This window comes from Coturnix japonica, chromosome W, assembly GCF_054131305.1.
Source record: "Coturnix japonica strain WE chromosome W, WE-NBRP24, whole genome shotgun sequence".
NCBI classification, from domain to species: Eukaryota; Metazoa; Chordata; class Aves; order Galliformes; family Phasianidae; genus Coturnix; species Coturnix japonica.
In genome coordinates this window covers 229,961-302,049 of record NC_140701.1, presented here as the reverse complement: position 1 = coordinate 302,049, position 72,089 = coordinate 229,961, and positions in this window count along the sequence as shown.

Genomic DNA, 72,089 nt, shown 5'->3' with positions numbered 1-72,089 from the left:
GTAGGGATGAAAAGCATTAGTTTGGGAAGAAAACCATAGTTCTGCAAGGATGAAGAGTGATACCTAAGAGTGTACTTTTCATTTCTGGGATAAGTATTGATATTCATGTGACCTACTTCTAAAATCTGTCAGAAATGGATATTTCTGTTGGAAATGTCATTCTTTTTTAGATGAAAAGAGTTATTCTGGAAACAATGTGTCATATTTGGCTACAAACGCTAATTTTGAAGAGAAATCGATTTCTTTTGGTGATGAAAACCACCTTTATGTTTAGAACATGCTGTTTGTAGAGATGAAAAACATTATTTTGGTATGAAAACTATATTTTTGCCAGGGTAAAGAGTGATACCTAAGAGAGACCTTTTTATTTCTGGTATAAGTATTGATATTCCTGTGAAATTTTTCTAAAATCTCTCAGAAAAGGATATATCTGTTGGAAATGTCCTTATTCTGTAGAGGAGAAAAGGTGTTTCTGCTAGTAATGTCCTCAATTTGTAGAAGAGAAAAGGTATTCTGGAAGCAATGTGTCATATTTTGCTACAAAGCTTCATTTTGTAGAGAAAATGTCTTCTTCTGGGGATGAAAACCAGTATTTCTGGGAAACAACGCTATTTTAAAGGGAAAAAAGCATAATTTTGGTGAGAAAACCATGTTTTTGCAAGGATAAAGAATGATTCTTAGGAGAGAACTTTTTATTTCTGGGATAGTACTGATATTTGTGTGACATTCTTCGAAAATTTGTCAGAAATCGATATTTCCTTTGGAAATGTCTTTATTTTGAAGAGGGAGAATGGTATTCCAATAACAGTGTTTCATATGTTGCTACAGGGGACCATTTGTAGAGAAAACGATTTCTATTGGGGATGAAAACCACTTTTTTGGGTAGAAAATGCTACTTGTAATGATGACAAGCTTTGTATTGGTAAGAAAATGAATTTTTTGCAAGATTCAAGAGTGATACCTAAGAGAGAACACATTTTTATCTGGTGTAAGTCTTGATATTAGTGTGAAATACATGGGAAATTTGTCTGAAATGGATAATTCTTATGTTAATGTCATTATTTTGTAGGGGAAGACAGATATTCTGGAATCAGTGAGTCATAATTTGTTACAAAGCATCATTTGAAAGAGAATGTGTCTTCTTTTGGGGATGAAAACCAGTAATTTAGGGAGAAATTGCTATTTGTAGGGATGAAAAGCATTAGTTTGGGAAGAAAACCATAGTTCTGCAAGGATGAAGAGTGATACCTTAGAGTGTACTTTTCATTTCTGGGATAAGTATTGATATTCATGTGACCTACTTCTAAAATCTGTCAGAAATGGATATTTCTGTTGGAAATGTCATTCTTTTTTAGATGAAAAGAGTTATTCTGGAAACAATGTGTCATATTTGGCTACAAACGCTAATTTTGAAGAGAAATTGATTTCTTTTGGTGATGAAAACCACCTTTATGTTTAGAAAATGCTGATTGTAGAGATGAAAAACATTATTTTGGTAAGAAAACCATATTTTTGCAAGGGTAAAGAGTGATACCTAAGAGAGACCTTTTTATTTCTGGTATAAGTATTGATATTCCTGTGCAATTTTTCTAAAATCTGTCAGAAAAGGATATATCTGTTGGAAATGTCCTTATTCTGTAGAGGAGTAAAGTTGTTTCTGCTAGTAATGTCCTCAATTTGTAGAAGAGAAAAGGTATTCTGGAAGCAATGTGTCATATTTTGCTACAAAGCTTCATTTTGTAGAGAACATGTCTTCTTCTGGGGATGAAAACCAGTATTTCTGGGAAACAACGCTATTTTAAAGGGATAAACAGCATAATTTTGGTGAGAAAACCATGTTTTTGCAAGGATAAAGAATGATTCTTAGGAGAGAACTTTTTATTTCTGGGATAGGTACTGATATTTGTGTTACATTCTTCTAAAATTTGTCAGAAATCGATATTTCTGTTGGAAATGTCCTTATTTTGAAGAGGGAGAATGGTATTCCAATAACAGTGTTTCATATGTTGCTACAGGGGACCATTTGTAGAGAAAACGATTTCTATTGGGGATGAAAACCACTTTTTTGGGTAGAAAATGCTACTTGTAATGATGACAAGCTTTGTATTGGTAAGAAAATGAATTTTTTGCAAGATTCAAGAGTGATACCTAAGAGAGAACACAATTTCTTCTGGTGTAAGTCTTGATATTAGTGTGAAATACATGGGAAATTTGTCTGAAATGGATAATTCTTATGTTAATGTCATTATTTTGTAGGGGAAGACAGATATTCTGGAATCAGTGAGTCATAATTTGTTACAAAGCATCATTTGAAAGAGAATGTGTCTTCTTTTGGGGATGAAAACCAGTAATTTAGGGAGAAATTGCTATTTGTAGGGATGAAAAGCATTAGTTTGGGAAGAAAACCATAGTTCTGCAAGGATGAAGAGTGATACCTAAGAGTGTACTTTTCATTTCTGGGATAAGTATTGATATTCATGTGACCTACTTCTAAAATCTGTCAGAAATGGATATTTCTGTTGGAAATGTCATTCTTTTTTAGATGAAAAGAGTTATTCTGGAAACAATGTGTCATATTTGGCTACAAACGCTAATTTTGAAGAGAAATCGATTTCTTTTGGTGATGAAAACCACCTTTATGTTTAGAACATGCTGTTTGTAGAGATGAAAAACATTATTTTGGTATGAAAACTATATTTTTGCCAGGGTAAAGAGTGATACCTAAGAGAGACCTTTTTATTTCTGGTATAAGTATTGATATTCCTGTGAAATTTTTCTAAAATCTCTCAGAAAAGGATATATCTGTTGGAAATGTCCTTATTCTGTAGAGGAGAAAAGGTGTTTCTGTTAGTAATGTCCTCAATTTGTAGAAGAGAAAAGGTATTCTGGAAGCAATGTGTCATATTTTGCTACAAAGCTTCATTTTGTAGAGAAAATGTCTTCTTCTGGGGATGAAAACCAGTATTTCTGGGAAACAACGCTATTTTAAAGGGAAAAAAGCATAATTTTGGTGAGAAAACCATGTTTTTGCAAGGATAAAGAATGATTCTTAGGAGAGAACTTTTTATTTCTGGGATAGTACTGATATTTGTGTGACATTCTTCGAAAATTTGTCAGAAATCGATATTTCCTTTGGAAATGTCTTTATTTTGAAGAGGGAGAATGGTATTCCAATAACAGTGTTTCATATGTTGCTACAGGGGACCATTTGTAGAGAAAACAATTTCTATTGGGGATGAAAACCACTTTTTTGGGTAGAAAATGCTACTTGTAATGATGACAAGCTTTGTATTGGTAAGAAAATGAATTTTTGGCAAGATTCAAGAGTGATACCTAAGAGAGAACACATTTTTTTCTGGTGTAAGTCTTGATATTAGTGTGAAATACATGGGAAATTTGTCTGAAATGGATAATTCTTATGTTAATGTCATTATTTTGTAGGGGAAGACAGATATTCTGGAATCAGTGAGTCATAATTTGTTACAAAGCATCATTTGAAAGAGAATGTGTCTTCTTTTGGGGATGAAAACCAGTAATTTAGGGAGAAATTGCTATTTGTAGGGATGAAAAGCATTAGTTTGGGAAGAAAACCATAGTTCTGCAAGGATGAAGAGTGATACCTAAGAGTGTACTTTTCATTTCTGGGATAAGAATTGATATTCATGTGACCTACTTCTAAAATCTGTCAGAAATGGATATTTCTGTTGGAAATGTCATTCTTTTTTAGATGAAAAGAGTTATTCTGGAAACAATGTGTCATATTTGACTACAAACGCTAATTTTGAAGAGAAATCAATTTCTTTTGGTGATGAAAACCACCTTTATGTTTAGAACATGCTGTTTGTAGAGATGAAAAACATTATTTTGGTAAGAAAACCATATTTTTGCAAGGGTAAAGAGTGATACCTAAGAGAGACCTTTTTATTTCTGGTATAAGTATTGATATTCCTGTGCAATTTTTCTAAAATCTCTCAGAAAAGGATATATCTGTTGGAAATGTCCTTATTCTGTAGAGGAGAAAAGGTGTTTCTGTTAGTAATGTCCTCAATTTGTAGAAGAGAAAAGGTATTCTGGAAGCAATGTGTCATATTTTGCTACAAAGCTTCATTTTGTAGAGAACATGTCTTCTTCTGGGGATGAAAACCAGTATTTCTGGGAAACAACGCTATTTTAAAGGGATAAAAAGCATAATTTTGGTGAGAAAACCATGTTTTTGCAAGGATAAAGAATGATTCTTAGGAGAGAACTTTTTATTTCTGGGATAGGTACTGAGATTTGTGTGACATTCTTCTAAAATTTGTCAGAAATCGATATTTCTGTTGGAAATGTCTTTATTTTGAAGAGGGAGAATGGTATTCCAATAACAGTGTTTCATATGTTGCTACAGGGGACCATTTGTAGAGAAAACAATTTCTATTGGGGATGAAAACCACTTTTTTGGGTAGAAAATGCTACTTGTAATGATGAATGCTTTGTATTGGTAAGAAAATGAATTTTTGGCAAGATTCAAGAGTGATACCTAAGAGAGAACACATTTTTTTCTGGTTTAAGTCTTGATATTAGTGTGAAATACATGGGAAATTTGTCTGAAATGGATAATTCTTATGTTAATGTCATTATTTTGTAGAGGAAGACAGATATTCTGGAATCAGTGAGTCATAATTTGTTACAAAGCATCATTTGAAAGAGAATGTGTCTTCTTTTGGGGATGAAAACCAGTAATTTAGGGAGAAATTGCTATTTGTAGGGATGAAAAGCATTAGTTTGGGAAGAAAACCATAGTTCTGCAAGGATGAAGAGTGATACCTAAGAGTGTACTTTTCATTTCTGGGATAAGAATTGATATTCATGTGACCTACTTCTAAAATCTGTCAGAAATGGATATTTCTGTTGGAAATGTCATTCTTTTTTAGATGAAAAGAGTTATTCTGGAAACAATGTGTCATATTTGGCTACAAACGCTAATTTTGAAAAGAAATCGATTTCTTTTGGTGATGAAAACCACCTTTATGTTTAGAACATGCTGTTTGTAGAGATGAAAAACATTATTTTGGTATGAAAACTATATTTTTGCCAGGGTAAAGAGTGATACCTAAGAGAGACCTTTTTATTTCTGGTATAAGTATTGATATTCCTGTGCAATTTTTCTAAAATCTCTCAGAAAAGGATATATCTGTTGGAAATGTCCTTATTCTGTGGAGGAGAAAAGGTGTTTCTGCTAGTAATGTCCTCAATTAGTAGAAGAGAAAAGGTATTCTGGAAGCAATGTGTCATATTTTGCTACAAAGCTTCATTTTGTAGAGAAAATGTCTTCTTCTGGGGATGAAAACCAGTATTTCTGGGAAACAACGCTATTTTAAAGGGAAAAAAGCATAATTTTGGTGAGAAAACCATGTTTTTGCAAGGATAAAGAATGATTCTTAATAGAGAACTTTTTATTTCTGGGATAGGAACTGATTTTTGTGTGACATACTTCAAAAATTTGTCAGAAATCGATCTTTCTGTTGGAAATGTCCTTATTTTGAAGAGGGAAAGAGGTATTCCAATAACAGTGTTTCATATGTTGCTACAGGGGACCATTTGAAGAGAAAACAATTTCTATTGGGGATGAAAACCACTTTTTTGGGTAGAAAATGCTACTTGTAATGATGACAAGCTTTGTCTTGGTAAGAAAATGAATTTTTTGCAAGATTCATGAGTGATACCTAAGAGAGAACACATTTTTTTCTGGTGTAAGTCTTGATATTAGTGTGAAATACATGGGAAATTTGTCTGAAATGGATAATTCTTATGTTAATGTCATTATTTTGTAGGGGAAGACAGATATTCTGGAATCAGTGAGTCATAATTTGTTACAAAGCATCATTTGAAAGAGAATGTGTCTTCTTTTGGGGATGAAAACCAGTAATTTAGGGAGAAATTGCTATTTGTAGGGATGAAAAGCATTAGTTTGGGAAGAAAACCATAGTTCTGCAAGGATGAAGAGTGATACCTAAGAGTGTACTTTTCATTTCTGGGATAAGAATTGATATTCATGTGACCTACTTCTAAAATCTGTCAGAAATGGATATTTCTGTTGGAAATGTCATTCTTTTTTAGATGATAAGAGTTATTCTGGAAACAATGTGTCATATTTGGCTACAAACGCTAATTTTGAAGAGAAATCGATTTCTTTTGGTGATGAAAACCACCTTTATGTTTAGAACATGCTGTTTGTAGAGATGAAAAACATTATTTTGGTAAGAAAACCGTATTTTTGCAAGGGTAAAGAGTGATACCTAAGAGAGACCTTTTTATTTCTGGTATAAGTATTGATATTCCTGTGCAATTTTTCTAAAATCTCTCAGAAAAGGATATATCTGTTGGAAATGTCCTTATTCTGTAGAAGAGAAAAGGTGTTTCTGCTAGTAATGTCCTCAGTTTGTAGAAGAGAAAAGGTATTCTGGAAGCAATGTGTCATATTTTGCTACAAAGCTTCATTTTGTAGAGAAAATGTCTTCTTCTGGGGATGAAAACCAGTATTTCTGGGAAACAACGCTATTTTAAAGGGAAAAAAGCATAATTTTGGTGAGAAAACCATGTTTTTGCAAGGATAAAGAATGATTCTTAGGAGAGAACTTTTTATTTCTGGGATAGTACTGATATTTGTGTGACATTCTTCGAAAATTTGTCAGAAATCGATATTTCCTTTGGAAATGTCTTTATTTTGAAGAGGGAGAATGGTATTCCAATAAAAGTGTTTCATATGTTGCTACAGGGGACCATTTGTAGAGAAAACGATTTCTATTGGGGATGAAAACCACTTTTTTGGGTAGAAAATGCTACTTGTAATGATGACAAGCTTTGTCTTGGTAAGAAAATGAATTTTTTGCAAGATTCAAGAGTGATACCTAAGAGAGAACACATTTTTTTCTGGTGTAAGTCTTGATATTAGTGTGAAATACATGGGAAATTTGTCTGAAATGGATAATTCTTATGTTAATGTCATTATTTTGTAGGGGAAGACAGATATTCTGGAATCAGTGAGTCATAATTTGTTACAAAGCATCATTTGAAAGAGAATGTGTCTTCTTTTGGGGATGAAAACCAGTAATTTAGGGAGAAATTGCTATTTGTAGGGATGAAAAGCATTAGTTTGGGAAGAAAACCATAGTTCTGCAAGGATGAAGAGTGATACGTAAGAGTGTACTTTTCATTTCTGGGATAAGAATTGATATTCATGTGACCTACTTCTAAAATCTGTCAGAAATGGATATTTCTGTTGGAAATGTCATTCTTTTTTAGATGAAAAGAGTTATTCTGGAAACAATGTGTCATATTTGGCTACAAACGCTAATTTTGAAGAGAAATCGATTTCTTTTGGTGATGAAAACCACCTTTATGTTTAGAACATGCTGTTTGTAGAGATGAAAAACATTATTTTGGTAAGAAAACCATATTTTTGCAAGGGTAAAGAGTGATACCTAAGAGAGACCTTTTTATTTCTGGTATAAGTATTGATATTCCTGTGAAATTTTTCTAAAATCTGTCAGAAAAGGATATATCTGTTGGAAATGTCCTTATTCTGTAGAGGAGAAAAGGTGTTTCTGTTAGTAATGTCCTCAATTTGTAGAAGAGAAAAGGTATTCTGGAAGCAATGTGTCATATTTTGCTACAAAGCTTCATTTTGTAGAGAACATGTCTTCTTCTGGGGATGAAAACCAGTATTTCTGGGAAACAACGCTATTTTAAAGGGATAAAAAGCATAATTTTGGTGAGAAAACCATGTTTTTGCAAGGATAAAGAATGATTCTTAGGAGAGAACTTTTTATTTCTGGGATAGGTACTGATATTTGTGTGACATTCTTCTAAAATTTGTCAGAAATCGATCTTTCTGTTGGAAATGTCCTTATTTTGAAGAGGGAAAGAGGTATTCCAATAACAGTGTTTCATATGTTGCTACAGGGGACCATTTGTAGAGAAAACGATTTCTATTGGGGATGAAAACCACTTTTTTGGGTAGAAAATGCTACTTGTAATGATGACAAGCTTTGTCTTGGTAAGAAAATGAATTTTTTGCAAGATTCAAGAGTGATACCTAAGAGAGAACACATTTTTTTCTTGTGTAAGTCTTGATATTAGTGTGAAATACATGGGAAATTTGTCTGAAATGGATAATTCTTATGTTAATGTCATTATTTTGTAGGGGAAGACAGATATTCTGGAATCAGTGAGTCATAATTTGTTACAAAGCATCATTTGAAAGAGAATGTGTCTTCTTTTGGGGATGAAAACCAGTAATTTAGGGAGAAATTGCTATTTGTAGGGATGAAAAGCATTAGTTTGGGAAGAAAACCATAGTTCTGCAAGGATGAAGAGTGATACCTAAGAGTGTACTTTTCATTTCTGGGATAAGTATTGATATTCATGTGACCTACTTCTAAAATCTGTCAGAAATGGATATTTCTGTTGGAAATGTCATTCTTTTTTAGATGAAAAGAGTTATTCTGGAAACAATGTGTCATATTTGGCTACAAACGCTAATTTTGAAGAGAAATCGATTTCTTTTGGTGATGAAAACCACCTTTATGTTTAGAACATGCTGTTTGTAGAGATGAAAAACATTATTTTGGTAAGAAAACCGTATTTTTGCAAGGGTAAAGAGTGATACCTAAGAGAGACCTTTTTATTTCTGGTATAAGTATTGATATTCCTGTGAAATTTTTCTAAAATCTGTCAGAAAAGGATATATCTGTTGGAAATGTCCTTATTCTGTAGAGGAGAAAAGGTGTTTCTGCTAGTAATGTCCTCAATTTGTAGAAGACAAAAGGTATTCTGGAAGCAATGTGTCATATTTTGCTACAAAGCTTCATTTTGTAGAGAAAATGTCTTTTTCTGGGGATGAAAACCAGTATTTCTGGGAAACAACGCTATTTTAAAGGGAAAAAAGCATAATTTTGGTGAGAAAACCATGTTTTTGCAAGGATAAAGAATGATTCTTAGGAGAGAACTTTTTATTTCTGGGATAGTACTGATATTTGTGTGACATTCTTCGAAAATTTGTCAGAAATCGATATTTCCTTTGGAAATGTCTTTATTTTGAAGAGGGAGAATGGTATTCCAATAACAGTGTTTCATATGTTGCTACAGGGGACCATTTGTAGAGAAAACGATTTCTATTGGGGATGAAAACCACTTTTTTGGGTAGAAAATGCTACTTGTAATGATGACAAGCTTTGTCTTGGTAAGAAAATGAACTTTTTGCAAGATTCAAGAGTGATACCTAAGAGAGAACACATTTTTTTCTGGTGTAAGTCTTGATATTAGTGTGAAATACATGGGAAATTTGTCTGAAATGGATAATTCTTATGTTAATGTCATTATTTTGTAGGGGAAGACAGATATTCTGGAATCAGTGAGTCATAATTTGTTACAAAGCATCATTTGAAAGAGAATGTGTCTTCTTTTGGGGATGAAAACCAGTAATTTAGGGAGAAATTGCTATTTGTAGGGATGAAAAGCATTAGTTTGGGAAGAAAACCATAGTTCTGCAAGGATGAAGAGTGATACGTAAGAGTGTACTTTTCATTTCTGGGATAAGAATTGATATTCATGTGACCTACTTCTAAAATCTGTCAGAAATGGATATTTCTGTTGGAAATGTCATTCTTTTTTAGATGAAAAGAGTTATTCTGGAAACAATGTGTCATATTTGGCTACAAACGCTAATTTTGAAGAGAAATCGATTTCTTTTGGTGATGAAAACCACCTTTATGTTTAGAACATGCTGTTTGTAGAGATGAAAAACATTATTTTGGTAAGAAAACCATATTTTTGCAAGGGTAAAGAGTGATACCTAAGAGAGACCTTTTTATTTCTGGTATAAGTATTGATATTCCTGTGCAATTTTTCTAAAATCTCTCAGAAAAGGATATATCTGTTGGAAATGTCCTTATTCTGTAGAGGAGAAAAGGTGTTTCTGTTAGTAATGTCCTCAATTTGTAGAAGAGAAAAGGTATTCTGGAAGCAATGTGTCATATTTTGCTACAAAGCTTCATTTTGTAGAGAACATGTCTTCTTCTGGGGATGAAAACCAGTATTTCTGGGAAACAACGCTATTTTAAAGGGATAAAAAGCATAATTTTGGTGAGAAAACCATGTTTTTGCAAGGATAAAGAATGATTCTTAGGAGAGAACTTTTTATTTCTGGGATAGGTACTGATATTTGTGTGACATTCTTCTAAAATTTGTCAGAAATCGATCTTTCTGTTGGAAATGTCCTTATTTTGAAGAGGGAAAGAGGTATTCCAATAACAGTGTTTCATATGTTGCTACAGGGGACCATTTGTAGAGAAAACGATTTCTATTGGGGATGAAAACCACTTTTTTGGGTTGTCACGGGTTACTTAGATTTACCTACGCCCGTGACAGGGGAAGCAACCCCACGCCCCCCCCCCGGGGCCTGGAAAGGAGGGGGAAAAGGGGAGTGGGATAAAACAGCGACAATCTAAGGAGGAAAAACTTATTTTACTAAATATGATATCGAAATACAAGATAACACAATATAATATAATTAAGGCTAACAAAATCGAACGAAACAGAGAGAGAGAGAGTCTCCGAAAACCGAGAGGCCTACTGTGAACTCTAGGCGACACGGCTGGAACGCTTCCCACTCTCCGAGAAGTTCGAGAGAAGAAGGAGGGCACTCCAGCCTGGGAACGAGATTATATAGAGTCCTGGTCCCGTGACTTATTGTTACTCCTGTTGTTCTCTGGGATATGTAGTCTTCTTCTGTGGACTGCACATTCAACAGAAGTATCCATACTTGACATGATGTTATGATGTGGAATACTGATAGCAAAATTACAAAATTACAAAACCATGACATTCCACCCCTTATTCTACATTATTACATCATGGTTAATATATACATATATATACATATATATACACGTATGTAAAATTGTGATAGCTAAATAGTAGAATTGCATGTAACATAACTAAATGTACAACTATAATAACTAAAATACACTACACATGCAAACATATATATATATATATAGATACATAAAATTATTGACTGCACTCCCCCAGCATCAAATTCCCTTGTGGCACACATTGAACATCCCCATCCTTCTGCATTACCCACCAAGTGCACCCAGGTCCCTGGGCAAAGACAGTTCCACGGATAGGTTTGCCCTTTCCAGAAGCTGGAAGGACCCAAACAGCTTTTCCCAACATGTTCTTTACATGTATAACAGGGACCTTATCTCCTTCTACAGTGTGTAGGGGGCTAGATTGACTAGGACCATCACGATTGACAGATCCTCTAGTATTGACCAGCCAAGTGGCTTCTGCCAGATTCTTCTCCCAGTGCTTAAATGTTCCACCACCCATTGCTTTCAACATAGTTTTCAACAACCCATTATATCGTTCAATTTTACCAGAAGCTGGTGCATGGTAGGGAATATGATAAATCCACTCAATGCCATGATCTTTGGCCCAAGTATTTATAAGAGAATTTTTGAAATGTGTCCCATTATCAGATTCAATTCTTTCTGGGGTGCCATGTCGCCACAGGACTTGTTTCTCAAGACCTAATATGGTGTTTCGAGCAGTTGCATGGGGTACTGCGTATGTTTCAAGCCACCCAGTGGTTGCCTCTACCATAGTGAGTACATAACACTTACCACTGCGAGATCGTGGCAAGGTGATATAATCAACCTGCCACGCCTCCCCATATTTATACTTTTGCCATCGCCCTTCCTCCCAGAGAGGTTTCATCCTTCTGGCTTGTTTAATTATGGCACATGTTTCACAATCATGAATAACCTGCGCAATAGCGTCCATGGTTAAGTCCACCCCTCGGTCTCTGGCCCACTTATATGTTGCGTCTCTTCCTTGATGGCCTGAGGTCTCATGAGCCCATCGAGCTAGAAATAATTCGCCCTTATTCTGCCAATCCAAGTCGATTTGAGCCACCTCAATTCTAGCAGCTTTATCTACCTGATGGTTGTTTTGTTGTTCTTCAGTAGCCCGACTTTTGGGCACATGTGCATCCACATGACGCACCTTTACAACCATATTCTTCGTTCGGGAAGCAATGTCCTTCCATAGTTCAGCGGCCCAAACAGATTTTCCCCTCCGTTGCCAGTTATTTTGTTCCCACCGCTGTAACCACCCCCATAAGGCATTTGCCACCATCCATGAGTCAGTATAAAGATACAGCATTGGCCACCCCTCCCGTTCAGCAACATCTAAGGCCAGCTGGACAGCTTTTACCTCTGCAAACTGACTTGATTCTCCCTTACCTTCAGTGGCCTCTGCAACCTGTCGTGTGGGGCTCCACACAGCAGCTTTCCATTTGCGATGCTTCCCTACAATGCGACATGATCCGTCTGTGAATAGGGCATATTTCTTTTCATTTTCTGGTAATTCGTTGTATGGTGGGGCCTCTTTAGCACGTGATACCTCTTCTGCTGGTGATGTTCCAAACTTTTTATCTTCAGGCCAGTCCATGATTACCTCTAGGATTCCTGGACGATTGAGGTTTCCCATTCGCGCTCGCTGTGTAATCAGCGTAATCCACTTGCTCCAGGTGACATCAGTAGCATGATGGGTGGAGGGAACCTGTCCTTTGAACATCCAGTTCAGCACTGGCAGTCGAGGTGCCAAAAGGAGCTGTGTTTCAGTCCCGACTACTTCGGAAGCAGCCCGAACCCCCTCATACGCGGCTAAGATCTCCTTCTCAGTTGGAGTGTAGCACTCTTCAGACCCCTTATATGATCGACTCCAGAATCCCAGGGGTCGGCCTCGGGTCTCTCCTGAGGCTCTTTGCCACAAACTCCAAGTAGGGCCTTTCTCTCCAGCAGCAGTGTAGAGGATGTTCTTTACATCCTGTCCAGTCCGTACTGGCCCCAGGGCTACAGCACGGGCTATCTCTTGTTTAATCTGTTCAAAAGCCTGCTGCTGCTCAGGGCCCCATGCAAAATCATTCTTCTTCCGCGTTACCTGATAAAGGGGGCTTACAATGAGGCTGTAGTTTGGAATGTGCATCCTCCAAAAGCCCACTGCACCCAGGAAAGATTGTGTCTCTTTCTTGCTAGTTGGTGGAGACATGGCAGTGATTTTGTCGATCACATCTGCTGGGATGTGACGACGTCCATCCTGCCACTTTATACCTAAGAACTGAATTTCCTGGGCAGGTCCTTTTACTTTGCTTCGCTTAATAGCAAAGCCAGCTTGTAGAAGAATCCGGATTATCTGCTCTCCTTTTGTGAAAACTTCTTCTGCTGTATCGCCCCACACAACAATGTCATCAATGTACTGCAGGTGTTCAGGAGCACCACCCTGTTCCAGTACAGTTTGGACCAACCCATGGCAAATGGTTGGGCTGTGTTTCCACCCCTGGGGCAAACGGTTCCAAGTATACTGAATGCCCCTCCAGGTGAAGGCAAACTGTGGCTTGCATTCTGCGGCCAAAGGAATAGAAAAGAAGGCATTGGCAATGTCAATGGTGGCATACCATTTGGCTGCTTTTGACTCCAGCTCGTACTGGAGTTCCAACATGTCCGGCACAGCAGCGCTCAATGGGGGTGTGACCTCATTCAGGCCACGGTAGTCTACTGTCAGCCTCCATTCTCCACTGGCTTTACGCACTGGCCATATGGGACTGTTAAAAGGTGAGTGAGTTTTACTGATCACTCCCTGATTCTCCAACTGGCGAATCAAATCATGAATGGGGAGCAAGGAATCCCTGTTGGTGCGATACTGCCGTCTGTGCACTGTCTTTGTAGCAACCGGTACCTGCTGCTCTTTTACTCGTAGCAGCCCCACAACAGACGGGTCCTCTGACAGGCCAGGCAAAACAGACAGCTGCTTAATGTTGTCCATGTCTACAGCAGCTATCCCAAAGGCCCATCGATACCCCTTAGGATCCTTGAAATGCCCCCTTCTGAGGTAATCAATACCCAGTATACATGGAGCCCCTGGGCCAGTCACAATAGGATGTTTTTGCCAGTCTTTGCCAGTGAGGCTTATTTCAGCCTCCAGCACAGTCAATTCTTGAGAGCCCCCAGTCACTCCAGAAATATGAATTGATTCTGTCCCTTCATGACTGGAGGGCATTAGGGTGCACTGTGCACCGGTATCCACCAGTGCCTTATATTTCTGTGGTTCTGATGTGCCAGGCCATCGAATCCACACAGTCCAATAAACTCTATTATCCCTTTCCCTCCCCTGACTGAGGGCAGGGCCCCTCTATTGGTTACCTGTGATGACTGGAGCAACTCCACTGGTGGTTGGTATGTCTAGTAGTTCTTTCACCCGTGCTCGTAGTGCAGAAGTAGGCTGATCATGCCACTTCCTCATGTCTTCTCCACGGTCACGTAGGTAGCGCCACATGGAAACACGCGGTGCAATCGTACTGTTGTTCTTTGCTCGAGCTGGGAAGCGTGTGCGTTTAACAGCTGAGACTTTTGATGATGCAGGTGAGGAGTAGGACTGGAATACTTTGATCAGATCCTTCATTAGACCTGGTGGCCCGTACGAGGATTGACCTTCATCAGTTGTTTCTGATACTATTACGGGATCATTGCAATTAGTTGATGGAAACAATTTCTTGCACATTTCATCTACTCGGTTTTCTAGCCGTGAGATGGCAGAAACTGCGGCATGCAGTTGGGGGAGCTGCTGATCGGTGGTTTGAAGCATTATAATCAGCTCAACAACTCGGGGCCATCTGTCCACGAACCCTTTAGAACCTGTTACCAATGACTGTGCCATTCTCTCTGGTGCTGTACTTGTGATTTTCTGCCACATGTCAGGATCGGCCCTTACTCTCTCAGGGTCAAGTTCGCTTGGATCAGGGCTGTACAACATTTTTGCCATGGCCAATTCCCTCAAGCGCTGAATACCTTTTTGGACGGTATTCCAACTATCAAATTTAGGCTTCAAAGCATCCTTATAGGGGTACCTTTCTCTCACGGCTTCTAACAGCCGCAACCAGAGAGTGGCAGCTCCATCCGAACATCTGCTAATCCCTCTGTCGATACCTGCATCTTGGGCAATGCTTCCTAGTTGGCGAGCTTCATTACCATCTAGAGACAAGCTGTTGGCCCCGTTGTCCCAGCAGCGAAGCAACCAAGCAAGGATACCTTCATCTTGACGCCGTGTGAACTCCTTTCTTGAGCCTTGGATTTCAGTCAGCTTCAGAGGTCGACAATAGGTGATTTCCTCCTCATCATCAGTCTCTTCTTCATGCCTCTTGGTTTTTGCCTTTGCTTTTTTCGGTACTGCTCCATGCCCGGCACCTGGGTCTTCTGCAGCCCCCCCCTGTGCTTCTCCTTCTTTTCGTTCTAGACGCATGGACACCCGTTTCCATTTCTTGCCTTCCACAGGGGCAACTGATATTGCTACTGATGCCTCCTGTGACTGATCAGAATTAACTTGGGCTTGAATCTCAGATCGGAAACTCTCTCTCTCCAGAATAGTATGATACAAAGCACGGTATGCATAAGCCAAACCCCACATAAGGTTTACCTCCTTAGATCTCTGACCCAAATACTCACTTAATTTCTTAGGGTCCCTTAGGTGTTCAAGAGTGAAATCCCATGACACTGCGGGTCCCCATGCTTCTAAGACTTTTCCTAAACCTTTCCATATTCCCTGCCAGTCATCATTCTCTGGTTCTGGAGGGGACTTCCGCATAGAACGAATGCATAGGAACATATATGCATGCATTGATAGTGATAACATGAGTGCAAGTATGAACCCTATCTCAGTTATTGAAAAGCGTGTGGAAATCTGAGAGTACAACCCAAATAAAAAGGGTTTTTTTAGCCTGTACAATGAATTAAACATGGTGGTGTTTGTAAAATTACCTGTTCCATCTGGGATGCAAGTATTTGTAAAATTGCCTGTTCCATCTGGGATGCAAGTGTTTGTAAGATTCACAATTCCATCTGAGGTGTAGATGCCAAAATTCTGACCATACCACATCTCGTAAAAGTACCAGGCAGGTGTCTCCATCAGTATCCACCTTATTAGGCTATATATCTGCACAATTCCACAACACCAAATTATGGTGTTAATAGTTGACCAATACTTTAAGAAGATCATAATTGCTTTCAATCCCTTAAACAGAGCAACTGGGATGAAGAGTGGATTCATAGCTGGCAGGCTCTGTAAAAGTCAGAGCTAGCTAGCTTTGCTCTAAGGGAGAAAGAAATCCCTTTGTTTTCTACACAAAAGTTAGATAGCAATGCTGAGAATGTGCAGCAGCCCTTAATGTTGACAATTTGTCTGGTATTTCAAGGTCACGTTCTCTGTGAGTAGCTACGGAAAGATAACACTCCCAACACTCCCGTAACGAAGCTCTTTAAGAGCAAAGAGAGAGTTGTTCTAAAAGCTAAAAAGCTCTATGCCCGCATTCTCCACCAAAAAATCTGTCACGGGTTACTTAGATTTACCTACGCCCGTGACAGGGGAAGCAACCCCACGCCCCCCCCCCGGGGCCTGGAAAGGAGGGGGAAAAGGGGAGTGGGATAAAACAGCGACAATCTAAGGAGGAAAAACTTATTTTACTAAATATGATATCGAAATACAAGATAACACAATATAATATAATTAAGGCTAACAAAATCGAACGAAACAGAGAGAGAGAGAGTCTCCGAAAACCGAGAGGCCTACTGTGAACTCTAGGCGACACGGCTGGAACGCTTCCCACTCTCCGAGAAGTTCGAGAGAAGAAGGAGGGCACTCCAGCCTGGGAACGAGATTATATAGAGTCCTGGTCCCGTGACTTATTGTTACTCCTGTTGTTCTCTGGGATATGTAGTCTTCTTCTGTGGACTGCACATTCAACAGAAGTATCCATACTTGACATGATGTTATGATGTGGAATACTGATAGCAAAATTACAAAATTACAAAACCATGACATGGGTAGAAAATGCTACTTGTAATGATGACAAGCTTTGTATTGGTAAGAAAATGAATTTTTTGCAAGATTCAAGAGTGATACCTAAGAGAGAACACATTTTTTTCTGGTGTAAGTCTTGATATTAGTGTGAAATACATGGGAAATTTGTCTGAAATGGATAATTCTTATGTTAATGTCATTATTTTGTAGGGGAAGACAGATATTCTGGAATCAGTGAGTCATAATTTGTTACAAAGCATCATTTGAAAGAGAATGTGTCTTCTTTTGGGGATGAAAACCAGTAATTTAGGGAGAAATTGCTATTTGTAGGGATGAAAAGCATTAGTTTGGGAAGAAAACCATAGTTCTGCAAGGATGAAGAGTGATACCTAAGAGTGTACTTTTCATTTCTGGGATAAGTATTGATATTCATGTGACCTACTTCTAAAATCTGTCAGAAATGGATATTTCTGTTGGAAATGTCATTCTTTTTTAGATGAAAAGAGTTATTCTGGAAACAATGTGTCATATTTGGCTACAAACGCTAATTTTGAAGAGAAATCGATTTCTTTTGGTGATGAAAACCACCTTTATGTTTAGAACATGCTGTTTGTAGAGATGAAAAACATTATTTTGTTAAGAAAACCGTATTTTTGCAAGGGTAAAGAGTGATACCTAAGAGAGACCTTTTTATTTCTGGTATAAGTATTGATATTCCTGTGAAATTTTTCTAAAATCTCTCAGAAAAGGATATATCTGTTGGAAATGTCCTTATTCTGTAGAGGAGAAAAGGTGTTTCTGCTAGTAATGTCCTCAATTTGTAGAAGACAAAAGGTATTCTGGAAGCAATGTGTCATATTTTGCTACAAAGCTTCATTTTGTAGAGAAAATGTCTTCTTCTGGGGATGAAAACCAGTATTTCTGGGAAACAACGCTATTTTAAAGGGAAAATAACATAATTTTGGTGAGAAAACCATGTTTTTGCAAGGATAAAGAATGATTCTTAATAGAGAACTTTTTATTTCTGGGATAGAAACTGATTTTTGTGTGACATACTTCGAAAATTTGTCAGAAATCGATCTTTCTGTTGGAAATGTCCTTATTTTGAAGAGGGAAAGAGGTATTCCAATAACAGTGTTTCATATGTTGCTACAGGGGACCATTTGTAGAGAAAACAATTTCTATTGGGGATGAAAACCACTTTTTTGGGTAGAAAATGCTACTTGTAATGATGACAAGCTTTGTATTGGTAAGAAAATGAATTTTTTGCAAGATTCAAGAGTGATACCTAAGAGAGAACACATTTTTTTCTGGTGTAAGTCTTGATATTAGTGTGAAATACATGGGAAATTTGTCTGAAATGGATAATTCTTATGTTAATGTCATTATTTTGTAGGGGAAGACAGATATTCTGGAATCAGTGAGTCATAATTTGTTACAAAGCATCATTTGAAAGAGAATGTGTCTTCTTTTGGGGATGAAAACCAGTAATTTAGGGAGAAATTGCTATTTGTAGGGATGAAAAGCATTAGTTTGGGAAGAAAACCATAGTTCTGCAAGGATGAAGAGTGATACCTAAGAGTGTACTTTTCATTTCTGGGATAAGTATTGATATTCATGTGACCTACTTCTAAAATCTGTCAGAAATGGATATTTCTGTTGGAAATGTCATTCTTTTTTAGATGAAAAGAGTTATTCTGGAAACAATGTGTCATATTTGGCTACAAACGCTAATTTTGAAGAGAAATCGATTTCTTTTGGTGATGAAAACCACCTTTATGTTTAGAACATGCTGTTTGTAGAGATGAAAAACATTATTTTGGTAAGAAAACCGTATTTTTGCAAGGGTAAAGAGTGATACCTAAGAGAGACCTTTTTATTTCTGGTATAAGTATTGATATTCCTGTGAAATTTTTCTAAAATCTGTCAGAAAAGGATATATCTGTTGGAAATGTCCTTATTCTGTAGAGGAGAAAAGGTGTTTCTGCTAGTAATGTCCTCAATTTGTAGAAGACAAAAGGTATTCTGGAAGCAATGTGTCATATTTTGCTACAAAGCTTCATTTTGTAGAGAAAATGTCTTTTTCTGGGGATGAAAACCAGTATTTCTGGGAAACAACGCTATTTTAAAGGGAAAAAAGCATAATTTTGGTGAGAAAACCATGTTTTTGCAAGGATAAAGAATGATTCTTAGGAGAGAACTTTTTATTTCTGGGATAGTACTGATATTTGTGTGACATTCTTCGAAAATTTGTCAGAAATCGATATTTCCTTTGGAAATGTCTTTATTTTGAAGAGGGAGAATGGTATTCCAATAACAGTGTTTCATATGTTGCTACAGGGGACCATTTGTAGAGAAAACGATTTCTATTGGGGATGAAAACCACTTTTTTGGGTAGAAAATGCTACTTGTAATGATGACAAGCTTTGTCTTGGTAAGAAAATGAACTTTTTGCAAGATTCAAGAGTGATACCTAAGAGAGAACACATTTTTTTCTGGTGTAAGTCTTGATATTAGTGTGAAATACATGGGAAATTTGTCTGAAATGGATAATTCTTATGTTAATGTCATTATTTTGTAGGGGAAGACAGATATTCTGGAATCAGTGAGTCATAATTTGTTACAAAGCATCATTTGAAAGAGAATGTGTCTTCTTTTGGGGATGAAAACCAGTAATTTAGGGAGAAATTGCTATTTGTAGGGATGAAAAGCATTAGTTTGGGAAGAAAACCATAGTTCTGCAAGGATGAAGAGTGATACGTAAGAGTGTACTTTTCATTTCTGGGATAAGAATTGATATTCATGTGACCTACTTCTAAAATCTGTCAGAAATGGATATTTCTGTTGGAAATGTCATTCTTTTTTAGATGAAAAGAGTTATTCTGGAAACAATGTGTCATATTTGGCTACAAACGCTAATTTTGAAGAGAAATCGATTTCTTTTGGTGATGAAAACCACCTTTATGTTTAGAACATGCTGTTTGTAGAGATGAAAAACATTATTTTGGTAAGAAAACCATATTTTTGCAAGGGTAAAGAGTGATACCTAAGAGAGACCTTTTTATTTCTGGTATAAGTATTGATATTCCTGTGCAATTTTTCTAAAATCTCTCAGAAAAGGATATATCTGTTGGAAATGTCCTTATTCTGTAGAGGAGAAAAGGTGTTTCTGTTAGTAATGTCCTCAATTTGTAGAAGAGAAAAGGTATTCTGGAAGCAATGTGTCATATTTTGCTACAAAGCTTCATTTTGTAGAGAACATGTCTTCTTCTGGGGATGAAAACCAGTATTTCTGGGAAACAACGCTATTTTAAAGGGATAAAAAGCATAATTTTGGTGAGAAAACCATGTTTTTGCAAGGATAAAGAATGATTCTTAGGAGAGAACTTTTTATTTCTGGGATAGGTACTGATATTTGTGTGACATTCTTCTAAAATTTGTCAGAAATCGATCTTTCTGTTGGAAATGTCCTTATTTTGAAGAGGGAAAGAGGTATTCCAATAACAGTGTTTCATATGTTGCTACAGGGGACCATTTGTAGAGAAAACGATTTCTATTGGGGATGAAAACCACTTTTTTGGGTAGAAAATGCTACTTGTAATGATGACAAGCTTTGTATTGGTAAGAAAATGAATTTTTTGCAAGATTCAAGAGTGATACCTAAGAGAGAACACATTTTTTTCTGGTGTAAGTCTTGATATTAGTGTGAAATACATGGGAAATTTGTCTGAAATGGATAATTCTTATGTTAATGTCATTATTTTGTAGGGGAAGACAGATATTCTGGAATCAGTGAGTCATAATTTGTTACAAAGCATCATTTGAAAGAGAATGTGTCTTCTTTTGGGGATGAAAACCAGTAATTTAGGGAGAAATTGCTATTTGTAGGGATGAAAAGCATTAGTTTGGGAAGAAAACCATAGTTCTGCAAGGATGAAGAGTGATACCTAAGAGTGTACTTTTCATTTCTGGGATAAGTATTGATATTCATGTGACCTACTTCTAAAATCTGTCAGAAATGGATATTTCTGTTGGAAATGTCATTCTTTTTTAGATGAAAAGAGTTATTCTGGAAACAATGTGTCATATTTGGCTACAAACGCTAATTTTGAAGAGAAATCGATTTCTTTTGGTGATGAAAACCACCTTTATGTTTAGAACATGCTGTTTGTAGAGATGAAAAACATTATTTTGTTAAGAAAACCGTATTTTTGCAAGGGTAAAGAGTGATACCTAAGAGAGACCTTTTTATTTCTGGTATAAGTATTGATATTCCTGTGAAATTTTTCTAAAATCTCTCAGAAAAGGATATATCTGTTGGAAATGTCCTTATTCTGTAGAGGAGAAAAGGTGTTTCTGCTAGTAATGTCCTCAATTTGTAGAAGACAAAAGGTATTCTGGAAGCAATGTGTCATATTTTGCTACAAAGCTTCATTTTGTAGAGAAAATGTCTTCTTCTGGGGATGAAAACCAGTATTTCTGGGAAACAACGCTATTTTAAAGGGAAAATAACATAATTTTGGTGAGAAAACCATGTTTTTGCAAGGATAAAGAATGATTCTTAATAGAGAACTTTTTATTTCTGGGATAGAAACTGATTTTTGTGTGACATACTTCGAAAATTTGTCAGAAATCGATCTTTCTGTTGGAAATGTCCTTATTTTGAAGAGGGAAAGAGGTATTCCAATAACAGTGTTTCATATGTTGCTACAGGGGACCATTTGTAGAGAAAACAATTTCTATTGGGGATGAAAACCACTTTTTTGGGTAGAAAATGCTACTTGTAATGATGACAAGCTTTGTATTGGTAAGAAAATGAATTTTTTGCAAGATTCAAGAGTGATACCTAAGAGAGAACACATTTTTTTCTGGTGTAAGTCTTGATATTAGTGTGAAATACATGGGAAATTTGTCTGAAATGGATAATTCTTATGTTAATGTCATTATTTTGTAGGGGAAGACAGATATTCTGGAATCAGTGAGTCATAATTTGTTACAAAGCATCATTTGAAAGAGAATGTGTCTTCTTTTGGGGATGAAAACCAGTAATTTAGGGAGAAATTGCTATTTGTAGGGATGAAAAGCATTAGTTTGGGAAGAAAACCATAGTTCTGCAAGGATGAAGAGTGATACCTAAGAGTGTACTTTTCATTTCTGGGATAAGTATTGATATTCATGTGACCTACTTCTAAAATCTGTCAGAAATGGATATTTCTGTTGGAAATGTCATTCTTTTTTAGATGAAAAGAGTTATTCTGGAAACAATGTGTCATATTTGGCTACAAACACTAATTTTGAAGAGAAATCGATTTCTTTTGGTGATGAAAACCACCTTTATGTTTAGAACATGCTGTTTGTAGAGATGAAAAACATTATTTTGGTAAGAAAACCGTATTTTTGCAAGGGTAAAGAGTGATACCTAAGAGAGACCTTTTTATTTCTGGTATAAGTATTGATATTCCTGTGCAATTTTTCTAAAATTTCTCAGAAAAGGATATATCTGTTGGAAATGTCCTTATTCTGTAGAGGAGAAAAGGTGTTTCTGCTAGTAATGTCCTCAATTTGTAGAAGAGAAAAGGTATTCTGGAAGCAATGTGTCATATTTTGCTACAAAGCTTCATTTTGTAGAGAAAATGTCTTCTTCTGGGGATGAAAACCAGTATTTCTGGGAAACAACGCTATTTTAAAGGGAAAAAAGCATAATTTTGGTGAGAAAACCATGTTTTTGCAAGGATAAAGAATGATTCTTACGAGAGAACTTTTTATTTCTGGGATAGTACTGATATTTGTGTGACATTCTTCGAAAATTTGTCAGAAATCGATATTTCCTTTGGAAATGTCTTTATTTTGAAGAGGGAGAATGGTATTCCAATAACAGTGTTTCATATGTTGCTACAGGGGACCATTTGTAGAGAAAACGATTTCTATTGGGGATGAAAACCACTTTTTTGGGTAGAAAATGCTACTTGTAATGATGACAAGCTTTGTATTGGTAAGAAAATGAATTTTTTGCAAGATTCAAGAGTGATACCTAAGAGAGAACACATTTTTTTCTGGTGTAAGTCTTGATATTAGTGTGAAATACATGGGAAATTTGTCTGAAATGGATAATTCTTATGTTAATGTCATTATTTTGTAGGGGAAGACAGATATTCTGGAATCAGTGAGTCATAATTTGTTACAAAGCATCATTTGAAAGAGAATGTGTCTTCTTTTGGGGATGAAAACCAGTAATTTAGGGAGAAATTGCTATTTGTAGGGATGAAAAGCATTAGTTTGGGAAGAAAACCATAGTTCTGCAAGGATGAAGAGTGATACCTAAGAGTGTACTTTTCATTTCTGGGATAAGTATTGATATTCATGTGACCTACTTCTAAAATCTGTCAGAAATGGATATTTCTGTTGGAAATGTCATTCTTTTTTAGATGAAAAGAGTTATTCTGGAAACAATGTGTCATATTTGGCTACAAATGCTAATTTTGAAGAGAAATGGATTTCTTTTGGTGATGAAAACCACCTTTATGTTTAGAACATGCTGTTTGTAGAGATGAAAAACATTATTTTGGTAAGAAAACCGTATTTTTGCAAGGGTAAAGAGTGATACCTAAGAGAGAACTTTTTATTTCTGGTATAAGTATTGATATTCCTGTGCAATTTTTCTAAAATCTGTCAGAAAAGGATATATCTGTTGGAAATGTCCTTATTCTGTAGAGGAGAAAAGGTGTTTCTGTTAGTAATGTCCTCAATTTGTAGAAGAGAAAAGGTATTCTGGAAGCAATGTGTCATATTTTGCTACAAAGCTTCATTTTGTAGAGAAAATGTCTTCTTCTGAGGATGAAAACCAGTATTTCTGGGAAACAACGCTATTTTAAAGGGAAAATAACATAATTTTTATGAGAAAACCATGTTTTTGCAAGGATAAAGAATGATTCTTAGGAGAGAACTTTTTATTTCTGGGATAGGTACTGATATTTGTGTGACATTCTTCTAAAATTTGTCAGAAATCGATCTTTCTGTTGGAAATGTCCTTATTTTGAACAGGGAAAGAGGTATTCCAATAAAAGTGTGTCATATGTTGCTACAGGGGACCATTTGTAGAGAAAACAATTTCTATTGGGGATGAAAACCACTTTTTTGGGTAGAAAATGCTACTTGTAATGATGACAAGCTTTGTATTGGTAAGAAAATGAATTTTTTGCAAGATTCAAGAGTGATACCTAAGAGAGAACACATTTTTTTCTGGTGTAAGTCTTGATATTAGTGTGAAATACATGGGAAATTTGTCTGAAATGGATAATTCTTATGTTAATGTCATTATTTTGTAGGGGAAGACAGATATTCTGGAATCAGTGAGTCATAATTTGTTACAAAGCATCATTTTAAAGAGAATGTGTCTTCTTTTGGGGATGAAAACCAGTAATTTAGGGAGAAAATGCTATTTGTAGGGATGAAAAGCATTAGTTTGGGAAGAAAACCATAGTTCTGCAAAGATGAAGAGTGATACGTTATAGTGTACTTTTCATTTCTGGGATAAGTATTGATATTCATGTGACCTACTTCTAAAATCTGTCAGAAATGGATATTTCTGTTGGAAATGTCATTCTTTTTTAGATGAAAAGAGTTATTCTGGAAACAATGTGTCATATTTGGCTACAAACGCTAATTTTGAAGACAAATCGATTTCTTTTGGTGATGAAAACCACCTTTATGTTTAGAACATGCTGTTTGTAGAGATGAAAAACATTATTTTGGTAAGAAAACCATATTTATGCAAGGGTAAAGAGTGATACCTAAGAGAGACCTTTTTATTTCTGGTATAAGTATTGATATTCCTGTGAAATTTTTCTAAAATCTGTCAGAAAAGGATATATCTGTTGGAAATGTCCTTATTCTGTAGAGTAGAAAAGGTGTTTCTGTTAGTAATGTCCTCAATTTGTAGAAGAGAAAAGGTATTCTGGAAGCAATGTGTCATATTTTGCTACAAAGCTTCATTTTGTAGAGAAAATGTCTTCTTCTGGGGATGAAAACCAGTATTTCTGGGAAACAACGCTATTTTAAAGGGAAAATAACATAATTTTGATGAGAAAACCATGTTTTTGCAAGGATAAAGAATGATTCTTAGGAGAGAACTTTTTATTTCTGGGATAGGTACTGATATTTGTGTGACATTCTTCTAAAATTTGTCAGAAATCGATCTTTCTGTTGGAAATGTCCTTATTTTGAACAGGGAAAGAGGTATTCCAATAAAAGTGTGTCATATGTTGCTACAGGGGACCATTTGTAGAGAAAACAATTTCTATTGGGGATGAAAACCACTTTTTTGGGTAGAAAATGCTACTTGTAATGATGACAAGCTTTGTATTGGTAAGAAAATGAATTTTTTGCAAGATTCAAGAGTGATACCTAAGAGAGAACACATTTTTTTCTGGTGTAAGTCTTGATATTAGTGTGAAATACATGGGAAATTTGTCTGAAATGGATAATTCTTATGTTAATGTCATTATTTTGTAGGGGAAGACAGATATTCTGGAATCAGTGAGTCATAATTTGTTACAAAGCATCATTTTAAAGAGAATGTGTCTTCTTTTGGGGATGAAAAACAATAATTTAGGGAGAAATTGCTATTTGTAGGGATGAAAAGCATTAGTTTGGGAAGAAAACCATAGTTCTGCAAAGATGAAGAGTGATACGTTATAGTGTACTTTTCATTTCTGGGATAAGTATTGATATTCATGTGACCTACTTCTAAAATCTGTCAGAAATGGATATTTCTGTTGGAAATGTCATTCTTTTTTAGATGAAAAGAGTTATTCTGGAAACAATGTGTCATATTTGGCTACAAACGCTAATTTTGAAGAGAAATCGATTTCTTTTGGTGATGAAAACCACCTTTATGTTTAGAACATGCTGTTTGTAGAGATGAAAAACATTATTTTGGTAAGAAAACCATATTTATGCAAGGGTAAAGAGTGATACCTAAGAGAGACCTTTTTATTTCTGGTATAAGTATTGATATTCCTGTGAAATTTTTCTAAAATCTGTCAGAAAAGGATATATCTGTTGGAAATGTCCTTATTCTGTAGAGTAGAAAAGGTGTTTCTGTTAGTAATGTCCTCAATTTGTAGAAGAGAAAATGTATTCTGGAAGCAATGTGTCATATTTTGCTACAAAGCTTCATTTTGTAGAGAAAATGTCTTCTTCTGGGGATGAAAACCAGTATTTCTGGGAAACAACGCTATTTTAAAGGGAAAATAACATAATTTTGATGAGAAAACCATGTTTTTGCAAGGATAAAGAATGATTCTTAGGAGAGAACTTTTTATTTCTGGGATAGGTACTGATATTTGTGTGACATTCTTCTAAAATTTGTCAGAAATCGATATTTCTGTTGGAAATGTCCTTATTTTGAACAGGGAAAGAGGTATTCCAATAAAAGTGTCTCATATGTTGCTACAGGGGACCATTTGTAGAGAAAACGATTTCTATTGGGGATGAAAACCACTTTTTTGGGTAGAAAATGCTACTTGTAATGATGACAAGCTTTGTATTGGTAAGAAAATGAATTTTTTGCAAGATTCAAGAGTGATACCTAAGAGAGAACACATTTTTTTCTGGTGTAAGTCTTGATATTAGTGTGAAATACATGGGAAATTTGTCTGAAATGGATAATCCTTATGTTAATGTCATTATTTTGTAGGGGAAGACAGATATTCTGGAATCAGTGAGTCATAATTTGTTACAAAGCATCACTTTAAAGAGAATGTGTCTTCTTTTGGGGATGAAAACCAGTAATTTAGGGAGAAATTGCTATTTGTAGGGATGAAAAGCATTAGTTTGGGAAGAAAACCATAGTTCTGCAAGGATGAAGAGTGATACCTAAGAGTGTACTTTTCATTTCTGGGATAAGAATTGATATTCATGTGACCTACTTCTAAAATCTGTCAGAAATGGATATTTCTGTTGGAAATGTCATTCTTTTTTAGATGAAAAGAGTTATTCTGGAAACAATGTGTCATATTTGGCTACAAACGCTAATTTTGAAGAGAAATCGATTTCTTTTGGTGATGAAAACCACCTTTATGTTTAGAACATGCTGTTTGTAGAGATGAAAAACATTATTTTGGTAAGAAAACCATATTTATGCAAGGGTAAAGAGTGATACCTAAGAGAGACCTTTTTATTTCTGTTATAAGTATTGATATTCCTGTGAAATTTTTCTAAAATCTGTCAGAAAAGGATATATCTGTTGGAAATGTCCTTATTCTGTAGAGGAGAAAAGGTGTTTCTGTTAGTAATGTCCTCAATTTGTAGAAGAGAAAAGGTATTCTGGAAGCAATGTGTCATATTTTGCTACAAAGCTTCATTTTGTAGAGAAAATGTCTTCTTCTGGGGATGAAAACCAGTATTTCTGGGAAACAACGCTATTTTAAAGGGAAAATAACATAATTTTGATGAGAAAACCATGTTTTTGCAAGGATAAAGAATGATTCTTAGGAGAGAACTTTTTATTTCTGGGATAGGTACTGATATTTGTGTGACATTCTTCTAAAATTTGTCAGAAATCGATCTTTCTGTTGGAAATGTCCTTATTTTGAACAGGGAAAGAGGTATTCCAATAAAAGTGTCTCATATGTTGCTACAGGGGACCATTTGTAGAGAAAACGATTTCTATTGGGGATGAAAACCACTTTTTTGGGTAGAAAATGCTACTTGTAATGATGACAAGCTTTGTATTGGTAAGAAAATGAATTTTTTGCAAGATTCAAGAGTGATACCTAAGAGAGAACACATTTTTTTCTGGTGTAAGTCTTGATATTAGTGTGAAATACATGGGAAATTTGTCTGAAATGGATAATCCTTATGTTAATGTCATTATTTTGTAGGGGAAGACAGATATTCTGGAATCAGTGAGTCATAATTTGTTACAAAGCATCATTTGAAAGAGAATGTGTCTTCTTTTGGGGATGAAAAACAATAATTTAGGGAGAAATTGCTATTTGTAGGGATGAAAAGCATTAGTTTGGGAAGAAAACCATAGTTCTGCAAGGATGAAGATTGATACCTAAGAGTGTACTTTTCATTTCTGGGATAAGAATTGATATTCATGTGACCTACTTCTAAAATCTGTCAGAAATGGATATTTCTGTTGGAAATGTCATTCTTTTTTAGATGAAAAGAGTTATTCTGGAAACAATGTGTCATATTTGGCTACAAACGCTAATTTTGAAGAGAAATCGATTTCTTTTGGTGATGAAAACCACCTTTATGTTTAGAACATGCTGTTTGTAGAGATGAAAAACATTATTTTGGTATGAAAACCATATTTATGCAAGGGTAAAGAGTGATACCTAAGAGAGACCTTTTTATTTCTGGTATAAGTATTGATATTCCTGTGCAATTTTTCTAAAATCTCTCAGAAAAGGATATATCTGTTGGAAATGTCCTTATTCTGTAGAGGAGAAAAGGTGTTTCTGTTAGTAATGTCCTCAATTTGTAGAAGAGAAAAGGTATTCTGGAAGCAATGTGTCATATTTTGCTACAAAGCTTCATTTTGTAGAGAAAATGTCTTTTTCTGGGGATGAAAACCAGTATTTCTGGGAAACAATGCTATTTTAAAGGGAAAATAACATAATTTTTATGAGAAAACCATGTTTTTGCAAGGATAAAGAATGATTCTTAGGAGAGAACTTTATATTTCTGGGATAGGTACTGATATTTGTGTGACATTCTTCTAAAATTTGTCAGAAATCGATATTTCTGTTGGAAATGTCCTTATTTTGAACAGGGAAAGAGGTATTCCAATAAAAGTGTGTCTTATGTTGCTACAGGGGACCATTTGTAGAGAAAACGATTTCTATTGGGGATGAAAACCACTTTTTTGGGTAGAAAATGCTACTTGTAATGATGACAAGCTTTGTATTGGTAAGAAAATGAATTTTTTGCAAGATTCAAGAGTGATACCTAAGAGAGAACACATTTTTTTCTGGTGTAAGTCTTGATATTAGTGTGAAATACATGGGAAATTTGTCTGAAATGGATAATTCTTATGTTAATGTCATTATTTTGTAGGGGAAGACAGATATTCTGGAATCAGTGAGTCATAATTTGTTACAAAGCATCATTTGAAAGAGAATGTGTCTTCTTTTGGGGATGAAAACCAGTAATTTAGGGAGAAATTGCTATTTGTAGGGATGAAAAGCATTAGTTTGGGAAGAAAACCATAGTTCTGCAAGGATGAAGAGTGATACCTAAGAGTGTACTTTTCATTTCTGGGATAAGTATTGATATTCATGTGACCTACTTCTAAAATCTGTCAGAAATGGATATTTCTGTTGGAAATGTCATTCTTTTTTAGATGAAAAGAGTTATTCTGGAAACAATGTGTCATATTTGGCTACAAACGCTAATTTTGAAGAGAAATCGATTTCTTTTGGTGATGAAAACCACCTTTATGTTTGGAACATGCTGTTTGTAGAGATGAAAAACATTATTTTGGTATGAAAACCATATTTTTGCAAGGGTAAAGAGTGATACCTAAGAGAGACCTTTTTATTTCTGGTATAAGTATTGATATTCCTGTGCAATTTTTCTAAAATCTGTCAGAAAAGGATATATCTGTTGGAAATGTCCTTATTCTGTAGAGGAGAAAAGGTGTTTCTGTTAGTAATGTCCTCAATTTGTAGAAGAGAAAAGGTATTCTGGAAGCAATGTGTCATATTTTGCTACAAAGCTTCATTTTGTAGAGAAAATGTCTTTTTCTGGGGATGAAAACCAGTATTTCTGGGAAACAATGCTATTTTAAAGGGAAAATAACATAATTTTTATGAGAAAACCATGTTTTTGCAAGGATAAAGAATGATTCTTAGGAGAGAACTTTATATTTCTGGGATAGGTACTGATATTTGTGTGACATTCTTCTAAAATTTGTCAGAAATCGATATTTCTGTTGGAAATGTCCTTATTTTGAACAGGGAAAGAGGTATTCCAATAAAAGTGTGTCTTATGTTGCTACAGGGGACCATTTGTAGAGAAAACGATTTCTATTGGGGATGAAAACCACTTTTTTGGGTAGAAAATGCTACTTGTAATGATGACAAGCTTTGTATTGGTAAGAAAATGAATTTTTTGCAAGATTCAAGAGTGATACCTAAGAGAGAACACATTTTTTTCTGGTGTAAGTCTTGATATTAGTGTGAAATACATGGGAAATTTGTCTGAAATGGATAATTCTTATGTTAATGTCATTATTTTGTAGGGGAAGACAGATATTCTGGAATCAGTGAGTCATAATTTGTTACAAAGCATCATTTGAAAGAGAATGTGTCTTCTTTTGGGGATGAAAACCAGTAATTTAGGGAGAAATTGCTATTTGTAGGGATGAAAAGCATTAGTTTGGGAAGAAAACCATAGTTCTGCAAGGATGAAGAGTGATACCTAAGAGTGTACTTTTCATTTCTGGGATAAGTATTGATATTCATGTGACCTACTTCTAAAATCTGTCAGAAATGGATATTTCTGTTGGAAATGTCATTCTTTTTTAGATGAAAAGAGTTATTCTGGAAACAATGTGTCATATTTGGCTACAAACGCTAATTTTGAAGACAAATCGATTTCTTTTGGTGATGAAAACAACCTTTATGTTTAGAACATGCTGTTTGTAGAGATGAAAAACATTATTTTGGTAAGAAAACCATATTTATGCAAGGGTAAAGAGTGATACCTAAGAGAGACCTTTTTATTTCTGGTATAAGTATTGATATTCCTGTGAAATTTTTCTAAAATCTCTCAGAAAAGGATATATCTGTTGGAAATGTCCTTATTCTGTAGAGGAGAAAAGGTGTTTCTGTTAGTAATGTCCTCAATTTGTAGAAGAGAAAAGGTATTCTGGAAGCAATGTGTCATATTTTGCTACAAAGCTTCATTTTGTAGAGAAAATGTCTTCTTCTGGGGATGAAAACCAGTATTTCTGGGAAACAACGCTATTTTAAAGGGAAAATAACATAATTTTGATGAGAAAACCATGTTTTTGAAAGGATAAAGAATGATTCTTAGGAGAGAACTTTTTATTTCTGGGATAGGTACTGATATTTGTGTGACATTCTTCTAAAATTTGTCAGAAATCGATCTTTCTGTTGGAAATGTCCTTATTTTGAACAGGGAAAGAGGTATTCCAATAAAAGTGGGTCATATGTTGCTACAGGGGACCATTTGTAGAGAAAACGATTTCTATTGGGGATGAAAACCACTTTTTTGGGTAGAAAATGCTACTTGTAATGATGACAAGCTTTGTATTGGTAAGAAAATGAATTTTTTGCAAGATTCAAGAGTGATACCTAAGAGAGAACACATTTTTTTCTGGTGTAAGTCTTGATATTAGTGTGAAATACATGGGAAATTTGTCTGAAATGGATAATTCTTATGTTAATGTCATTATTTTGTAGGGGAAGACAGATATTCTGGAATCAGTGAGTCATAATTTGTTACAAAGCATCATTTGAAAGAGAATGTGTCTTCTTTTGGGGATGAAAACCAGTAATTTAGGGAGAAATTGCTATTTGTAGGGATGAAAAGCATTAGTTTGGGAAGAAAACCATAGTTCTGCAAAGATGAAGAGTGATACGTAATAGTGTACTTTTCATTTCTGGGATAAGTATTGATATTCATGTGACCTACTTCTAAAATCTGTCAGAAATGGATATTTCTGTTGGAAATGTCATTCTTTTTTAGATGAAAAGAGTTATTCTGGAAACAATGTGTCATATTTGGCTACAAACGCTAATTTTGAAGAGAAATCGATTTCTTTTGGTGATGAAAACCACCTTTATGTTTAGAACATGCTGTTTGTAGAGATGAAAAACATTATTTTGGTAAGAAAACCATATTTATGCAAGGGTAAAGAGTGATACCTAAGAGAGACCTTTTTATTTCTGGTATAAGTATTGATATTCCTGTGAAATTTTTCTAAAATCTGTCAGAAAAGGATATATCTGTTGGAAATGTCCTTATTCTGTAGAGGAGAAAAGGTGTTTCTGTTAGTAATGTCCTCAATTTGTAGAAGAGAAAAGGTATTCTGGAAGCAATGTGTCATATTTTGCTACAAAGCTTCATTTTGTAGAGAACATGTCTTCTTCTGGGGATGAAAACCAGTATTTCTGGGAAACAACGCTATTTTAAAGGGAAAATAACATAATTTTGATGAGAAAACCATGTTTTTGCAAGGATAAAGAATGATTCTTAGGAGAGAACTTTTTATTTCTGGGATAGGTACTGATATTTGTGTGACATTCTTCTAAAATTTGTCAGAAATCAGTATTTCTGTTGGAAATGTCTTTATTTTGAAGAGAGAGAATGGTATTCCAATAACAGTGTTTCATATGTTGCTACAGGGGACCATTTGTAGAGAAAACGATTTCTATTGGGGATGAAAACCACTTTTTTGGGTAGAAAATGCTACTTGTAATGATGACAATCTTTGTATTGGTAAGAAAATGAATTTTTTGCAAGATTCAAGAGTGATACCTAAGAGAGAACACATTTTTTTCTGGTGTAAGTATTGATATTAGTGTGAAATACATGGGAAATTTGTCTGAAATGGATAATTCTTATGTTAATGTCATTATTTTGTAGGGGAAGACAGATATTCTGGAATCAGTGAGTCATAATTTGTTACAAAGCATCATTTTAAAGAGAATGTGTCTTCTTTTGGGGATGAAAAACAATAATTTAGGGAGAAATTGCTATTTGTAGGGATGAAAAGCATTAGTTTGGGAAGAAAACCATAGTTCTGCAAGGATGAAGAGTGATACGTAAGAGTGTACTTTTCATTTCTGGGATAAGAATTGATATTCATGTGACCTACTTCTAAAATCTGTCAGAAATGGATATTTCTGTTGGAAATGTCATTCTTTTTTAGATGAAAAGAGTTATTCTGGAAACAATGTGTCATATTTGGCTACAAACGCTAATTTTGAAGAGAAATCGATTTCTTTTGGTGATGAAAACAACCTTTATGTTTAGAACATGCTGTTTGTAGAGATGAAAAACATTATTTTGGTAAGAAAACCATATTTATGCAAGGGTAAAGAGTGATACCTAAGAGAGACCTTTTTATTTCTGGTATAAGTATTGATATTCCTGTGCAATTTTTCTAAAATCTCTCAGAAAAGGATGTATCTGTTGGAAATGTCCTTATTCTGTAGTGGAGAAAAGGTGTTTCTGTTAGTAATGTCCTCAATTTGTAGAAGAGAAAAGGTATTCTGGAAGCAATGTGTCATATTTTGCTACAAAGCTTCATTTTGTAGAGAAAATGTCTTCTTCTGGGGATGAAAACCAGTATTTCTATGAAACAACGCTATTTTAAAGGGAAAATAACATAATTTTGATGAGAAAAACCATGTTTTTGCAAGGATAAAGAATGATTCTTAGGAGAGAACTTTTTATTTCTGGGATAGGTACTGATATTTGTGTGACATTCTTCTAAAATTTGTCAGAAATCGATCTTTCTGTTGGAAATGTCCTTATTTTGAACAGGGAAAGAGGTATTCCAATAAAAGTGTCTCATATGATGCTACAGGGGACCATTTGTAGAGAAAACGATTTCTATTGGGGATGAAAACCACTTTTTTGGGTAGAAAATGCTACTTGTAATGATGACAAGCTTTGTATTGGTAAGAAAATGAATTTTTTGCAAGATTCAAGAGTGATACCTAAGAGAGAACACATTTTTTTCTTGTGTAAGTCTTGATATTAGTGTGAAATACATGGGAAATTTGTCTGAAATGGATAATTCTTATGTTAATGTCATTATTTTGTAGGGGAAGACAGATATTCTGGAATCAGTGAGACATAATTTGTTACGAAGCATCACTTTAAAGAGAATGTGTCTTCTTTTGGGGATGAAAACCAGTAATTTAGGGAGAAATTGCTATTTGTAGGGATGAAAAGCATTAGTTTGGGAAGAAAACCATAGTTCTGCAAGGATGAAGAGTGATACGTAAGAGTGTACTTTTCATTTCTGGGATAAGAATTGATATTCATGTGACCTACTTCTAAAATCTGTCAGAAATGGATATTTCTGTTGGAAATGTCATTCTTTTTTAGATGAAAAGAGTTATTCTGGAAACAATGTGTCATATTTGGCTACAAACGCTAATTTTGAAGAGAAATCGATTTCTTTTGGTGATGAAAACCACCTTTATGTTTAGAACATGCTGTTTGTAGAGATGAAAAACATTATTTTGGTAAGAAAACCATATTTATGCAAGGGTAAAGAGTGATACCTAAGAGAGACCTTTTTATTTCTGGTATAAGTATTGATATTCCTGTGAAATTTTTCTAAAATCTGTCAGAAAAGGATATATCTGTTGGAAATGTCCTTATTCTGTAGAGGAGAAAAGGTGTTTCTGTTAGTAATGTCCTCAATTTGTAGAAGAGAAAAGGTATTCTGGAAGCAATGTGTCATATTTTGCTACAAAGCTTCATTTTGTAGAGAAAATGTCTTCTTCTGGGGATGAAAACCAGTATTTCTGGGAAACAACGCTATTTTAAAGGGAAAATAACATAATTTTGATGAGAAAAACCATGTTTTTGCAAGGATAAAGAATGATTCTTAGGAGAGAACTTTTTATTTCTGGGATAGGTACTGATATTTGTGTGACATTCTTCTAAAATTTGTCAGAAATCGATCTTTCTGTTGGAAATGTCCTTATTTTGAACAGGGAAAGAGGTATTCCAATAAAAGTGTCTCATATGTTGCTACAGGGGACCATTTGTAGAGAAAACGATTTCTATTGGGGATGAAAACCACTTTTTTGGGTAGAAAATGCTACTTGTAATGATGACAAGCTTTGTATTGGTAAGAAAATGAATTTTTTGCAAGATTCAAGAGTGATACCTAAGAGAGAACACATTTTTTTCTGGTGTAAGTCTTGATATTAGTGTGAAATACATGGGAAATTTGTCTGAAATGGATAATCCTTATGTTAATGTCATTATTTTGTAGGGGAAGACAGATATTCTGGAATCAGTGAGTCATAATTTGTTACAAAGCATCACTTGAAAGAGAATGTGTCTTCTTTTGGGGATGAAAAACAATAATTTAGGGAGAAATTGCTATTTGTAGGGATGAAAAGCATTAGTTTGGGAAGAAAACCATAGTTCTGCAAGGATGAAGAGTGATACCTAAGAGTGTACTTTTCATTTCTGGGATAAGTATTGATATTCATGTGACCTACTTCTAAAATCTGTCAGAAATGGATATTTCTGTTGGAAATGTCATTCTATTTTAGATGAAAAGAGTTATTCTGGAAACAATGTGTCATATTTGGCTACAAACGCTAATTTTGAAGAGAAATCGATTTCTTTTGGTGATGAAAACCACCTTTATGTTTAGAACATGCTGTTTGTAGAGATGAAAAACATTATTTTGGTAAGAAAACCATATTTATGCAAGGGTAAAGAGTGATACCTAAGAGAGACCTTTTTATTTCTGGTATAAGTATTGATATTCCTGTGAAATTTTTCTAAAATCTGTCAGAAAAGGATATATCTGTTGGAAATGTCCTTATTCTGTAGAGGAGAAAAGGTGTTTCTGTTAGTAATGTCCTCAATTTGTAGAAGAGAAAAGGTATTCTGGAAGCAATGTGTCATATTTTGCTACAAAGCTTCATTTTGTAGAGAAAATGTCTTCTTCTGGGGATGAAAACCAGTATTTCTGGGAAACAACGCTATTTTAAAGGGAAAATAACATAATTTTGATGAGAAAAAACATGTTTTTGCAAGGATAAAGAATGATTCTTAGGAGAGAACTTTTTATTTCTGGGATAGGTACTGATATTTGTGTGACATTCTTCTAAAATTTGTCAGAAATCGATCTTTCTGTTGGAAATGTCCTTATTTTGAACAGGGAAAGAGGTATTCCAATAAAAGTGTCTCATATGTTGCTACAGGGGACCATTTGTAGAGAAAACGATTTCTATTGGGGATGAAAACCACTTTTTTGGGTAGAAAATGCTACTTGTAATGATGACAATCTTTGTATTGGTAAGAAAATGAATTTTTTGCAAGATTCAAGAGTGATACCTAAGAGAGAACACATTTTTTTCTGGTGTAAGTATTGATATTAGTGTGAAATACATGGGAAATTTGTCTGAAATGGATAATTCTTATGTTAATGTCATTATTTTGTAGGGGAAGACAGATATTCTGGAATCAGTGAGTCATAATTTGTTACAAAGCATCATTTTAAAGAGAATGTGTCTTCTTTTGGGGATGAAAAACAATAATTTAGGGAGAAATTGCTATTTGTAGGGATGAAAAGCATTAGTTTGGGAAGAAAACCATAGTTCTGCAAGGATGAAGAGTGATACGTAAGAGTGTACTTTTCATTTCTGGGATAAGAATTGATATTCATGTGACCTACTTCTAAAATCTGTCAGAAATGGATATTTCTGTTGGAAATGTCATTCTTTTTTAGATGAAAAGAGTTATTCTGGAAACAATGTGTCATATTTGGCTACAAACGCTAATTTTGAAGAGAAATCGATTTCTTTTGGTGATGAAAACCACCTTTATGTTTAGAACATGCTGTTTGTAGAGATGAAAAACATTATTTTGGTAAGAAAACCATATTTATGCAAGGGTAAAGAGTGATACCTAAGAGAGACCTTTTTATTTCTGGTATAAGTATTGATATTCCTGTGCAATTTTTCTAAAATCTCTCAGAAAAGGATGTATCTGTTGGAAATGTCCTTATTCTGTAGAGGAGAAAAGGTGTTTCTGTTAGTAATGTCCTCAATTTGTAGAAGAGAAAAGGTATTCTGGAAGCAATGTGTCATATTTTGCTACAAAGCTTCATTTTGTAGAGAAAATGTCTTCTTCTGGGGATGAAAACCAGTATTTCTGGGAAACAACGCTATTTTAAAGGGAAAATAACATAATTTTGATGAGAAAAACCATGTTTTTGCAAGGATAAAGAATGATTCTTAGGAGAGAACTTTTTATTTCTGGGATAGGTACTGATATTTGTGTGACATTCTTCTAAAATTTGTCAGAAATCGATCTTTCTGTTGGAAATGTCCTTATTTTGAACAGGGAAAGAGGTATTCCAATAAAAGTGTCTCATATGATGCTACAGGGGACCATTTGTAGAGAAAACGATTTCTATTGGGGATGAAAACCACTTTTTTGGGTAGAAAATGCTACTTGTAATGATGACAAGCTTTGTATTGGTAAGAAAATGAATTTTTTGCAAGATTCAAGAGTGATACCTAAGAGAGAACACATTTTTTTCTGGTGTAAGTCTTGATATTAGTGTGAAATACATGGGAAATTTGTCTGAAATGGATAATTCTTATGTTAATGTCATTATTTTGTAGGGGAAGACAGATATTCTGGAATCAGTGAGTCATAATTTGTTACAAAGCATCACTTTAAAGAGAATGTGTCTTTTTTTGGGGATGAAAAACAATAATTTAGGGAGAAATTGCTATTTGTAGGGATGAAAAGCATTAGTTTGGGAAGAAAACCATAGTTCTGCAAGGATGAAGAGTGATACCTAAGAGTGTACTTTTCATTTCTGGGATAAGTATTGATATTCATGTGACCTACTTCTAAAATCTGTCAGAAATGGATATTTCTGTTGGAAATGTCATTCTTTTTTAGATGAAAAGAGTTATTCTGGATACAATGTGTCATATTTGGCTACAAACGCTAATTTTGAAGAGAAATCGATTTCTTTTGGTGATGAAAACCACCTTTATGTTTAGAACATGCTGTGTGTAGAGATGAAAAACATTATTTTGGTAAGAAAACCATATTTTTGCAAGGGTAAAGAGTGATACCTAAGAGAGACCTTTTTATTTCTGGTATAAGTATTGATATTCCTGTGAAATTTTTCTAAAATCTCTCAGAAAAGGATATATCTGTTGGAATTGTCCTTATTCTGTAGAGGAGAAAAGGTGTTTCTGTTAGTAATGTCCTCAATTTGTAGAAGAGAAAAGGTATTCTGGAAGCAATGTGTCATATTTTGCTACAAAGCTTCATTTTGTAGAGAAAATGTCTTCTTCTGAGGATGAAAACCAGTATTTCTGGGAAACAACGCTATTTTAAAGGGAAAAAAAGCATAATTTTGCGGAGAAAACCATGTTTTTGCAAGGATAAAGAATGATTCTTAGGAGAGAACTTTTTATTTCTGGGATAGGTACTGATATTTGTGTGACATTCTTCTAAAATTTGTCAGAAATCAGTATTTCTGTTGGAAATGTCCTTATTTTGAAGAGGGAGAATGGTATTCCAATTACAGTGTTTCATATGTTGCTACAGGGGACCATTTGTAGAGAAAACGATTTCTATTGGGGATGAAAACCACTTTTTTGGGTAGAAAATGCTACTTGTAATGATGACAAGCTTTGTATTGGTAAGAAAATGAATTTTTTGCAAGATTCAAGAGTGATACCTAAGAGAGAACACATTTTTTTCTGGTGTAAGTCTTCATATTAGTGTGAAATACATGGGAAATTTGTCTGAAATGGATAATCCTTATGTTAATGTCATTATTTTGTAGGGGAAGACAGATATTCTGGAATCAGTGAGTCATAATTTGTTACAAAGCATCATTTGAAAGAGAATGTGTCTTCTTTTGGGGATGAAAACCAGTAATTTAGGGAGAAATTGCTATTTGTAGGGATGAAAAGCATTAGTTTGGGAAGAAAACCATAGTTCTGCAAGGATGAAGAGTGATACCTAAGAGTGTACTTTTCATTTCTGGGATAAGAATTGATATTCATGTGACCTACTTCTAAAATCTGTCAGAAATGGATATTTCTGTTGGAAATGTCATTCTTTTTTAGATGAAAAGAGTTATTCTGGAAACAGTGTGTCATATTTGGCTACAAATGCTAATTTTGAAGAGAAATCGATTTCTTTTGGTGATGAAAACCACCTTTATGTTTAGAACATGCTGTTTGTAGAGATGAAAAATATTATTTTGGTAAGAAAACCATATTTTTGCAAGGGTAAAGAGTGATACCTAAGAGAGACCTTTTTATTTCTGGTATAAGTATTGATATTCCTGTGCAATTTTTCTAAAATCTGTCAGAAAAGGATATATCTGTTGGAAATGTCCTTATTCTGTAGAGGAGAAAAGGTGTTTCTGTTAGTAATGTCCTCAATTTGTAGAAGAGAAAAGGTATTCTGGAAGCAATGTGTCATATTTTGCTACAAAGCTTCATTTTGTAGAGAACATGTCTTCTTCTGGGGATGAAAACCAGTATTTCTGGGAAACAACGCTATTTTAAAGGGAAAATAGCATAATTTTGATGAGAAAACCATGTTTTTGCAGGGATAAAGAATGATTCTTAGACGAGAACTTTTTATTTCTGGGATAGGTACTGATATTTGTGTGACATTCTTCTAAAATTTGTCAGAAATCGATATTTCTGTTGGAAATGTCTTTATTTTGAAGAGGGAGAATGGTATTCCAATAACAGTGTTTCATATGTTGCTACAGGGGACCATTTGTAGAGAAAACGATTTCTATTGGGGATGAAAACCACTTTTTTGGGTAGAAAATGCTACTTGTAATGATGACAAGCTTTGTATTGGTAAGAAAATGAATTTTTTGCAAGATTCAAGAGTGATACCTAAGAGAGAACACATTTTTTTCTGGTGTAAGTCTTGATATTAGTGTGAAATACATGGGAAATTTGTCTGAAATGGATAATTCTTATGTTAATGTCATTATTTTGTAGGGGAAGACAGATATTCTGGAATCAGTGAGTCATAATTTGTTACAAAGCATCACTTGAAAGAGAATGTGTCTTCTTTTGGGGATGAAAACCAGTAATTTAGGGAGAAATTGCTATTTGTAGGGATGAAAAGCATTAGTTTGGGAAGAAAACCATAGTTCTGCAAGGATGAAGAGTGATACCTAAGAGTGTACTTTTCATTTCTGGGATAAGTATTGATATTCATGTGACCTACTTCTAAAATCTGTCAGAAATGGATATTTCTGTTGGAAATGTCATTCTTTTTTAGATGAAAAGAGTTATTCTGGAAACAATGTGTCATATTTGGCTACAAACGCTAATTTTGAAGAGAAATCGATTTCTTTTGGTGATGAAAACCACCTTTATGTTTAGAACATGCTGTTTGTAGAGATGAAAAACATTATTTTGGTAAGAAAACCATATTTTTGCAAGGGTAAAGAGTGATACCTAAGAGAGACCTTTTTATTTCTGGTATAAGTATTGATATTCCTGTGAAATTTTTCTAAAATCTGTCAGAAAAGGATATATCTGTTGGAAATGTCCTTATTCTGTAGAGGAGAAAAGGTGTTTCTGTTAGTAATGTCCTCAATTTGTAGAAGAGAAAAGGTATTCTGGAAGCAATGTGTCATATTTTGCTACAAAGCTTCATTTTGTAGAGAAAATGTCTTCTTCTGGGGATGAAAACCAGTATTTCTGGGAAACAACACTATTTTAAAGGGAAAATAGCATAATTTTGATGAGAAAACCATGTTTTTGCAGGGATAACGAATGATTCTTAGGAGAGAACTTTTTATTTCTGGGATAGGTACTGAGATTTGTGTGACATTCTTCTAAAATTTGTCAGAAATCGATATTTCTGTTGGAAATGTCTTTATTTTGAAGAGGGAGAATGGTATTCCAATAACAGTGTTTCATATGTTGCTACAGGGGACCATTTGTAGAGAAAACGATTTCTATTGGGGATGAAAACCACTTTTTTGGGTAGAAAATGCTACTTGTAATGATGACAAGCTTTGTATTGGTAAGAAAATGAATTTTTTGCAAGATTCAAGAGTGATACCTAAGAGAGAACACATTTTTTTCTGGTGTAAGTCTTGATATTAGTGTGAAATACATGGGAAATTTGTCTGAAATGGATAATCCTTATGTTAATGTCATTATTTTGTAGGGGAAGACAGATATTCTGGAATCAGTGAGTCATCATTTGTTACAAAGCATCACTTTAAAGAGAATGTGTCTTCTTTCGGGGATGAAAACCAGTAATTTAGGGAGAAATTGCTATTTGTAGGGATGAAAAGCATTAGTTTGGGAAGAAAACCATAGTTCTGCAAGGATGAAGAGTGATACCTAAGAGTGTACTTTTCATTTCTGGGATAAGTATTGACATTCATGTGACCTACTTCTAAAATCTGTCAGAAATAGATATTTCTGTTGGAAATGTCATTCTTTTTTAGATGAAAAGAGTTATTCTGGAAACAATGTGTCATATTTGGCTACAAACGCTAATTTTGAAGAGAAATCGATTTCTTTTGGTGATGAAAACCACCTTTATGTTTAGAACATGCTGTTTGTAGAGATGAAAAACATTATTTTGGTAAGAAAACCATATTTATGCAAGGGTAAAGAGTGATACCTAAGAGAGACCTTTTTATTTCTGGTATAAGTATTGATATTCCTGTGAAATTTTTCTAAAATCTCTCAGAAAAGGATATATCTGTTGGAAATGTCCTTATTCTGTAGAGGAGGAAAGGTGTTTCTGTTAGTAATGTCCTCAATTTGTAGAAGAGAAAAGGTATTCTGGAAGCAATGTGTCATATTTTGCTACAAAGCTTCATTTTGTAGAGAAAATGTCCTTTTCTGAGGATGAAAACCAGTATTTCTGGGAAACAACGCTATTTTAAAGGGAAAAAAAGCATAATTTTGGTGAGAAAACCATGTTTTTGCAAGGATAAAGAATGATTTTTAGGAGAGAACGTTTTATTTCTGGGATAGGTACTGATATTTGTGTGACATTCTTCTAAAATTTGTCAGAAATCGATCTTTCTGTTGGAAATGTCCTTATTTTGAAGAGGGAAAGAGGTATTCCAATAACAGTGTTTCATATGTTGCTACAGGGGACCATTTGTAGAGAAAACGATTTCTATTGGGGATGAAAACCACTTTTTTGGGTAGAAAATGCTACTTGTAATGATGACAAGCTTTGTATTGGTAAGAAAATGAATTTTTTGCAAGATTCAAGAGTGATACCTAAGAGAGAACACATTTTTTTCTGGTGTAAGTCTTGATATTAGTGTGAAATACATGGGAAATTTGTCTGAAATGGATAATTCTTATGTTAATGTCATTATTTTGTAGGGGAAGACAGATATTCTGGAATCAGTGAGTCATAATTTGTTACAAAGCATCACTTGAAAGAGAATGTGTCTTCTTTTGGGGATGAAAACCAGTAATTTAGGGAGAAATTGCTATTTGTAGGGATGAAAAGCATTAGTTTGGGAAGAAAACCATAGTTCTGCAAGGATGAAGAGTGATACCTAAGAGTGTACTTTTCATTTCTGGGATAAGAATTGATATTCATGTGACCTACTTCTAAAATCTGTCAGAAATGGATATTTCTGTTGGAAATGTCATTCTTTTTTAGATGAAAAGAGTTATTCTGGAAACAATGTGTCATATTTGGCTACAAACGCTAATTTTGATGAGAAATCGATTTCTTTTGGTGATGAAAACCACCTTTATGTTTAGAAAATGCTGATTGTAGAGATGAAAAACATCATTTTTGTAAGAAAACCATATTTTTGCAAGGGTAAAGAGTGATACCTAAGAGAGACCTTTTTATTTCTGGTATAAGTATTGATATTCCTGTGCAATTTTTCTAAAATCTGTCAGAAAAGGATATATCTGTTGGAAATGTCCTTATTCTGTAGAGGAGAAAAGGTGTTTCTGTTACTAATGTCCTCAATTTGTAGAAGAGAAAAGGTATTCTGGAAGCAATGTGTCATATTTTGCTACAAAGCTTCATTTTGTAGAGAAAATGTCTTCTTCTGAGGATGAAAACCAGTATTTCTGGGAAACAACGCTATTTTAAAGGGAAAATAACATAATTTTGATGAGAAAACCATGTTTTTGCAGGGATAAAGAATGATTCTTAGGAGAGAACTTTTTATTTCTGGGATAGGTACTGATATTTGTGTGACATTCTTCTAAAATTTGTCAGAAATCGATATTTCTGTTGGAAATGTCTTTATTTTGAAGAGGGAGAATGGTATTCCAATAACAGTGTTTCATATGTTGCTACAGGGGACCATTTGTAGAGAAAACGATTTCTATTGGGGATGAAAACCACTTTTTTGGGTAGAAAATGCTACTTGTAATGATGACAAGCTTTGTATTGGTAAGAAAATGAATTTTTTGCAAGATTCAAGAGTGATACCTAAGAGAGAACACATTTTTTTCTGGTGTAAGTCTTCATATTAGTGTGAAATACATGGGAAATTTGTCTGAAATGGATAATTCTTATGTTAATGTCATTATTTTGTAGGGGAAGACAGATATTCTGGAATCAGTGAGTCATAATTTGTTACAAAGCATCACTTTAAAGAGAATGTGTCTTCTTTTGGGGATGAAAACCAGTAATTTAGGGAGAAATTGCTATTTGTAGGGATGAAAAGCATTAGTTTGGGAAGAAAACCATAGTTCTGCAAGGATGAAGAGTGATACCTAAGAGTGTACTTTTCATTTCTGGGATAAGTATTGATATTCATGTGACCTACTTCTAAAATGTGTCAGAAATGGATATTTCTGTTGGAAATGTCATTCTTTTTTAGATGAAAAGAGTTATTCTGGAAACAATGTGTCATATTTGGCTACAAACGCTAATTTTGAAGAGAAATCGATTTCTTTTGGTGATGAAAACCACCTTTATGTTTAGAACATGCTGTTTGTAGAGATGAAAAACATTATTTTGGTAAGAAAACCATATTTTTGCAAGGGTAAAGAGTGATACCTAAGAGAGACCTTTTTATTTCTGGTATAAGTATTGATATTCCTGTGAAATTTTTCTAAAATCTGTCAGAAAAGGATATATCTGTTGGAAATGTCCTTATTCTGTAGAGGAGAAAAGGTGTTTCTGTAAGTAATGTCCTCAATTTGTAGAAGAGAAAAGGTATTCTGGAAGCAATGTGTCATATTTTGCTACAAAGCTTCATTTTGTAGAGAACATGTCTTCTTCTGGGGATGAAAACCAGTATTTCTAAGAAACAATCTGTTTTAAAGGGAAAAAAGCATAATTTTGGTGAGAAAACCATGTTTTTGCAAGGATAAAGAATGATTCTTAGGAGAGAACTTTTTATTTCTGGGATAGGTACTGATATTTGTGTGACATTCTTCTAAAATTTGTCAGAAATCGATCTTTCTGTTGGAAATGTCCTTATTTTGAAGAGGGAAAGAGGTATTCCAATAACAGTGTTTCATATGTTGCTACAGGGGACCATTTGTAGAGAAAACGATTTCTATTGGGGATGAAAACCACTTTTTTGGGTAGAAAATGCTACTTGTAATGATGACAAGCTTTGTATTGGTAAGAAAATGAATTTTTTGCAAGATTCAAGAGTGATACCTAAGAGAGAACACATTTTTTTCTGGTGTAAGTCTTCATATTAGTGTGAAATACATGGGAAATTTGTCTGAAATGGATAATTCTTATGTTAATGTCATTATTTTGTAGGGGAAGACAGATATTCTGGAATCAGTGAGTCATAATTTGTTACAAAGCATCATTTGAAAGAGAATGTGTCTTCTTTTGGGGATGAAAACCAGTAATTTAGGGAGAAATTGCTATTTGTAGAGATGAAAAGCATTAGTTTGGGAAGAAAACCATAGTTCTGCAAGGATGAAGAGTGATACCTAAGAGTGTACTTTTCATTTCTGGGATAAGAATTGATATTCATGTGACCTACTTCTAAAATGTGTCAGAAATGGATATTTCTGTTGGAAATGTCATTCTATTTTAGATGAAAAGAGTTATTCTGGAAACAATGTGTCATATTTGGCTACAAACGCTAATTTTGAAGAGAAATCGATTTCTTTTGGTGATGAAAACCACCTTTATGTTTAGAACATGCTGTTTGTAGAGATGAAAAACATTATTCTGGTAAGAAAACCATATTTTTGCAAGGGTAAAGAGTGATACCTAAGAGAGATCTTTTTATTTCTGGTATAAGTATTGATATTCCTGTGCAATTTTTCTAAAATCTGTCAGAAAAGGATATATCTGTTGGAAATGTCCTTATTCTGTAGAGGAGAAAAGGTGTTTCTGTTAGTAATGTCCTCAATTTGTAGAAGAGAAAAGGTATTCTGGAAGCAATGTGTCATATTTTGCTACAAAGCTTCATTTTGTAGAGAAAATGTCTTCTTCTGAGGATGAAAACCAGTATTTCTGGGAAACAACGCTATTTTAAAGGGAAAAAAAGCATAATTTTGGTGAGAAAACCATGTTTTTGCAAGGATAAAGTATGATTCTTAGGAGAGAACTTTTTATTTCTGGGTTAGGTACTGATATTTGTGTGACATTCTTCTAAAATTTGTCAGAAATCGATCTTTCTGTTGGAAATGTCCTTATTTTGAACAGGGAAAGAGGTATTCCAATAAAAGTGTCTCATATGTTGCTACAGGGGACCATTTGTAGAGAAAACGATTTCTATTGGGGATGAAAACCACTTTTTTGGGTAGAAAATGCTACTTGTAATGATGACAAGCTTTGTATTGGTAAGAAAATGAATTTTTTGCAAGATTCAAGAGTGATACCTAAGAGAGAACACATTTTTTTCTGGTGTAAGTCTTGATATTAGTGTGAAATACATGGGAAATTTGTCTGAAATGGATAATCCTTATGTTAATGTCATTATTTTGTAGGGGAAGACAGATATTCTGGAATCAGTGAGTCATAATTTGTTACAAAGCATCATTTTAAAGAGAATGTGTCTTCTTTTGGGGATGAAAAACAATAATTTAGGGAGAAATTGCTATTTGTAGGGATGAAAAGCATTAGTTTGGGAAGAAAACCATAGTTCTGCAAGGATGAAGAGTGATACCTAAGAGTGTACTTTTCATTTCTGGGATAAGTATTGATATTCATGTGACCTACTTCTAAAATCTGTCAGAAATGGATATTTCTGTTGGAAATGTCATTCTTTTTTAGATGAAAAGAGTTATTCTGGAAACAATGTGTCATATTTGGCTACAAACGCTAATTTTGAAGAGAAATCGATTTCTTTTGGTGATGAAAACCACCTTTATGTTTAGAACATGCTGATTGTAGAGATGAAAAACATTATTTGTGTAAGAAAACCATATTTTTGCAAGGGTAAAAAGTGATACCTAAGAGAGACCTTTTTATTTCTGGTATAAGTATTGATATTCCTGTGAAATTTTTCTAAAATCTCTCAGAAAAGGATATATCTGTTGGAAATGTCCTTATTCTGTAGAGGAGAAAAGGTGTTTCTGTTAGTAATGTCCTCAATTTGTCGAAGAGAAAAGGTATTCTGGAAGCAATGTGTCATATTTTGCTACAAAGCTTCATTTTGTAGAGAAAATGTCTTCTTCTGAGGATGAAAACCAGTATTTCTGGGAAACAACGCTATTTTAAAGGGAAAAAAAGCATAATTTTGCTGAGAAAACCATGTTTTTGCAGGGATAAAGAATGATTCTTAGGAGAGAACTTTTTATTTCTGGGATAGGTACTGATATTTGTGTGACATTCTTCTAAAATTTGTCAGAAATCGATCTTTCTGTTGGAAATGTCTTTATTTTGAAGAGGGAGAATGGTATTCCAATAACAGTGTTTCATATGTTGCTACAGGGGACCATTTGTAGAGAAAACGATTTCTATTGGGGATGAAAACCACTTTTTTGGGTAGAAAATGCTACTTGTAATGATGACAAGCTTTGTATTGGTAAGAAAATGAATTTTTTGCAAGATTCAAGAGTGATACCTAAGAGAGAACACATTTTTTTCTGGTGTAAGTCTTGATATTAGTGTGAAATACATGGGAAATTTGTCTGAAATGGATAATTCTTATGTTAATGTCATTATTTTGTAGGGGAAGACAGATATTCTGGAATCAGTGAGTCCTAATTTGTTACAAAGCATCATTTGAAAGAGAATGTGTCTTCTTTTGGGGATGAAAACCAGTAATTTAGGGAGAATTTGCTATTTGTAGGGATGAAAAGCATTAGTTTGGGAAGAAAACCATAGTTCTGCAAGGATGAAGAGTGATACCTAAGAGTGTACTTTTCATTTCTGGGATAAGTATTGATACTCATGTGACCTACTTCTAAAATGTGTCAGAAATGGATATTTCTGTTGGAAATGTCATTCTTTTTTAGATGAAAAGAGTTATTCTGGAAACAATGTGTCATATTTGGCTACAAACGCTAATTTTGAAGAGAAATCGATTTCTTTTGGTGATGAAAACCACCTTTATGTTTAGAACATGCTGTTTGTAGAGATGAAAAACATTATTTTGGTAAGAAAACCATATTTTTGCAAGGGTAAAAAGTGATACCTAAGAGAGACCTTTTTATTTCTGGTATAAGTATTGATATTCCTGTGAAATTTTTCTAAAATCTCTCAGAAAAGGATATATCTGTTGGAAATGTCCTTATTCTGTAGAGGAGAAAAGGTGTTTCTGTTAGTAATGTCCTCAATTTGTAGAAGAGAAAAGGTATTCTGGAAGCAATGTTTCATATTTTGCTACAAAGCTTCATTTTGTAGAGAAAATGTCTTCTTCTGAGGATGAAAACCAGTATTTCTGGGAAACAACGCTATTTTAAAGGGAAAAAAAGCATAATTTTGGTGAGAAAACCATGTTTTTGCAAGGATAAAGAATGATTTTTAGGAGAGAACGTTTTATTTCTGGGATAGGTACTGATATTTGTGTGACATTCTTCTAAAATTTGTCAGAAATCGATCTTTCTGTTGGAAATGTCCTTATTTTGAAGAGGGAAAGAGGTATTCCAATAACAGTGTTTCATATGTTGCTACAGGGGACCATTTGTAGAGAAAACGATTTCTATTGGGGATGAAAACCACTTTTTTGGGTAGAAAATGCTACTTGTAATGATGACAAGCTTTGTATTGGTAAGAAAATGAATTTTTTGCAAGATTCAAGAGTGATACCTAAGAGAGAACACATTTTTTTCTGGTGTAAGTCTTGATATTAGTGTGAAATACATGGGAAATTTGTCTGAAATGGATAATTCTTATGTTAATGTCATTATTTTGTAGGGGAAGACAGATATTCTGGAATCAGTGAGTCATAATTTGTTACAAAGCATCACTTTAAAGAGAATGTGTCTTCTTTTGGGGATGAAAACCAGTAATTTAGGGAGAAATTGCTATTTGTAGGGATGAAAAGCATTAGTTTGGGAAGAAAACCATAGTTCTGCAAGGATGAAGAGTGATACCTAAGAGTGTACTTTTCATTTCTGGGATAAGTATTGATATTCATGTGACCTACTTCTAAAATCTGTCAGAAATGGATATTTCTGTTGGAAATGTCATTCTTTTTTAGATGAAAAGAGTTATTCTGGAAACAATGTGTCATATTTGGCTACAAACGCTAATTTTGATGAGAAATCGATTTCTTTTGGTGATGAAAACCACCTTTATGTTTAGAAAATGCTGATTGTAGAGATGAAAAACATCATTTTTGTAAGAAAACCATATTTTTGCAAGGGTAAAGAGTGATACCTAAGAGAGACCTTTTTATTTCTGGTATAAGTATTGATATTCCTGTGCAATTTTTCTAAAATCTGTCAGAAAAGGATATATCTGTTGGAAATGTCCTTATTCTGTAGAGGAGAAAAGGTGTTTCTGTTACTAATGTCCTCAATTTGTAGAAGAGAAAAGGTATTCTGGAAGCAATGTGTCATATTTTGCTACAAAGCTTCATTTTGTAGAGAAAATGTCTTCTTCTGAGGATGAAAACCAGTATTTCTGGGAAACAACGCTATTTTAAAGGGAAAATAACATAATTTTGATGAGAAAACCATGTTTTTGCAGGGATAAAGAATGATTCTTAGGAGAGAACTTTTTATTTCTGGGATAGGTACTGATATTTGTGTGACATTCTTCTAAAATTTGTCAGAAATCGATATTTCTGTTGGAAATGTCTTTATTTTGAAGAGGGAGAATGGTATTCCAATAACAGTGTTTCATATGTTGCTACAGGGGACCATTTGTAGAGAAAACGATTTCTATTGGGGATGAAAACCACTTTTTTGGGTAGAAAATGCTACTTGTAATGATGACAAGCTTTGTATTGGTAAGAAAATGAATTTTTTGCAAGATTCAAGAGTGATACCTAAGAGAGAACACATTTTTTTCTGGTGTAAGTCTTGATATTAGTGTGAAATACATGGGAAATTTGTCTGAAATGGATAATTCTTATGTTAATGTCATTATTTTGTAGGGGAAGACAGATATTCTGGAATCAGTGAGTCATAATTTGTTACAAAGCATCACTTTAAAGAGAATGTGTCTTCTTTTGGGGATGAAAACCAGTAATTTAGGGAGAAATTGCTATTTGTAGGGATGAAAAGCATTAGTTTGGGAAGAAAACCATAGTTCTGCAAGGATGAAGAGTGATACCTAAGAGTGTACTTTTCATTTCTGGGATAAGTATTGATATTCATGTGACCTACTTCTAAAATGTGTCAGAAATGGATATTTCTGTTGGAAATGTCATTCTTTTTTAGATGAAAAGAGTTATTCTGGAAACAATGTGTCATATTTGGCTACAAACGCTAATTTTGAAGAGAAATCGATTTCTTTTGGTGATGAAAACCACCTTTATGTTTAGAACATGCTGTTTGTAGAGATGAAAAACATTATTTTGGTAAGAAAACCATATTTTTGCAAGGGTAAAGAGTGATACCTAAGAGAGACCTTTTTATTTCTGGTATAAGTATTGATATTCCTGTGAAATTTTTCTAAAATCTGTCAGAAAAGGATATATCTGTTGGAAATGTCCTTATTCTGTAGAGGAGAAAAGGTGTTTCTGTAAGTAATGTCCTCAATTTGTAGAAGAGAAAAGGTATTCTGGAAGCAATGTGTCATATTTTGCTACAAAGCTTCATTTTGTAGAGAACATGTCTTCTTCTGGGGATGAAAACCAGTATTTCTAAGAAACAATCTGTTTTAAAGGGAAAAAAGCATAATTTTGGTGAGAAAACCATGTTTTTGCAAGGATAAAGAATGATTCTTAGGAGAGAACTTTTTATTTCTGGGATAGGTACTGATATTTGTGTGACATTCTTCTAAAATTTGTCAGAAATCGATCTTTCTGTTGGAAATGTCCTTATTTTGAAGAGGGAAAGAGGTATTCCAATAACAGTGTTTCATATGTTGCTACAGGGGACCATTTGTAGAGAAAACGATTTCTATTGGGGATGAAAACCACTTTTTTGGGTAGAAAATGCTACTTGTAATGATGACAAGCTTTGTATTGGTAAGAAAATGAATTTTTTGCAAGATTCAAGAGTGATACCTAAGAGAGAACACATTTTTTTCTGGTGTAAGTCTTGATATTAGTGTGAAATACATGGGAAATTTGTCTGAAATGGATAATTCTTATGTTAATGTCATTATTTTGTAGGGGAAGACAGATATTCTGGAATCAGTGAGTCATAATTTGTTACAAAGCATCATTTGAAAGAGAATGTGTCTTCTTTTGGGGATGAAAACCAGTAATTTAGGGAGAAATTGCTATTTGTAGAGATGAAAAGCATTAGTTTGGGAAGAAAACCATAGTTCTGCAAGGATGAAGAGTGATACCTAAGAGTGTACTTTTCATTTCTGGGATAAGAATTGATATTCATGTGACCTACTTCTAAAATGTGTCAGAAATGGATATTTCTGTTGGAAATGTCATTCTATTTTAGATGAAAAGAGTTATTCTGGAAACAATGTGTCATATTTGGCTACAAACGCTAATTTTGAAGAGAAATCGATTTCTTTTGGTGATGAAAACCACCTTTATGTTTAGAACATGCTGTTTGTAGAGATGAAAAACATTATTCTGGTAAGAAAACCATATTTTTGCAAGGGTAAAGAGTGATACCTAAGAGAGATCTTTTTATTTCTGGTATAAGTATTGATATTCCTGTGCAATTTTTCTAAAATCTGTCAGAAAAGGATATATCTGTTGGAAATGTCCTTATTCTGTAGAGGAGAAAAGGTGTTTCTGTTAGTAATGTCCTCAATTTGTAGAAGAGAAAAGGTATTCTGGAAGCAATGTGTCATATTTTGCTACAAAGCTTCATTTTGTAGAGAAAATGTCTTCTTCTGAGGATGAAAACCAGTATTTCTGGGAAACAACGCTATTTTAAAGGGAAAAAAAGCATAATTTTGGTGAGAAAACCATGTTTTTGCAAGGATAAAGAATGATTTTTAGGAGAGAACGTTTTATTTCTGGGATAGGTACTGATATTTGTGTGACATTCTTCTAAAATTTGTCAGAAATCGATCTTTCTGTTGGAAATGTCCTTATTTTGAAGAGGGAAAGAGGTATTCCAATAAAAGTGTTTCATATGTTGCTACAGGGGACCATTTGTAGAGAAAACGATTTCTATTGGGGATGAAAACCACTTTTTTGGGTAGAAAATGCTACTTGTAATGATGACAAGCTTTGTATTGGTAAGAAAATGAATTTTTTGCAAGATTCAAGAGTGATACCTAAGAGAGAACACATTTTTTTCTGGTGTAAGTCTTGACATTAGTGTGAAATACATGGGAAATTTGTCTGAAATGGATAATTCTTATGTTAATGTCATTATTTTGTAGGGGAAGACAAATATTCTGGAATCAGTGAGTCATAATTTGTTACAAAGCATCACTTGAAAGAGAATGTGTCTTCTTTTGGGGATGAAAACCAGTAATTTAGGGAGAAATTGCTATTTGTAGGGATGAAAAGCATTAGTTTGGGAAGAAAACCATAGTTCTGCAAGGATGAAGAGTGATACCTAAGAGTGTACTTTTCATTTCTGGGATAAGTATTGATATTCATGTGACCTACTTCTAAAATCTGTCAGAAATGGATATTTCTGTTGGAAATGTCATTCTTTTTTAGATGAAAAGAGTTATTCTGGAAACAATGTGTCATATTTGGCTACAAACGCTAATTTTGATGAGAAATCGATTTCTTTTGGTGATGAAAACCACCTTTATGTTTAGAAAATGCTGATTGTAGAGATGAAAAACATCATTTTTGTAAGAAAACCATATTTTTGCAAGGGTAAAGAGTGATACCTAAGAGAGACCTTTTTATTTCTGGTATAAGTATTGATATTCCTGTGCAATTTTTCTAAAATCTGTCAGAAAAGGATATATCTGTTGGAAATGTCCTTATTCTGTAGAGGAGAAAAGGTGTTTCTGTTACTAATGTCCTCAATTTGTAGAAGAGAAAAGGTATTCTGGAAGCAATGTGTCATATTTTGCTACAAAGCTTCATTTTGTAGAGAAAATGTCTTCTTCTGAGGATGAAAACCAGTATTTCTGGGAAACAACGCTATTTTAAAGGGAAAATAACATAATTTTGATGAGAAAACCATGTTTTTGCAGGGATAAAGAATGATTCTTAGGAGAGAACTTTTTATTTCTGGGATAGGTACTGATATTTGTGTGACATTCTTCTAAAATTTGTCAGAAATCGATATTTCTGTTGGAAATGTCTTTATTTTGAAGAGGGAGAATGGTATTCCAATAACAGTGTTTCATATGTTGCTACAGGGGACCATTTGTAGAGAAAACGATTTCTATTGGGGATGAAAACCACTTTTTTGGGTAGAAAATGCTACTTGTAATGATGACAAGCTTTGTATTGGTAAGAAAATGAATTTTTTGCAAGATTCAAGAGTGATACCTAAGAGAGAACACATTTTTTTCTGGTGTAAGTCTTGATATTAGTGTGAAATACATGGGAAATTTGTCTGAAATGGATAATTCTTATGTTAATGTCATTATTTTGTAGGGGAAGACAGATATTCTGGAATCAGTGAGTCATAATTTGTTACAAAGCATCACTTTAAAGAGAATGTGTCTTCTTTTGGGGATGAAAACCAGTAATTTAGGGAGAAATTGCTATTTGTAGGGATGAAAAGCATTAGTTTGGGAAGAAAACCATAGTTCTGCAAGGATGAAGAGTGATACCTAAGAGTGTACTTTTCATTTCTGGGATAAGTATTGATATTCATGTGACCTACTTCTAAAATGTGTCAGAAATGGATATTTCTGTTGGAAATGTCATTCTTTTTTAGATGAAAAGAGTTATTCTGGAAACAATGTGTCATATTTGGCTACAAACGCTAATTTTGAAGAGAAATCGATTTCTTTTGGTGATGAAAACCACCTTTATGTTTAGAACATGCTGTTTGTAGAGATGAAAAACATTATTTTGGTAAGAAAACCATATTTTTGCAAGGGTAAAGAGTGATACCTAAGAGAGACCTTTTTATTTCTGGTATAAGTATTGATATTCCTGTGAAATTTTTCTAAAATCTGTCAGAAAAGGATATATCTGTTGGAAATGTCCTTATTCTGTAGAGGAGAAAAGGTGTTTCTGTAAGTAATGTCCTCAATTTGTAGAAGAGAAAAGGTATTCTGGAAGCAATGTGTCATATTTTGCTACAAAGCTTCATTTTGTAGAGAACATGTCTTCTTCTGGGGATGAAAACCAGTATTTCTAAGAAACAATCTGTTTTAAAGGGAAAAAAGCATAATTTTGGTGAGAAAACCATGTTTTTGCAAGGATAAAGAATGATTCTTAGGAGAGAACTTTTTATTTCTGGGATAGGTACTGATATTTGTGTGACATTCTTCTAAAATTTGTCAGAAATCGATCTTTCTGTTGGAAATGTCCTTATTTTGAAGAGGGAAAGAGGTATTCCAATAACAGTGTTTCATATGTTGCTACAGGGGACCATTTGTAGAGAAAACGATTTCTATTGGGGATGAAAACCACTTTTTTGGGTAGAAAATGCTACTTGTAATGATGACAAGCTTTGTATTGGTAAGAAAATGAATTTTTTGCAAGATTCAAGAGTGATACCTAAGAGAGAACACATTTTTTTCTGGTGTAAGTCTTGATATTAGTGTGAAATACATGGGAAATTTGTCTGAAATGGATAATTCTTATGTTAATGTCATTATTTTGTAGGGGAAGACAGATATTCTGGAATCAGTGAGTCATAATTTGTTACAAAGCATCATTTGAAAGAGAATGTGTCTTCTTTTGGGGATGAAAACCAGTAATTTAGGGAGAAATTGCTATTTGTAGAGATGAAAAGCATTAGTTTGGGAAGAAAACCATAGTTCTGCAAGGATGAAGAGTGATACCTAAGAGTGTACTTTTCATTTCTGGGATAAGAATTGATATTCATGTGACCTACTTCTAAAATGTGTCAGAAATGGATATTTCTGTTGGAAATGTCATTCTATTTTAGATGAAAAGAGTTATTCTGGAAACAATGTGTCATATTTGGCTACAAACGCTAATTTTGAAGAGAAATCGATTTCTTTTGGTGATGAAAACCACCTTTATGTTTAGAACATGCTGTTTGTAGAGATGAAAAACATTATTCTGGTAAGAAAACCATATTTTTGCAAGGGTAAAGAGTGATACCTAAGAGAGATCTTTTTATTTCTGGTATAAGTATTGATATTCCTGTGCAATTTTTCTAAAATCTGTCAGAAAAGGATATATCTGTTGGAAATGTCCTTATTCTGTAGAGGAGAAAAGGTGTTTCTGTTAGTAATGTCCTCAATTTGTAGAAGAGAAAAGGTATTCTGGAAGCAATGTGTCATATTTTGCTACAAAGCTTCATTTTGTAGAGAAAATGTCTTCTTCTGAGGATGAAAACCAGTATTTCTGGGAAACAACGCTATTTTAAAGGGAAAAAAAGCATAATTTTGGTGAGAAAACCATGTTTTTGCAAGGATAAAGTATGATTCTTAGGAGAGAACTTTTTATTTCTGGGTTAGGTACTGATATTTGTGTGACATTCTTCTAAAATCTGTCAGAAATCGATATTTCTGTTGGAAATGTCCTTATTTTGAAGAGGGAAAGAGGTATTCCAATAAAAGTGTTTCATATGTTGCTACAGGGGACCATTTGTAGAGAAAACGATTTCTATTGGGGATGAAAACCACTTTTTTGGGTAGAAAATGCTACTTGTAATGATGACAAGCTTTGTATTGGTAAGAAAATGAATTTTTTGCAAGATTCAAGAGTGATACCTAAGAGAGAACACATTTTTTTCTGGTGTAAGTCTTGACATTAGTGTGAAATACATGGGAAATTTGTCTGAAATAGATAATCCTTATGTTAATGTCATTATTTTGTAGGGGAAGTCTGATATTCTGGAATCAGTGAGTCATAATTTGTTACAAAGCATCATTTTAAAGAGAATGTGTCTTCTTTTGGGGATGAAAAACAATAATTTAGGGAGAAATTGCTATTTGTAGGGATGAAAAGCATTAGTTTGGGAAGAAAACCATAGTTCTGCAAGGATGAAGAGTGATACCTAAGAGTGTACTTTTCATTTCTGGGATAAGTATTGATATTCATGTGACCTACTTCTAAAATGTGTCAGAAATGGATATTTCTGTTGGAAATGTCATTCTTTTTTAGATGAAAAGAGTTATTCTGGAAACAATGTGTCATATTTGGCTACAAACGCTAATTTTGAAGAGAAATCGATTTCTTTTGGTGATGAAAACCACCTTTATGTTTAGAACATGCTGATTGTAGAGATGAAAAACATTATTTTGGTAAGAAAACCATATTTTTGCAAGGGTAAAAAGTGATACCTAAGAGAGACCTTTTTATTTCTGGTATAAGTATTGATATTCCTGTGAAATTTTTCTAAAATCTCTCAGAAAAGGATATATCTGTTGGAAATGTCCTTATTCTGTAGAGGAGAAAAGGTGTTTCTGTTAGTAATGTCCTCAATTTGTCGAAGAGAAAAGGTATTCTGGAAGCAATGTGTCATATTTTGCTACAAAGCTTCATTTTGTAGAGAAAATGTCTTCTTCTGAGGATGAAAACCAGTATTTCTGGGAAACAACGCTATTTTAAAGGGAAAAAAAGCATAATTTTGCTGAGAAAACCATGTTTTTGCAGGGATAAAGAATGATTCTTAGGAGAGAACTTTTTATTTCTGGGATAGGTACTGATATTTGTGTGACATTCTTCTAAAATTTGTCAGAAATCGATCTTTCTGTTGGAAATGTCTTTATTTTGAAGAGGGAGAATGGTATTCCAATAACAGTGTTTCATATGTTGCTACAGGGGACCATTTGTAGAGAAAACGATTTCTATTGGGGATGAAAACCACTTTTTTGGGTAGAAAATGCTACTTGTAATGATGACAAGCTTTGTATTGGTAAGAAAATGAATTTTTTGCAAGATTCAAGAGTGATACCTAAGAGAGAACACATTTTTTTCTGGTGTAAGTCTTGACATTAGTGTGAAATACATGGGAAATTTGTCTGAAATAGATAATCCTTATGTTAATGTCATTATTTTGTAGGGGAAGTCTGATATTCTGGAATCAGTGAGTCATAATTTGTTACAAAGCATCATTTTAAAGAGAATGTGTCTTCTTTTGGGGATGAAAAACAATAATTTAGGGAGAAATTGCTATTTGTAGGGATGAAAAGCATTAGTTTGGGAAGAAAACCATAGTTCTGCAAGGATGAAGAGTGATACCTAAGAGTGTACTTTTCATTTCTGGGATAAGTATTGATATTCATGTGACCTACTTCTAAAATGTGTCAGAAATGGATATTTCTGTTGGAAATGTCATTCTTTTTTAGATGAAAAGAGTTATTCTGGAAACAATGTGTCATATTTGGCTACAAACGCTAATTTTGAAGAGAAATCGATTTCTTTTGGTGATGAAAACCACCTTTATGTTTAGAACATGCTGTTTGTAGAGATGAAAAACATTATTTTGGTAAGAAAACCATATTTTTGCAAGGGTAAAAAGTGATACCTAAGAGAGACCTTTTTATTTCTGGTATAAGTATTGATATTCCTGTGAAATTTTTCTAAAATCTCTCAGAAAAGGATATATCTGTTGGAAATGTCCTTATTCTGTAGAGGAGAAAAGGTGTTTCTGTTAGTAATGTCCTCAATTTGTCGAAGAGAAAAGGTATTCTGGAAGCAATGTGTCATATTTTGCTACAAAGCTTCATTTTGTAGAGAAAATGTCTTCTTCTGAGGATGAAAACCAGTATTTCTGGGAAACAACGCTATTTTAAAGGGAAAAAAAGCATAATTTTGCTGAGAAAACCATGTTTTTGCAGGGATAAAGAATGATTCTTAGGAGAGAACTTTTTATTTCTGGGATAGGTACTGATATTTGTGTGACATTCTTCTAAAATTTGTCAGAAATCGATCTTTCTGTTGGAAATGTCTTTATTTTGAAGAGGGAGAATGGTATTCCAATAACAGTGTTTCATATGTTGCTACAGGGGACCATTTGTAGAGAAAACGATTTCTATTGGGGATGAAAACCACTTTTTTGGGTAGAAAATGCTACTTGTAATGATGACAAGCTTTGTATTGGTAAGAAAATGAATTTTTTGCAAGATTCAAGAGTGATACCTAAGAGAGAACACATTTTTTTCTGGTGTAAGTCTTGATATTAGTGTGAAATACATGGGAAATTTGTCTGAAATGGATAATTCTTATGTTAATGTCATTATTTTGTAGGGGAAGAAAGATATTCTGGAATCAGTGAGTCATAATTTGTTACAAAGCATCATTTGAAAGAGAATGTGTCTTATTTTGGGGATGAAAACCAGTAATTTAGGGAGAAATTGCTATTTGTAGGGATGAAAAGCATTAGTTTGGGAAGAAAACCATAGTTCTGCAAGGATGAAGAGTGATACCTAAGAGTGTACTTTTCATTTCTGGGATAAGTATTGATACTCATGTGACCTACTTCTAAAATGTGTCAGAAATGGATATTTCTGTTGGAAATGTCATTCTTTTTTAGATGAAAAGAGTTATTCTGGAAACAATGTGTCATATTTGGCTACAAACGCTAATTTTGAAGAGAAATCGATTTCTTTTGGTGATGGAAACCACCTTTATGTTTAGAACATGCTGTTTGTAGAGATGAAAAACATTATTTTGGTAAGAAAACCATATTTTTGCAAGGGTAAAGAGTGATACCTAAGAGAGACCTTTTTATTTCTGGTATAAGTATTGATATTCCTGTGAAATTTTTCTAAAATCTCTCAGAAAAGGATATATCTGTTGGAAATGTCCTTATTCTGTAGAGGAGAAAAGGTGTTTCTGTTAGTAATGTCCTCAATTTGTCGAAGAGAAAAGGTATTCTGGAAGCAATGTGTCATATTTTGCTACAAAGCTTCATTTTGTAGAGAAAATGTCTTCTTCTGAGGATGAAAACCAGTATTTCTGGGAAACAACGCTATTTTAAAGGGAAAAAAAGCATAATTTTGCTGAGAAAACCATGTTTTTGCAGGGATAAAGAATGATTCTTAGGAGAGAACTTTTTATTTCTGGGATAGGTACTGATATTTGTGTGACATTCTTCTAAAATTTGTCAGAAATCGATCTTTCTGTTGGAAATGTCTTTATTTTGAAGAGGGAGAATGGTATTCCAATAACAGTGTTTCATATGTTGCTACAGGGGACCATTTGTAGAGAAAACGATTTCTATTGGGGATGAAAACCACTTTTTTGGGTAGAAAATGCTACTTGTAATGATGACAAGCTTTGTATTGGTAAGAAAATGAATTTTTTGCAAGATTCAAGAGTGATACCTAAGAGAGAACACATTTTTTTCTGGTGTAAGTCTTGACATTAGTGTGAAATACATGGGAAATTTGTCTGAAATAGATAATCCTTATGTTAATGTCATTATTTTGTAGGGGAAGTCTGATATTCTGGAATCAGTGAGTCATAATTTGTTACAAAGCATCATTTTAAAGAGAATGTGTCTTCTTTTGGGGATGAAAAACAATAATTTAGGGAGAAATTGCTATTTGTAGGGATGAAAAGCATTAGTTTGGGAAGAAAACCATAGTTCTGCAAGGATGAAGAGTGATACCTAAGAGTGTACTTTTCATTTCTGGGATAAGTATTGATATTCATGTGACCTACTTCTAAAATGTGTCAGAAATGGATATTTCTGTTGGAAATGTCATTCTTTTTTAGATGAAAAGAGTTATTCTGGAAACAATGTGTCATATTTGGCTACAAACGCTAATTTTGAAGAGAAATCGATTTCTTTTGGTGATGAAAACCACCTTTATGTTTAGAACATGCTGTTTGTAGAGATGAAAAACATTATTTTGGTAAGAAAACCATATTTTTGCAAGGGTAAAAAGTGATACCTAAGAGAGACCTTTTTATTTCTGGTATAAGTATTGATATTCCTGTGAAATTTTTCTAAAATCTCTCAGAAAAGGATATATCTGTTGGAAATGTCCTTATTCTGTAGAGGAGAAAAGGTGTTTCTGTTAGTAATGTCCTCAATTTGTCGAAGAGAAAAGGTATTCTGGAAGCAATGTGTCATATTTTGCTACAAAGCTTCATTTTGTAGAGAAAATGTCTTCTTCTGAGGATGAAAACCAGTATTTCTGGGAAACAACGCTATTTTAAAGGGAAAAAAAGCATAATTTTGCTGAGAAAACCATGTTTTTGCAGGGATAAAGAATGATTCTTAGGAGAGAACTTTTTATTTCTGGGATAGGTACTGATATTTGTGTGACATTCTTCTAAAATTTGTCAGAAATCGATCTTTCTGTTGGAAATGTCTTTATTTTGAAGAGGGAGAATGGTATTCCAATAACAGTGTTTCATATGTTGCTACAGGGGACCATTTGTAGAGAAAACGATTTCTATTGGGGATGAAAACCACTTTTTTGGGTAGAAAATGCTACTTGTAATGATGACAAGCTTTGTATTGGTAAGAAAATGAATTTTTTGCAAGATTCAAGAGTGATACCTAAGAGAGAACACATTTTTTTCTGGTGTAAGTCTTGATATTAGTGTGAAATACATGGGAAATTTGTCTGAAATGGATAATTCTTATGTTAATGTCATTATTTTGTAGGGGAAGAAAGATATTCTGGAATCAGTGAGTCATAATTTGTTACAAAGCATCATTTGAAAGAGAATGTGTCTTATTTTGGGGATGAAAACCAGTAATTTAGGGAGAAATTGCTATTTGTAGGGATGAAAAGCATTAGTTTGGGAAGAAAACCATAGTTCTGCAAGGATGAAGAGTGATACCTAAGAGTGTACTTTTCATTTCTGGGATAAGTATTGATACTCATGTGACCTACTTCTAAAATGTGTCAGAAATGGATATTTCTGTTGGAAATGTCATTCTTTTTTAGATGAAAAGAGTTATTCTGGAAACAATGTGTCATATTTGGCTACAAACGCTAATTTTGAAGAGAAATCGATTTCTTTTGGTGATGGAAACCACCTTTATGTTTAGAACATGCTGTTTGTAGAGATGAAAAACATTATTTTGGTAAGAAAACCATATTTTTGCAAGGGTAAAGAGTGATACCTAAGAGAGACCTTTTTATTTCTGGTATAAGTATTGATATTCCTGTGAAATTTTTCTAAAATCTCTCAGAAAAGGATATATCTGTTGGAAATGTCCTTATTCTGTAGAGGAGAAAAGGTGTTTCTGTTAGTAATGTCCTCAATTTGTAGAAGAGAAAAGGTATTCTGGAAGCAATGTGTCATATTTTGCTACAAAGCTTCATTTTGTAGAGAAAATGTCTTCTTCTGGGGATGAAAACCAGTATTTCTGGGAAACAACGCTATTTTAAAGGGAAAAAAAGCATAATTTTGCTGAGAAAACCATGTTTTTGCAGGGATAAAGAATGATTCTTAGGAGAGAACTTTTTATTTCTGGGATAGGTACTGATATTTGTGTGACATTCTTCTAAAATTTGTCAGAAATCGATCTTTCTGTTGGAAATGTCTTTATTTTGATGAGGGAGAATGGTATTCCAATAACAGTGTTTCATATGTTGCTACAGGGGACCATTTGTAGAGAAAACGATTTCTATTGGGGATGAAAACCACTTTTTTGGGTAGAAAATGCTACTTGTAATGATGACAAGCTTTGTATTGGTAAGAAAATGAATTTTTTGCAAGATTCAAGAGTGATACCTAAGAGAGAACACATTTTTTTCTGGTGTAAGTCTTGATATTAGTGTGAAATACATGGGAAATTTGTCTGAAATGGATAATTCTTATGTTAATGTCATTATTTTGTAGGGGAAGACAGATATTCTGGAATCAGTGAGTCCTAATTTGTTACAAAGCATCATTTGAAAGAGAATGTGTCTTCTTTTGGGGATGAAAACCAGTAATTTAGGGAGAATTTGCTATTTGTAGGGATGAAAAGCATTAGTTTGGGAAGAAAACCATAGTTCTGCAAGGATGAAGAGTGATACCTAAGAGTGTACTTTTCATTTCTGGGATAAGTATTGATACTCATGTGACCTACTTCTAAAATGTGTCAGAAATGGATATTTCTGTTGGAAATGTCATTCTTTTTTAGATGAAAAGAGTTATTCTGGAAACAATGTGTCATATTTGGCTACAAACGCTAATTTTGAAGAGAAATCGATTTCTTTTGGTGATGAAAACCACCTTTATGTTTAGAACATGCTGTTTGTAGAGATGAAAAACATTATTTTGGTAAGAAAACCATATTTTTGCAAGGGTAAAAAGTGATACCTAAGAGAGACCTTTTTATTTCTGGTATAAGTATTGATATTCCTGTGAAATTTTTCTAAAATCTCTCAGAAAAGGATATATCTGTTGGAAATGTCCTTATTCTGTAGAGGAGAAAAGGTGTTTCTGTTAGTAATGTCCTCAATTTGTAGAAGAGAAAAGGTATTCTGGAAGCAATGTGTCATATTTTGCTACAAAGCTTCATTTTGTAGAGAAAATGTCTTCTTCTGAGGATGAAAACCAGTATTTCTGGGAAACAACGCTATTTTAAAGGGAAAAAAAGCATAATTTTGCTGAGAAAACCATGTTTTTGCAGGGATAAAGAATGATTCTTAGGAGAGAACTTTTTATTTCTGGGATAGGTACTGATATTTGTGTGACATTCTTCTAAAATTTGTCAGAAATCGATCTTTCTGTTGGAAATGTCTTTATTTTGAAGAGGGAGAATGGTATTCCAATAACAGTGTTTCATATGTTGCTACAGGGGACCATTTGTAGAGAAAACGATTTCTATTGGGGATGAAAACCACTTTTTTGGGTAGAAAATGCTACTTGTAATGATGACAAGCTTTGTATTGGTAAGAAAATGAATTTTTTGCAAGATTCAAGAGTGATACCTAAGAGAGAACACATTTTTTTCTGGTGTAAGTCTTGATATTAGTGTGAAATACATGGGAAATTTGTCTGAAATGGATAATTCTTATGTTAATGTCATTATTTTGTAGGGGAAGACAGATATTCTGGAATCAGTGAGTCATAATTTGTTACAAAGCATCATTTGAAAGAGAATGTGTCTTCTTTTGGGGATGAAAACCAGTAATTTAGGGAGAAATTGCTATTTGTAGGGATGAAAAGCATTAGTTTGGGAAGAAAACCACAGTTCTGCAAGGATGAAGAGTGATACCTAAGAGTGTACTTTTCATTTCTGGGATAAGTATTGATACTCATGTGACCTACTTCTAAAATGTGTCAGAAATGGATATTTCTGTTGGAAATGTCATTCTTTTTTAGATGAAAAGAGTTATTCTGGAAACAATGTGTCATATTTGGCTACAAACGCTAATTTTGAAGAGAAATTGATTTCTTTTGGTGATGAAAACCACCTTTATGTTTAGAACATGCTGTTTGTAGAGATGAAAAACATTATTTTGGTAAGAAAACCATATTTTTGCAAGGGTAAAGAGTGATACCTAAGAGAGACCTTTTTATTTCTGGTATAAGTATTGATATTCCTTTGAAATTTTCCTAAAATCTGTCAGAAAAGGATATATCTGTTGGAAATGTCCTTATTCTGTAGAGGAGAAAAGGTGTTTCTGTTAGTAATGTCCTCAATTTGTAGAAGAGAAAAGGTATTCTGGAAGCAATGTGTCATATTTTGCTACAAAGCTTAATTTTGTAGAGAACATGTCTTCTTCTGGGGATGAAAACCAGTATTTCTGGGAAACAATCTATTTTAAAGGGAAAAAAGCATAATTTTGGTGAGAAAACCATGTTTTTGCAAGGATAAAGAATGATTCTTAATAGAGAACTTTTTATTTCTGGGATAGGAACTGATTTTTGTGTGACATTCTTCGAAAATTTGTCAGAAATCGATATTTCCTTTGGAAATGTCCTTATTTTGAAGAGGGAAAGAGGTATTCCAATAACTGTGTCTCATATGTTGCTACAGGGGACCATTTGTAGAGAAAACGATTTCTATTGGGGATGAAAACCACTTTTTTGGGTAGAAAATGCTACTTGTAATGATGACAAGCTTTGTCTTGGTAAGAAAATAAATTTTTTGCAAGATTCAAGAGTGATACCTAAGAGAGAACACATTTTTTTCTGGTGTAAGTCTTGATATTAGTGTGAAATACATGGGAAATTTGTCTGAAATGGATAATTCTTATGTTAATGTCATTATTTTGTAGGGGAAGACAGATATTCTGGAATCAGTGAGTCATAATTTGTTACAAAGCATCACTTTAAAGAGAATGTGTCTTCTTTTGGGGATGAAAAACAGTAATTTAGGGAGAAATTGCTATTTGTAGGGATGAAAAGCATTAGTTTGGGAAGGAAACCATAGTTCTGCAAGGATGAAGAGTGATACCTAAGAGTGTACTTTTCATTTCTGGGATAAGTATTGATATTCATGTGACCTACTTCTAAAATCTGTCAGAAATGGATATTTCTGTTGGAAATGTCATTCTTTTTTAGATGAAAAGAGTTATTCTGGAAACAATGTGTCATATTTGGCTACAAACGCTAATTTTGAAGAGAAATCGATTCCTTTTGGTGATGAAAACCACCTTTATGTTTAGAAAATGCTGATTGCAGAGATGAAAAACATTATTTTGGTAAGAAAACCATATTTTTGCAAGGGTAAAGAGTGATACCTAAGAGAGACCTTTTTATTTCTGGTATAAGTATTGATATTCCTGTGCAATTTTTCTAAAATCTCTCAGAAAAAGATATATCTGTTGGAAATGTCCTTATTCTGTAGAGGAGTAACGGTGTTTCTGCTAGTAGTGTCCTCAATTTGTAGAAGAGAAAAGGTATTCTGGAAGCAATGTGTCATATTTTGCTACAAAGCTTCATTTTGTAGAGAACATGTCTTCTTCTGGGGATGAAAACCAGTATTTCTGGGAAACAACGCTATTTTAAAGGGATAAAAAGCATAATTTTGGTGAGAAAACCATGTTTTTGCAAGGATAAAGAATGATTCTTAGGAGAGAACTTTTTATTTCTGGGATAGGTACTGATATTTGTGTGACATTCTTCTAAAATTTGTCAGAAATTGATATTTCTGTTGGAAATGTCCTTATTTTGAAGAGGGAAAGAGGTATTCCAATAACAGTGTTTCATATGTTGCTACAGGGGACCATTTGTAGAGAAAACGATTTCTATTGGGGATGAAAACCACTTTTTTGGGTAGAAAATGCTACTTGTAATGATGACAAGCTTTGTATTGGTAAGAAAATGAATTTTTTGCAAGATTCAAGAGTGATACCTAAGAGAGAACACATTTTTTTCTGGTGTAAGTCTTGATATTAGTGTGAAATACATGGGAAAATTGTCTGAAATGTATAATTCTTATGTTAATGTCATTATTTTGTAGGGGAAGACAGATATTCTGGAATCAGTGAGTCATAATTTGTTACAAAGCATCATTTGAAAGAGAATGTGTCTTCTTTTGGGGATGAAAACCAGTAATTTAGGGAGAAATTGCTATTTGTATGGATGAAAAGCATTAGTTTGGGAAGAAAACCATAGTTCTGCAAGGATGAAGAGTGATACCTAAGAGTGTACTTTTCATTTCTGGGATAAGAATTGATATTCATGTGACCTACTTATAAAACCTGTCAGAAATGGATATTTCTGTTGGAAATGTCATTCTTTTTTAGATGAAAAGAGTTATTCTGGAAACAATGTGTCATATTTGGCTACAAACGCTAATTTTGAAGAGAAATCGATTTCTTTTGGTGATGAAAACCACCTTTATGTTTAGAACATGCTGTTTGTAGAGATGAAAAACATTATTTTGGTAAGAAAACCATATTTTTGCAAGGGTAAAGAGTGATACCTAAGAGAGACCTTTTTATTTCTGGTATGAGTAGTGATATTCCTGTGCAATTTTTCCTAAAATCTGTCAGAAAAGGATATATCTGTTGGAAATGTCCTTATTCTGTAGAGGAGAAAAGGTGTTTCTGTTAGTAATGTCCTCAATTTGTAGAAGAGAAAAGGTATTCTGGAAGCAATGTGTCATATTTTGCTACAAAGCTTCATTTTGTAGAGAACATGTCTTCTTCTGGGGATGAAAACCAGTATTTCTGGGAAACAATCTATTTTAAAGGGAAAAAAGCATAATTTTGGTGAGAAAACCATGTTTTTGCAAGGATAAAGAATGATTCTTAGAAGAGAACTTTTTATTTCTGGGATAGGTACTAATATTTGTGTGACATTCTTCTAAAATTTGTCAGAAATCGATATTTCTGTTGGAAATGTCCTTATTTTGAAGAGGGAAAGAGGTATTCCAATAACAGTGTTTCATATGTTGCTACAGGGGACCATTTGTAGAGAAAACGATTTCTATTGGGGATGAAAACCACTTTTTTGGGTAGAAAATGCTACTTGTAATGATGACAAGCTTTGTATTGGTAAGAAAATGAATTTTTTGCAAGATTCAAGAGTGATACCTAAGAGAGAACACATTTTTTTCTGGTGTAAGTCTTGATATTAGTGTGAAATACATGGGAAATTTGTCTGAAATGGATAATTCTTATGTTAATGTCATTATTTTGTAGGGGAAGACAGATATTCTGGAATCAGTGAGTCATAATTTGTTACAAAGCATCATTTGAAAGAGAATGTGTCTTCTTTTGGGGATGAAAACCAGTAATTTAGGGAGAAATTGCTATTTGTAGGGATGAAAAGCATTAGTTTGGGAAGAAAACCATAGTTCTGCAAGGATGAAGAGTGATACGTAAGAGTGTACTTTTCATTTCTGGGATAAGTATTGATATTCATGTGACCTACTTCTAAAATGTGTCAGAAATGGATATTTCTGTTGGAAATGTCATTCTTTTTTAGATGAAAAGAGTTATTCTGGTAACAATGTGTCATATTTGGCTACAAACGCTAATTTTGAAGAGAAATCGATTTCTTTTGGTGATGAAAACCACCTTTATGTTTAGAACATGCTGTTTGTAGAGATGAAAAACATTATTTTGGTAAGAAAACCGTATTTTTGCAAGGGTAAAGAGTGATACCTAAGAGAGACCTTTTTATTTCTGGTATAAGTATTGATATTCCTGTGAAATTTTTCTAAAATCTCTCAGAAAAGGATATATCTGTTGGAAATGTCCTTATTCTGTAGAGGAGAAAAGGTGTTTCTGTTAGTAATGTCCTCAATTTGTAGAAGAGAAAAGGTATTCTGGAAGCAATGTGTCATATTTTGCTACAAAGCTTCATTTTGTAGAGAACATGTCTTCTTCTGGGGATGAAAACCAGTATTTCTGGGAAACAATCTATTTTAAAGGGAAAAAAGCATAATTTTGGTGAGAAAACCATGTTTTTGCAAGGATAAAGAATGATTCTTAGAAGAGAACTTTTTATTTCTGGGATAGGTACTGATATTTGTGTGACATTCTTCTAAAATTTGTCAGAAATCGATCTTTCTGTTGGAAATGTCCTTATTTTGAAGAGGGAAAGAGGTATTCCAATAACAGTGTTTCATATGTTGCTACAGGGGACCATTTGTAGAGAAAACGATTTCTACTGGGGATTAAAACCACTTTTTTGGGTAGAAAATTCTACTTGTAATGATGACAAGCTTTGTATTGGTAAGAAAATGAATTTTTTGCAAGATTCAAGAGTGATACCTAAGAGAGAACACATTATTTTCTGGTGTAAGTCTTGATATTAGTGTGAAAAACATGAGAAATTTGTCTGAAATGGATAATTCTTATGTTAATGTCATTATTTTGTAGGGGAAGAAAGATATTCTGGAATCAGTGAGTCATAATTTGTTACAAAGCATCATTTGAAAGAGAATGTGTCTTCTTTTGGGGATGAAAACCAGTAATTTAGGGAGAAATTGCTATTTGTAGGGATGAAAAGCATTAGTTTGGGAAGAAAACCATAGTTCTGCAAGGATGAAGAGTGATACCTTAGAGTGTACTTTTCATTTCTGGGATAAGTATTGATATTCATGTGACCTACTTCTAAAATCTGTCAGAAATGGATATTTCTGTTGGAAATGTCATTCTTTTTTAGATGAAAAGAGTTATTCTGGAAACAATGTGTCATATTTGGCTACAAACGCTAATTTTGAAGAGAAATTGATTTCTTTTGGTGATGAAAACCACCTTTATGTTTAGAACATGCTGTTTGTAGAGATGAAAAACATTATTTTGTTAAGAAAACCATATTTTTGCAAGGGTAAAGAGTGATACCTAAGAGAGACCTTTTTATTTCTGGTATAAGTATTGATATTCCTGTGAAATTTTCCTAAAATCTGTCAGAAAAGGATATATCTGTATGAAATGTCCTTATTCTGTAGAGGAGAAAAGGTGTTTCTGTTAGTAATGTCCTCAATTTGTAGAAGAGAAAAGGTATTCTGGAAGCAATGTGTCATATTTTGCTACAAAGCTTCATTTTGTAGAGAAAATGTCTTCTTCTGGGGATGAAAACCAGTATTTCTGGGAAACAACGCTATTTTAAAGGGAAAAAAGCATAATTTTGGTGAGAAAACCATGTTTTTGCAAGGATAAAGAATGATTCTTAATAGAGAACTTTTTATTTCTGGGATAGGAACTGATTTTTGTGTGACATACTTCTAAAATTTGTCAGAAATCGATATTTCCTTTGGAAATGTCCCTATTTTGAAGAGGGAAAGAGGTATTCCAATAACAGTGTTTCATATGTTGCTACAGGGGACCATTTGTAGAGAAAACGATTTCTATTGGGGATGAAAACCACTTTTTTGGGTAGAAAATGCTACTTGTAATGATGACAAGCTTTGTATTGGTAAGAAAATGAATTTTTTGCAAGATTCAAGAGTGATACCTAAGAGAGAACACATTATTTTCTGGTGTAAGTCTTGATATTAGTGTGAAATACATGGGAAATTTGTCTGAAATGGATAATTCTTATGTTAATGTCATTATTTTGTAGGGGAAGACAGATATTCTGGAATCAGTGAGTCATAATTTGTTACAAAGCATCATTTGAAAGAGAATGTGTCTTCTTTTGGGGATGAAAACCAGTAATTTAGGGAGAAATTGCTATTTGTAGGGATGAAAAGCATTAGTTTGGGAAGAAAACCATAGTTCTGCAAGGATGAAGAGTGATATGTAAGAGTGTACTTTTCATTTCTGGGATAAGAATTGATATTCATGTGACCTACTTCTAAAATCTGTCAGAAATGGATATTTCTGTTGGAAATGTCATTCTTTTTTAGATGAAAAGAGTTATTCTGGAAACAATGTGTCATATTTGGCTACAAACGCTAATTTTGAAGAGAAATTGATTTCTTTTGGTGATGAAAACCACCTTTATGTTTAGAACATGCTGTTTGTAGAGATGAAAAACATTATTTTGGTAAGAAAACCATATTTTTGCAAGGGTAAAGAGTGATACCTAAGAGAGACCTTTTTATTTCTGGTATAAGTATTGATATTCCTGTGAAATTTTTCTAAAATCTCTCAGAAAAGGATGTATCTGTTGGAAATGTCCTTATTCTGTAGAGGAGAAAAGGTGTTTCTGTTAGTAATGTCCTCAATTTGTAGAAGAGAAAAGGTATTCTGGAAGCAATGTGTCATATTTTGCTACAAAGCTTCATTTTGTAGAGAAAATGTCTTCTTCTGGGGATGAAAACCAGTATTTCTGGGAAACAACGCTATTTTAAAGGGAAAATAACATAATTTTGATGAGAAAAACCATGTTTTTGCAAGGATAAAGAATGATTCTTAGGAGAGAACTTTTTATTTCTGGGATAGGTACTGATATTTGTGTGACATTCTTCTAAAATTTGTCAGAAATCGATCTTTCTGTTGGAAATGTCCTTATTTTGAACAGGGAAAGAGGTATTCCAATAAAAGTGTCTCATATGATGCTACAGGGGACCATTTGTAGAGAAAACGATTTCTATTGGGGATGAAAACCACTTTTTTGGGTAGAAAATGCTACTTGTAATGATGACAAGCTTTGTATTGGTAAGAAAATGAATTTTTTGCAAGATTCAAGAGTGATACCTAAGAGAGAACACATTTTTTTCTGGTGTAAGTCTTGATATTAGTGTGAAATACATGGGAAATTTGTCTGAAATGGATAATTCTTATGTTAATGTCATTATTTTGTAGGGGAAGACAGATATTCTGGAATCAGTGAGTCATAATTTGTTACAAAGCATCACTTTAAAGAGAATGTGTCTTTTTTTGGGGATGAAAAACAATAATTTAGGGAGAAATTGCTATTTGTAGGGATGAAAAGCATTAGTTTGGGAAGAAAACCATAGTTCTGCAAGGATGAAGAGTGATACCTAAGAGTGTACTTTTCATTTCTGGGATAAGTATTGATATTCATGTGACCTACTTCTAAAATCTGTCAGAAATGGATATTTCTGTTGGAAATGTCATTCTTTTTTAGATGAAAAGAGTTATTCTGGATACAATGTGTCATATTTGGCTACAAACGCTAATTTTGAAGAGAAATCGATTTCTTTTGGTGATGAAAACCACCTTTATGTTTAGAACATGCTGTGTGTAGAGATGAAAAACATTATTTTGGTAAGAAAACCATATTTTTGCAAGGGTAAAGAGTGATACCTAAGAGAGACCTTTTTATTTCTGGTATAAGTATTGATATTCCTGTGAAATTTTTCTAAAATCTCTCAGAAAAGGATATATCTGTTGGAATTGTCCTTATTCTGTAGAGGAGAAAAGGTGTTTCTGTTAGTAATGTCCTCAATTTGTAGAAGAGAAAAGGTATTCTGGAAGCAATGTGTCATATTTTGCTACAAAGCTTCATTTTGTAGAGAAAATGTCTTCTTCTGGGGATGAAAACCAGTATTTCTGGGAAACAACGCTATTTTAAAGGGAAAATAACATAATTTTGATGAGAAAAACCATGTTTTTGCAAGGATAAAGAATGATTCTTAGGAGAGAACTTTTTATTTCTGGGATAGGTACTGATATTTGTGTGACATTCTTCTAAAATTTGTCAGAAATCGATCTTTCTGTTGGAAATGTCCTTATTTTGAACAGGGAAAGAGGTATTCCAATAAAAGTGTCTCATATGATGCTACAGGGGACCATTTGTAGAGAAAACGATTTCTATTGGGGATGAAAACCACTTTTTTGGGTAGAAAATGCTACTTGTAATGATGACAAGCTTTGTATTGGTAAGAAAATGAATTTTTTGCAAGATTCAAGAGTGATACCTAAGAGAGAACACATTTTTTTCTGGTGTAAGTCTTGATATTAGTGTGAAATACATGGGAAATTTGTCTGAAATGGATAATTCTTATGTTAATGTCATTATTTTGTAGGGGAAGACAGATATTCTGGAATCAGTGAGTCATAATTTGTTACAAAGCATCACTTTAAAGAGAATGTGTCTTTTTTTGGGGATGAAAAACAATAATTTAGGGAGAAATTGCTATTTGTAGGGATGAAAAGCATTAGTTTGGGAAGAAAACCATAGTTCTGCAAGGATGAAGAGTGATACCTAAGAGTGTACTTTTCATTTCTGGGATAAGTATTGATATTCATGTGACCTACTTCTAAAATCTGTCAGAAATGGATATTTCTGTTGGAAATGTCATTCTTTTTTAGATGAAAAGAGTTATTCTGGATACAATGTGTCATATTTGGCTACAAACGCTAATTTTGAAGAGAAATCGATTTCTTTTGGTGATGAAAACCACCTTTATGTTTAGAACATGCTGTGTGTAGAGATGAAAAACATTATTTTGGTAAGAAAACCATATTTTTGCAAGGGTAAAGAGTGATACCTAAGAGAGACCTTTTTATTTCTGGTATAAGTATTGATATTCCTGTGAAATTTTTCTAAAATCTCTCAGAAAAGGATATATCTGTTGGAATTGTCCTTATTCTGTAGAGGAGAAAAGGTGTTTCTGTTAGTAATGTCCTCAATTTGTAGAAGAGAAAAGGTATTCTGGAAGCAATGTGTCATATTTTGCTACAAAGCTTCATTTTGTAGAGAAAATGTCTTCTTCTGAGGATGAAAACCAGTATTTCTGGGAAACAACGCTATTTTAAAGGGAAAAAAAGCATAATTTTGCTGAGAAAACCATGTTTTTGCAAGGATAAAGAATGATTCTTAGGAGAGAACTTTTTATTTCTGGGATAGGTACTGATATTTGTGTGACATTCTTCTAAAATTTGTCAGAAATCAGTATTTCTGTTGGAAATGTCCTTATTTTGAAGAGGGAGAATGGTATTCCAATTACAGTGTTTCATATGTTGCTACAGGGGACCATTTGTAGAGAAAACGATTTCTATTGGGGATGAAAACCACTTTTTTGGGTAGAAAATGCTACTTGTAATGATGACAAGCTTTGTATTGGTAAGAAAATGAATTTTTTGCAAGATTCAAGAGTGATACCTAAGAGAGAACACATTTTTTTCTGGTGTAAGTCTTCATATTAGTGTGAAATACATGGGAAATTTGTCTGAAATGGATAATCCTTATGTTAATGTCATTATTTTGTAGGGGAAGACAGATATTCTGGAATCAGTGAGTCATAATTTGTTACAAAGCATCATTTGAAAGAGAATGTGTCTTCTTTTGGGGATGAAAACCAGTAATTTAGGGAGAAATTGCTATTTGTAGGGATGAAAAGCATTAGTTTGGGAAGAAAACCATAGTTCTGCAAGGATGAAGAGTGATACGTAAGAGTGTACTTTTCATTTCTGGGATAAGTATTGATATTCATGTGACCTACTTCTAAAATCTGTCAGAAATGGATATTTCTGTTGGAAATGTCATTCTTTTTTAGATGAAAAGAGTTATTCTGGAAACAATGTGTCATATTTGGCTACAAACGCTAATTTTGAAGAGAAATCGATTTCTTTTGGTGATGAAAACCACCTTTATGTTTAGAACATGCTGTTTGTAGAGA